Source organism: Oryzias latipes, chromosome 24 (genome assembly GCF_002234675.1).
Source record: "Oryzias latipes chromosome 24, ASM223467v1".
Lineage (NCBI taxonomy): Eukaryota > Metazoa > Chordata > Actinopteri > Beloniformes > Adrianichthyidae > Oryzias > Oryzias latipes.
Window position 1 is genome coordinate 10,743,081 of NC_019882.2, and position 72,089 is coordinate 10,815,169.

The 72,089-nt window shown below is 37.9% G+C and overlaps 3 protein-coding genes across 3 annotated transcripts in view; 2 read left to right on the forward strand and 1 right to left on the reverse strand.

The window, feature by feature from the left end:
* The window catches only part of LOC110017689 (trace amine-associated receptor 1-like), a 1,122-nt gene extending 802 nt beyond the window's left edge, over window positions 1-320 (forward strand). The window contains exon 1 of the mRNA XM_020714531.2: window positions 1-320. This exon is cut by the window's left edge and continues 802 nt beyond it. Coding sequence (XP_020570190.2) covers window positions 1-197 — 197 coding nt within the window. The 3' untranslated portion in view covers window positions 198-320.
* Window positions 321-5,876: 5,556 nt separating this feature from the next.
* Window positions 5,877-7,831, forward strand: LOC101174479 (trace amine-associated receptor 1-like). The gene has a single exon (XM_023953177.1). It carries the CDS (start codon window positions 5,956-5,958, stop codon window positions 6,931-6,933), a length of 978 nt encoding a protein of 325 aa, XP_023808945.1. The 5' UTR covers window positions 5,877-5,955; the 3' UTR covers window positions 6,934-7,831.
* Window positions 7,832-29,061: 21,230 nt separating this feature from the next.
* On the reverse strand, window positions 29,062-54,300 carry LOC105357165 (adhesion G-protein coupled receptor F1-like). The gene is made up of 18 exons (XM_023953252.1): window positions 54,233-54,300; window positions 43,965-44,067; window positions 43,827-43,878; window positions 43,588-43,728; window positions 43,324-43,500; window positions 41,611-41,849; window positions 41,447-41,505; window positions 39,283-39,404; window positions 38,996-39,193; window positions 36,249-36,452; window positions 35,995-36,114; window positions 35,730-35,911; window positions 34,400-34,564; window positions 32,896-34,248; window positions 32,751-32,792; window positions 30,963-31,013; window positions 30,820-30,877; window positions 29,062-29,904 (listed from the first exon to the last, which is right to left on the reverse strand). Exons 2-18 carry the CDS (start codon window positions 44,064-44,066, stop codon window positions 29,837-29,839), a joined length of 3,333 nt encoding a protein of 1,110 aa, XP_023809020.1. The 5' UTR covers window position 44,067; window positions 54,233-54,300; the 3' UTR covers window positions 29,062-29,836.
* Window positions 54,301-72,089: the final 17,789 nt, after the last annotated feature.

Consider the following 72,089-nt stretch of genomic DNA (forward strand, 5'->3'; position numbering starts at 1 on the left):
TTCTGTGCATCACATTCTTGCCTTTTACCAGCAGTCCAATCCCTGTTCCTGTGATCGAAGCCATGTCCTGGCTCGCCTTATCAAACTCAACCCTGAATCCATTCATTTATGCTTTTTATTACAGATGGTTCAGGTCAGCCTTTAAAATGATTGTCTCTGGAAAAATATTACAAAAGAATTTTGCTCATTTAAACTGAACTGATAATCAGTTTTAATGGAAAAATGTGATGGCAACTGCATTAAACACTAAGTAAAACATATCTGAATTTATATACAAATGCAGCCTAAATGAAAAAGTTAGATAGTAGGTAGCAACACAAAAGCAAACAACTGCTTTAGATTTAGTTAAATCCGGACGGTTGAGAGCTTTAGATTATTTTACATTAATAAGTTGAGTAATTAAATTGAACTGACTTTCTTTTTTGGAAAACGAATATGTAGCAACAGTGTAAGAACTGACAGTTGTTGATTTTTTTTCTGAAATCCACATCAGGAACCAGAAGCTGAAACTAGCTTTGTGATTTGTATGTGATGGAGCAGAACACAAATTTCAAACAACACAATGTTTAATTTAATAAAAGGTTTTCAAAAGACAAAGAAATCAGAAAATCAAAGAAAGTTAAGATAATCCTCTCTTACTTTTTTTAATGGGCTGATTTGAAGACAATTACCAACTAAAAAATACTGCATTTCTTTGACATTTATATGGGTCACTGCATTGAATGGCCTCTCACTGATTCGCACAGGTTGTTTGGCAGAGATCTTTATGCCAGATGGCCTTCCTGAGATTATATTAGCTATCTTTTAAAAATCTGAATCCAAACAATTTCTTATTTTTGTAAATCGACTGGATTCTCTCCTCAACATCTGACAGATTCACTGTTGATGCATGTTAAGATGTTGCCTCAATCACGTCTTATTTCTATCCTGTACTTTCTTAAAGTTCTGCATGACATGCGGCAACTATCTCTCTAATGCTGGTACTTTCATATATATAGTTGTGTTTATATGCCACACTTTAAAGGCTTGACAAGGCTTAAGTTGCTATCTAGTTTTTCAGTTCCATGTTGATGATTTAGGGCAAGGCTCTGGAAAACTATATCACATTTGCAGACTACGACTGTTCAAATCAACTGGCATTAAACTAAATATCTGTGGAAGCAAAAATAGACTGCTTTGAGGAGAAAGCTTTCAAACCTGAACACAAGGCGTGCACCTAAACACCTGCTGATAGTTTGTTTAGAGTTACTGACTCTAAAGGTTGTGGTACAACATGCTTACATTTAAAGGAAAAAGGCCTCATAAATTGTGTTCAGGCTTTGTTTGTGTTTAAATTGATGTTGTTGATCAAAGAAAAATGGGAACAAAAGGAGGAACACTGTATATGTCGAAAAAAGAGAAGTTGAAATAAAGTTAAAAAAAAGTTTCTTGTCGTTTATTAAAGAGCCGCGACCGACCCATCACTACGACATGACGTGTACTACTTTGTTTCAGATAGAAACAACAGTTTTTCTAAGGAACTCCTGTATTGATTTTTAATCAGTGTTTTGCTCTCTGTTTTTTGCCGTATTCACACTGTCTATGAAATTTTTGATTTTCAATCACAAAGAAGTTGTTTCTGTTGTCCTGTTAAAAAACGCTCCCATGAGAAGAGGGTTTCTTTCAGTCACCTGTAGTTTGAACCAGCTGGAAAGGTAAGCAAATTGGCAAAAAATGCACCTTTATTCTAATTCTGTCTCCAGGTGATTAATCTTTTAAATGAAATTATAACAGCCTAAAAGCATGATCATTTTTTGGATTCTTGCTATTGACTGTAAAGATGCAGTTTCACAAGGGGGGCTTTTTCCAGCTCAACGTCGGCCTCTGTAATGTTACCAAGGCACTTCTCATAAAGTTTCACACAAAGTGCCTCTTAATGTATTTACAAAATAAAATTTTTATAAATGTTCAATGAAGTCATTTTGTTGCATTTGTCCACCACGTCTTAAAGTAAGCTCTGTGTCTGACTTTAAACGGGTCTGTGAGCGCTCCGTAGAGGACACAAGGAACAGCTAGTTAGCACAACATTTAGCATCATAGCATGATAGCAACATAGCATTTAGCATCGTAGCATCAGTGACAAACGACACAGCTGTCTTTAAATCAACACTTCTAATAAGCTTTCTGTTCTGTTGCTGTTGTAAGTCCAACAGGTTTATCCTCCAATTCTTGCTGGATCCTGTTAAAATCATCACATTCTGCTGCTTCATCAGCTTAAACTAAAAGCTACACAGAGGGAACTAGCAGAAGTAACAGGGGTGGGAGTGCTTCTAGCCACACATGCGCTAGTGATTTTATTTTCTCAGCCTCGCTGAAGTAGCTCCTCTTTGCTTGCTGATGTTTTTACATCTGCACTATGCGAAAGACCGGCAGACTGGCTTCACTCTGAACAACAGAAGCGCAAGAGAGCAAAGAGCTGGGAAAATAAATACTCGATTTTCCCAAAAATAAATAATCTATAAAAACAAATTCGAATTATTTGATTAAAGCACTTTATTACCCAGCCCTACAGTACTCTGTATTTTGGTTCTCAATTGCATTCGTTAGAATTTATTGATAATTTTATTTTAGTGTTGCAAAGGACGGTAAAATAATATATTGTGGTCCAAAAATATTTTTCATGTACATAGTTTGTCGTCTCCCTCCATGTTTTAACACAGAAAAGTATCAATAAGAATACTAATAAGAGTACTGGATTGATAAGCAGTATCATTAAGAGAAGTAGTATTGATAAAATCTTAACGATACTCATCCCTACTGTAGGAAATAATCTGTCGCTTTGAGATTACTTTCCTTGTTGCATGTTCAAAAAAGTCGAGAAGGAGAAACCACGGGACTCGGCCGGATTAAAGATTAACAAATTTATTTCCCTAACAATATTTCTAAAAACAGAGTAAAACAAAATATAACAGATATCCGGATTCAGAGTTTCAGAGCTTGCACAGCGCCAAATTACAAACGTCTTAACGTGTCAGCCTGTTGGGAACAAAAGAAGCTTCTCCGTCCAGCTGTTTTATCATGTCGGTTTCAGCCTCCTCCTTCGTAACACAGCATGGCGTCCAGACTCCTCCTCTGGACGCTCGGATTGGCTGGCAGGGAGCCTGCCTACTTCTGTCAGTCCATGTTAGGAGTCAGCATCCGTTTCCCGCGTCGGAAGTCACCTCCCAGACTGACATGGTCCCGCAATCAAATGGCTCTCCAGGTGGTCCCCCACATGTGGCCGGATCTTTCTAGCATCCAGTAGACAATACACCTTTGTTCCCCACACGTGAGCAGATGCCTGTGGCGGTTCCCAGGGATGGAATCAGTCTCAGAGATGATTGATTTATGATCCAAGTCAGACCTACAACCAAATGGCCTCAGAAGATCAAAGACCGTTTTCGCCTGAAGGGGATGAGTTCGAAGCTGCAGCATCAAAACCTCTTTACATATGCAATTTTCAGGAAGTCCCTTTGAAATTCAAAGGAACCACACACAGTAAACCTTCAATGAAATAAAGATAAGATACAAGCTAAGGAGAAATGAGGACCACAAAAATATAAAATTCTTTCACTACCTAAGGGTGAACGTAAGTGCAGAGGTGAACTAAAGTGAAAGTAAGTAAATTACAAATGCATTATGTATGACAAGTAGCAAAAAACAAACAAACAAAGAAACAGGAATCATGATAAAATAGGACATAGTCTAAGAGGGTAAAACTGAGTAGTATGAAGGTGCAGGCTTATAATACTCCATCCATCCATCTTCCTCCGCTTATCCGGGTTGCGGGGGTAGCAGTCTAAGCAAAGATGCCCAGACTTCCCTCATCCCGGCCACTTACTCCAGCTCCTCTGGGGACCCCAAGGCGTTCCCGGGCAAGCCAAGAGACGTAGTCTATGCAGCGTGTCCTGGGTCTTCCCCGTGGCCTCCGCCTAGTGGGACATGCCTGGAACACCTCCCCTGGGAGGCGACCAGGAGGCATCTGAACTAGATGCCACCTGAGTGGGCTCCTTTCGATATGGAGGAGAAGCGGTTCTACTCCGAGCTCTCTGACCGAGTTTCTCACCCTATCTCTAAGGGAACGCCCAGCCACCCTACGAAGGAAGCTCATTTCAGCCAGTTGTATTCGGGACCTCGTTCTTTTGGTCATGACCCAGAGCTCATGACAATAGGTGAGTATTGGAACGAAGATCAACCGGTAAATTGAGAGATTTGCTTTTTGGCTCAGTTCCCTGTTCACCACAACGGACCGATACAGCGACCGCATAACTATGGACGCTGCTCCGATCTGCCTGTCAATCTCACGCTCTGGTCTTCCCTCACTCTTGAACAAGACTCCAAGATAATTAGACTCCTCCACCTGGGACAGGGATACTCCACCCACCGAGAGATGGTAAACTACCCATCTCCGGTCGAGAACCATGGCCTCAGATTTATCTGAGCTGACCCTCATCCCAGCCGCTTCACACTCAGTCGCAAACTGCCCCAATGCATGCAGGAGGTCCCCGCTTGATGAAGCCAACAGGACAACATCATCTGCAAAGAGCAGAGAGGAAGTCCTGTGGCCCCCAAACCAGACGTCCTCAGGCCCCTGGCTCTGCCTAGAAATTCTGTCCATAAAAACTATGAACAGAACTGGTGATAAAGGGCAGCCCTGCCAGAGTCCAACATGCTCCGGGAACAAGTCTGACTTACTGCCGGCTATGCGAACCAAGCTCTTGCTCCGGTCGTACAGAGACCGGACAGCCCTCAGTAAGGCTCCCCGGACTGGATGAGCAAACTCCCACAAACCCTCGAGCACCCTAAAGAGGGTTTAGAGCGGGTCCACTGTTCCACAACCAGGACAGAAACCGCACTGTTGTTCCTGGATCTGAGGTTCAAATATCGGACGGACTCTTCTCTCCAGTACCCTGACATAGACTTTCCCAGGGAGGCTGAGGAGTGTGATTCCCCAGTAGTTGGAACACACCCTCCGGTCCCCATTCTTAAAATGGGGGACCGGATTGTCTGCCAATCCAGTGGTACAGTTACCGACTGCCACGCGACGCTGCAAGGACGTGTCATCCAAGACACTCCCACAGCATCCAGAGACTTGAGGTACTCAGGATGGACTTTGCCCACTCCCGGAGCCTTGCCGCTGAGGAGCTCATTGACTACCTCAGTGACTCCAGCTTGTGTGATAGACAGCCTCACCCCAAAGTCCTCATTCTGTAATTCCTCAAAAGAAGGCGTGTCAGTGGGATTTTACTGTTAACATGATTTAACTGTAGAAGTTTACAGTTAGCATTTCATTGTGAAAAAAATGTACCTTTCCACGTGAACCCAAATTTAACGTTGATCAAATTATTTTTTTCCAGACATACTTTTGTTTTTTTCTTTTTATTCTGGTCTTCGGTAATTTTGACATTTTGACTCGTTTATATATGAACAAATGAAAGAAATGAAAAGTCTGTCATTGCAAACAATTGAATTTTAAATGGTTAAATTACATTATAATATAAGGGTTCAAAGAATGCATGTTTTGCCCTCACACATTTTCATTTCATCAAATCTTGCCCTCTCTGTAAAAAGTTTTGGCACCCCTGGTGTAGAGGCAACCTAACAATCATCTCTAAATTTGAAGTAATAAGATGGAAAATACAAAATTCTTGAAAGGTTAAAATAAATATATCTTAAAATCTTAGCATGTGTGTTTTTAGTTCAGGGCAGTTCTTACCATTACATCATTCCTGCTTTTTAACCTCATTGGATGGCAGATATGACGATTGCTCATCTGCTGGTCATTAAGATTCTGCTCAGATGTACATATAGCTTGGAGGGCTTTCAGCACTGCTCTGACTGTGTTAACCTGAAATTTTCCTTAACAACTTGACTTTCTATTTAATATTTTTTAATATTTATTACTTTTTTTGCTCTGAAATATAAGATAATTTAAGAATGGTGAAAGATAAGGCTCTCAACATCACATATTCTGTGACTGACTTATGCTACGAGTTTGATCACTTCAGCAACAAACTAACCTCAAGTCCATCTGTCATTTGCGTGATTTTATATTTCTTTCTTGCTCTGTTGTCAGTTATCACAGTTTGTGGGAACCTCCTTGTGATCATTTCAATTGCTTACTTCAAGCAGCTGCACACTCCCACTCACTCTCTCATCCTGTCTCTGGCTGTGGCTGACCTGCTGGTTGGGATTGTAGTTTTTCCTCTCAGCATGGCGTTCTCTCTCAGCTCCTGTTTGTTTTATGATGGTTTGCTGTGTAAGGTACGGGACAGTTTCGATGTCACGCTCAGCACCTGCTCCATCATGAATCTGTGCTGCATTTCTGTTGACAGATACTTTGCTGTGTGTCAGCCGCTGATGTACAAAACTAAAATCAACCAGCGTGTTGTTGTTGTCATGATCGTGGTGAGCTGGGGGGTTTCAGTGCTTGTCGGGATAGGAGTGATAATTGCCGGGTTCAACAACTCTCGATGTGAAGATTACTGCTTGATTAATGTTTTCATTGTGAATATCACTGGGACTGTTTTGTCCTTTTACTTCCCGGTGATCATAATGTTGTGTATTTATCTGAAGATCTTCCTTGTTGCTCAGCGACAGGCTCGCAGCATCCAGATGGCAGCAAAGTGTGCAGCAGCTGTTAGCAAGATGGAGAGAAAATCCACCAAAACTCTGGCTACTGTTCTGGGAGTTTTTCTCTGCTGCTGGACTCCTTTTTTTCTGTGCATCACATTCTTGCCTTTCACCAGCAGTCCAATCCCTGTCCCTGTGATTGAAGCCATGTCCTGGCTCGCCTTATCAAACTCAACCCTGAATCCATTCATTTATGCTTTTTATTACAGATGGTTCAGGTCAGCCTTTAAAATGATTGTCTCTGGAAAAATATTACAAAAAAATTTTGCTCATTTAAACTGAACTGACTATCAGTTTTAATGGAAACATGTGATGGCAACTGCATTAAACACTAAGTATAAAATATCTGAATTTATATACAAATGCAGCCTAAATGAAAAAGGTAGATAGTAGGTAACAAAAGCAAACAACTGCTTTAGATTTAGTTAAATCCGGACGGTTGAGAGCTTTAGATTTTTTTAAATATACTAATAAGTTGAGTAATTAAATTGAACTGTCTTTTTTTTTTTTGGAAAACAAACATGTAGCAACAGTGTAAGAACAGTGTAACAATTGTTGATTTTTTTCCACATCAGGAACCAGAAGCTGAAACTAGCTGTGTGATTTGTATGTGATGGAGCAGAACACAAATTTTGAACAACACAATGTTTCATTTAATAAAAGGTTTTCAAAAGACTAAGAAATCAAAAAATCAAACAAAGTTAAGATAATCCTACTTTTTTTAATGGGCTGATTTGAAGACAATTGAAAACTGAAAAACACTGTATTCTTTTGATATTTATGTTACATTTAACACATTTGTGACTTGAAGTTGATGACATTTAAGGGGACTAAGAAGAGAACTATTCAATGCTTTTAGTGAAATGTTGCAATCATACAACCTTTGTAATAAAAGTTTCAAATGAAAAAAATATGCTCATATTTTTTAAAAACATTTTTTTAATTGAGTTGCGCAATTGTACATTTTTTGTAGTTTAGAAAAACACTACAGAATTTGCAGAAATTGAGCCGATAAAATTAGTTATAAGTAGAAAGCAGCATTGAAACAGGTATATAAACACAAGTGGGCTAAAATAATTGTTAGTGATGAAGTGATTAATTTGAGGAGAATTTTAAAAGCAGGATGGATTTATTAAAAGTGAGACAGGTTCACTGTCTTAGCTCTTTCCTTAGGCCTGCATGGAGGGATGCCTGTGTCTGTAACACACAGCAAAAGCAACACACATTTAAAATATTGTACTGTTGTTTAGCAAAGGATGAATCTTTTGAATGGCCACAAATCAATATCAGTTTAAATTCATTGAAAAACCAAATCTAAACTTGAAAAAGGTGGTGGTTCACCTTTTTGCATATCCCTTCAGGGGTCATTGAATTGAATTGGCTCGCACTGATTTGCACACGTCTGGCAGAGATTTTTATGCCAGTTGCCCTTCTGACACAAGCCTGTATTTTAAAAGAACTCACATTATATTAGCTTTATTTTTATCTGACTCCAAGCAATTTCTTATTTTTGGAAATTGACTGAATTCTCTCCTTAACATCTGACTTATTATCTGTTGATGCGTGTTAAGATGTTGCCCAATCGCGTCTTACTTCTATCCGGTACTTTCTTAAAGGGGTCGCTCCATTCGATAACACAAAATACAGTACTGCTAATAAAACAAAGTAAAAATAAAAAAAAAGCTAGCAAAGTCAACAAAACACAAATGTCTTTGGAACGTTTCTTTACTTTAGAATAAAAGAGCGTATACCTTTAAAGAAAAAGAAAGCTGCTTTTAACATACAGTTAAATGCCACGTGGCCCACTTTGACCTGCATGACATGCGGCAACTATCTCTCTAATGCTGGTACTTTCATTTTATATAGTTGTATTTATATGCCACACTTTAAAGGCTTGACAAGCCTTATAGTTGCTATCCAATTTTTCAGTTCCATGTTGATGATTTAGGGCAAGTCTCAGGAAAACGACATCACATTTGCAGACAACGACTGTTCAAACCAATTGATACGTAACAAAATATCTGTGGGAGCAAAACCATACTGCCTCGAGGAGAAAGCTTTCAAACCTGAACACAAGGCGTGTACCTGAACACCCGCTGAAAGTTGTAAAGGTCTCACTGACTGTGAGAGAAATCCTTTGTTCAAAGTTACTGACTAAAGGTTGTGCTACAACATGCTTACATTTGAAGGAAAAAGGCCTCATAAATTGTGTTCAGGCGTAGTTTGTGTTTAAATTAATTTTGCTGATCAAAGACAAGCATCTATTGATTGATTTTGAGTAAGATTTATTTTTTTCCCTGTTACTTTCTGTTTATTTATTTTTAAGTACGGGATACAATCTTTTTTATCCACTTGTGCATCTCGGTTTGCTTTCAGTTACAGATGTGGGTTTGCAAAACAAAACCAGCTTCACATCAAGATCCCCCATGATTTTCCAACAGTTTGAGATGTGTCAAAAGCTGTACTTTTTTTTAATTCTCAGCTCAAGTTCTTTCATTTCTTTCGGTGAAGATGCCATTCTTGAGTCCTGACACATCTGAATCATGAATCATATTCCTTCCTTATTAGCTGAACTGTTTTCATTTTATACCTGGTGAATGCGGCAGTGAAGACAACTGTAATTCCCCCTTACATCTTACTAATTCATTTGGACTCAATGTCCCATGTTTCCTTCAAAAATCAATGTTTAGTGAGCAGCTCAAACCTGATTTCCTACCATATTGTACAGAACAGTATCATACATTATTACCTGACATTGTCTCTAGTTTGAGGGCTCACAAGAGCCTGGACCCCTGCTGTACACTTATGTCTGACGTCTTTTCACACTCATATTTTTGTCTGGTGATCATTACTCAATGTGGAAAAAATAAATAATTCCTGGAATGGAAAACCACTTCCTTGTTGCCTGGTTTGTGTCAAAACCTAAGCAGCATTAATTTGCTTGTAGCTAGGCACTTCAGTTTGAAAAGTGACTCATGATTGATTATCGCAGTTTTTTGTCCCATTATTGCACACCACAATTTCAGTCAGCCAATTATAATTATGGTTACAATGTAAATCCTTTAAACGCATTTATTCTGAAACATGTACCCAGTGTTTATTGCTATATCTAAGAAGGGCTCGGTCAAAAAAGGACCAGAAGGACCAAAAAAGAGTTTATCTTTGGCTGTATCATAATTTTGATCTTCTTAAATAATTTTATGTATGAGCCTTTGCAATGTCCCTGACCAAAACTTGTGTAAGTTTCTTCCTTTAATTTCTCCTCACATTATCTGCCAGTGTTCGGGTCATGTTGAGTTGGTCAAACCATTCGAAATCTATTATTTCGGTCTGGGTTTTTGCGATGTAGGTCAGATTTATAACAAGAGAGATCTGAATAGTAATGAAAACTACAGAGAAATAAAGTTGACAGGCCACAGTAAAACTAAAAAGAAGAAACGAGGAAACCAGGTGGAGATCTAGGGTGCATTTGTGAGAATAATATGGTTTAACAGGAACACTGATGTAACATCTGCTTTGAAGTCCTACTTCTGATCATCTTATGAACTACTGCAGCGGTTTTTAACTTTTTTGACTTTAGGCCCATTCAAATATTAACATGTCAGAAAGAAAGAAGAAATCAGAAAAGGTCTTTAATAATCCCTGAGGAAATTTAAAAATGGCCATCTGCTCACACTCATAAAACACATACACATATTAAAAACGATAAAAATAGTAAAAATAGCAATAGACTAAAAAGATTAATAGATAAAAAGATCAACAATTTAAAATCAGTGGGTAAGAAAATGAAATAAAATAAATAAATAAAAACAAGAGTTACAAGAAATTGCTTCTAAGATGCCCTGCCAGAGAATTGTATTGCCTGATGGCACGAGGAACAAACTATTGCTTCAGTCTTTCCGTGGAGCAGCGCTGGGACAGCAGTCTGTTGCTGAAAGTGCTCCTCCTGCTGGTGAAGGCCTCATGTAGGGGATGTGAGATATTCCTCATGATGGCCCTGAACCTGGTCAGTGTTTTTTGTTCTGCCACATCCTCCACAAGATCCAGCTTCAGTCCCACCACAGAGCTCGCCCTCTTGATGATCTTATTGAGCCTGCAGACGTTCTTCTTGCTGGTATTGCACCAGCACACAGCAGCATAGAGGAGAGCACTTTTCACCACTGACTGATAAAACATGTGGAGCAGTTTAGTGCAGATGTTAAAAGAGCGCAGCCTCCGGAGAAAGTACAGCCTGGATTGGGTCTTCTTGTAAAGCTGGTCCGTGTTGGTAGTCCAGTCCAGCTTGTGATCCAACACAACCCCCAGGTACTTGTAAGTCTGTACCATCTCCACACTTACTCCCTCTATGTGCATGGGCTGAGGAATTCGGGCTTTCCTTCTGAAATCCAGAACCATCTCCTTGGTCTTCTGGATGTTCAGCTGCAGCTTATTCTCCCCGCACCAGGCCACAAAGTCCTCCACCAGCCGCCTGTACTCCCCCTCCTCTTCTCCTTTGATGTAAGCTACAATAGCTGTATCGTCCGAAAACTTCTGCATGTGGCAGGTTGAGGTGTTGTAGCGGAAGCCGGACGTATACAGCGTGAAAAGAAGAGGAGACAGCACAGTCCCCTGTGGTGCCCCTAAACTGCAGCTGAGGGTACTGGAGACAGACCCCCCCATGCGGACATATTGCTGCCTGTTGGTCAGATAGTCCATGACCCAGGACACCAAGAATGGTTGCACAGTCATCCTGGTGAGCTTCTCCTGCAGCAGGGGAGGATGGGTGATGTTAAAGGCACAGGAGAAATCAAAGAAAAGCATTCTCACAGCGCCACCTCCTTCATCCAGGTGAGAATAGGTGCGGTGTAGCAAGTAGAGGATTGCGTCCTCCACCCCTACTCTCTCCCTGTATGCAAACTGCAGTGGATCCTGGACGTGCTGCACCTGTGGCTTCAGCTGCTGAAGCACTAACCTTTTAAAGGTCTTCATCACATGTGAGGTCAGTGCTACAGGCCGATAGTCCTTCTTTTCCCTCGGGTGCTTGACCTTGGGGAGAGGAACAATGCACGAGGTCTTCCAGAGGGATGGAACATGTCCTACATTTAGGCTAAGGTTGAAAAGGTGCTGAAGAGGAGACCCAAGCTCATTTGCACACGTTTTCAACAGCCTGGGACACACTCTGTCTTGACCTGCTGCTTTCCTGGTGTTCAGTCTCTGCAGTTCCCTCCTCACCTGATGCTCTGTGATGCGGTGGGGGGTACATCCTGCAGGTGGAGGGTGCGGATCACATGTAGAGGACATGGGAAGAGAGAGATCATGGCTGATTAATGATGAAGCAGCAGCCTGAGCAGCTGGGCCCTCCTCTGGCTGAGGGGTAAGGACATGCAGTGGGAAGGGCACTCTGATGGGTGTAGCGTGGACCGGGCTGGTATTGGAAGTGGGGGGAGTGGGGGGTGAAATGTCAAACCTATTAAAAAAGGTATTCAGCTCATTGGCTTTTTCTACACTTTCCCCCACTACTTTTGTCGCCTTTTTGCACCCTGTGATGGTTTTCATGCCTTCCCAGACTTCCCTGATGTTGTTTTTCTCCAGTTTCCTCTCCACCCTGTCCTTGTAGGTATTTTTTGCCTCCTTCAAGCAGCTCCTCAGTTCTGTCTGCACCTTTTTCATTTCCTCCTGATCCTTTTTGTTGAAAGCTCTCTTCTTTTTATTAAGAATCACTCACTTTCCTTGTTATCCAGGGTTTGTTATTTGCGAAGCAATTAACTGTTTTTGTGGGCACAACATTCTCCATACAAAAGTTCAAATAGTCTGTTATGCATTGAGATGCTCCCTCCATGTCCTCCCCATAATGATCCAGCAGGACGCTCCAGTCAGTGCTATCAAAACAGTCCCTGAGCTCCTCCTCCGCCTCAGGTGTCCACCTCCTCATGCTCCGTTTTACTGCCGGCTGTCTCCTCACCAAAGGTGTGTATGTAGGCTGTAAGGAGATCAAAACATGATCTGATTTGCCGAGAGCGGGGAGGGGTGTGGCCTGATAGGCATCTTTGATGTTGCAATAAAACAAATCAATCGTCCTGTCAATGCGAGTTGGGCAGTTCATGTATTGCTGCATAGATGACAGCGGGGAATCCAGGGAGACGTGATTAAAGTCCCCTGAGATGACCACAAGTGCCTGTGGGTGCCGTGCTTGTAGTTCCATGACCGTATTAACAACCACCTCCATCGCTGTTTCTGCGTGCGCTCTGGGAGGGATGTAAACGCAGACAGCCAGGACATGCGTAAACTCCCGTGGTAAGTAATACGGCCGAATGCTAACGGCTAAAAGTTCACAGTCCCTGCAGCAGACGATCTCTTTAACAGTGAAATGTCCAGGGTTGCACCACTTGTTGTTGATGTATATTATGAGGCCGCCTCCTTTACTTTTGCCGCACGCCGCGGTGTCTCTGTCAGCGCGCGCCAAAGAGAAGCCGGGAAGCTCCATGTTGTTGTCGGGTGTGTTGGCTGTTAGCCAAGTCTCTGTTAGCATGAACAGACAGCACTCTCGATAGATCCTTTGACAACCGACCAACCCAAGGAGTTCATCTGTCTTATTTGCCAAGGCATTTACATTTCCCATGATCACTGACGGGACTAGTGGTTTATATCTCCGGCTGCGTTCTTTCTTGGCGATGGCCTTTTTTCTCCTCTTCGCCCCAGCACGGGTCCCTCTGTATCTTCTTCTCAGCTCTTTTGGAATGTTATGCCGTATTCCAGCCTTGCTTTTCATCAGACTCAAAAGTTCGGTTCTCTTGTAGACAAGCTTGTGGGTTAAGACTTTCCTTTCACACTCACATTCAAACAGAGCAGTAGACCGGCAGCACACCTGACCCAGCGGCGCCATCTTTGTCAATGTCAATTTAGATTGATGTGTGTCTTGTTTGATTTGTATTTAATAAATAAATTATTCAACAATGTGATCATCTCAAAGACGTTTATTTTCACACTAAACAGATAAAGCAGGGTTGTCATGCTTAACACAAATTAGAATTCCAAAAGTATTTATGAGGCATTTTAATGAATAGAATTTTATGGTAATATAACAAGCACACTTAAAATGAAATTTTCAAATTAAATAAACTACAAATGACATTTAAATATAGTGCTAATTAAAATATTATCTTATAAAAAGCAGATGAACTTGACAAATTAGTAGTTTTAATTTTTGTTAACTCTCCAAATCTCCAAATAACAACAGTCTGTTTTTTTAACATGCTAAATATCGCATTTCATGTTTACCTATTAATGAGACACTTGGGCGTGTCTCCTCGACACGACCAAATCCATTGTGGGTCGAATTGGGGAAAGGCTCACTCTTAATTAATGTTAACGTTATTAACAGAGAAAACATTTTAGTACGTCTTACCATCAATCAGCTCTCCTAGTGTTTGCCCGGGAAACTGCAGCACATTGCAAGACGTGGTGCAATAGCAGTTTGTGATTCGCCCGCCCCGTTCCCCCGCTACACCCTCTCACTGGGAACAAAGACATCAAACTTATGACAGCAGGCAAACTGGCATTAAAAAGCCTTGTAACAAAACTGTCGTGCAAGGTTTTGAGACTGTTAGGATAGCACTTAGATGCGCTGTTCGAATCCACAATTACAAAATCGAATGCCCTAGAAATTCCCCAAAAGTCTCCCTGAAAAACCATTGTGCATCAATGCTCACTTGATTGGTGAATATAGACCACAATGCATTGCGTTTGACCAATTTTTGCAAAAAAACTGTATTTAAATGTGATTTTCAAATAAAATATCACATTTTAACCACAGAACACAGTGGATTCATAAAGGATTGTCTCAAAATGTTCATATTAATGAGATTTTTATTTCGTGAAATCGATGACGTCATATTCGCCATAAAGAAGGAGAAAAACGTAGTAAATATTGGTTTTAAAATCCAGGGCACTACATAGTCCTGCACTATATAACTTTTTAGTAGCTAGGGATTAGGGTGGGAATTCGGACATAGAATTTTTTTTTTATTGACTCAGCTTCACTGCATATTGGTTCGTGGTACAACACCTGACTAACGCATCACTGCCACCAAGTGGTAGGAGGCTGCATTCAGGTCTCGCGGCTATCATGGCCCACAGATTCAGAACAGGATTTTTTTGTGGCTCACTAATCGCCGCTCACAGACCAAGATTGGGAAAGATATATAAATAATAATGCAATAATAATAATAAAGTAAAATAAGATATAACAATAATGGTAATACAAAATAAATCAAATGATTAAAACATAACCTTACATATCATGAATACAATAAAAACAGGACAGTAAATTAAAAACATAATAATAGTTCCTCTATAAGTAAAAAATGTATTAAGTAAAGAAAATAGATAAATTAATAAATAGATAAAGAATAAAAGAATTAAGCAATTACAAAAGTCATCTAAAAACCAGATTAAAAATTTGAGTCTTGAGCCTCTTTTTTTAACCTAAGTTCACATTTGGGCTTCATCAGCCATTGAAAAATCTTCTTGTTTTTCCATAAGCTCTACAGTGACAGTTGTGACCATGTTCTGGTAAAAAGCACACAAAATTCTACATAACTTTGTCTTGGGTGTTAGTGTGACTTCAGTCTCAAATACTTTTTAACCGCAGTGTCGCAGCCGACATAAAAAAAAAGTGCTATGGCTTAACATTTGTGTACACAAAGGATGGAAAAAGATGGGTGGCAGGCCACAGTTGCGTAACTACATGCTGTTATTACAAGCCCATTGTAGGTCTTCCCAGCAGCAGGATTGTTTCAGGGCGTCTGAAAAGAGCATGTAAGTGCATGCTGATATATCTATGACATTTTTAAAAAATTTGAAATGTGCATAGAAAGAATGTTCTATTTTCTGCTGTCTTTTATTGTGCCTTAGAAGCACTGCAGGGACTTCAACAAGTGAGTCTTACAAAAAAAAAGTACATATTTGATTAGGGATTGCAAAACAATGGCAAAGTATTTCTGGATAATTTTCTTTTATCAACACTACTTGTTCATTTGACATATAAGACTCAGTTCCACAAAAACATAGGTGAAAGCTCATTGACAAAAACAGAACAGGACTACCCATGGAGTCCAGGTAGTGGTAGAACCCTCTTTAAAGCTTCTCAGTTTGGCACCATCTTTAGGCCACCTCAGGAAACTACAGCTGAAAAACTCAAAAATAACAAAGAATTAATTCACACAAATTACCTCAGGAAAAGTACATATAAAATCAAGTGGAACTGTTTAACAGATGAGAGCTGAATGCCTCTTGCGTTGGACATACAGTGAATATCATAAGTATTTGGACAGAGACGCAATCTTTCTCATTTTGTTTCTGTACATTACCACAGTGAATTTTAAATCAAACAACTCGGATGCCATTGAAGTGCAGACTTTCAGCTTTTATTCCATGGGTTGAACAAAAAGATTGCATAAATATTTGAAAAACTAAAGCATTTTTTTAAACACAATCCATTCATTTCATGGGCTCGTAAGTCATTGGACAATTGACTTCCATGCTATTGTATGGGCAAGTGTGGGCAATTCCCTCGTTATGTCATAATGAGTGAAGCAGATAAAAGGCCTGGAGTTGATTAGAGGACCCGTGCTTGCATTTTGAAGATTTTGCTGTGAACAGACAACATGCGGTCAAAGGAGCTCTCCATGCAGGTGAAAGGAGCCATCATTAAGCTGAGAAAACAGAAAAAAACCATGCCAGAAATTGCTACAGTATTAGGAGTGGCAGAATCAACACTGTGGTACATCCTGAGAAAGAAAAGCACTGGTGAACTCAGCAATGCAAAAAGTCCTGGACTATCCAAATACTTATGGTCCTGACTGTATTTTACCTTAGCAATAGGGATTATGAATCTTCTGACAAACCAGAGGTATGTCTGAATTAACCCCTTTTGTAATCAAGGCCAAACTTTATTCATTTTAAATCATATTTGGATAGATTTTGTGTTGGACCGGATGGAAAAGGAAAGGTGGGGAAAAAGAGAGAGGGGTGTTGGGGTTGGGGGGTAGGTGGGTGATTATAGAAAAAAAGGGGGGGGGGGGTTAAAACCATGAAGCAGCATAAAGCAACAAGTTTCTGGATGATTGTACTTCTTACGGTAAGGTCCAGAGGTAATACAAGTCTATAAGAGCGGGGCCTGTCCACACACACACCCAAATGTTCTAAACATACCTGTTGGCTCCAAAAATGTTCACATCAACATGATCAACATGTATCAATATGTACACAATACAAAAAATGTTCACACATGCATACTTATGCCTTCAAACTAATTAGTGTGAAATATTTCATTCAATCACACAAAATATTAGTGCAAAGGTGAGCTAACACTAAAGTTACTTGAACTTTGGGCTGACATTTTTTCCAAGCTGATATGATCAAAAATTGTGATCATATCATTGCTAATATAATCAAGGATTGTTTCAGGGCATCTGGGAGTGAGAAACATTTTTTCGGTTATGTTAAACAAACAAACTTAAAAACATCAACATAAACATTGACACTGATCAATGTCAACATAAACATTGAAAATAAAAAAATAAAATAAAATAAAAAAATAGCATAAACATTGAACAACATTAACCGAAAAAGGTGTTGGGTGAAGCCAAGGCTTATTTCCCCAACCCTGAATACAAACGTCACATCTACCACAAATTGTTAGAACCTTAAATCAGAAAAGAAAAAAAGAAGAGGAAAAAAAACAAAACAAACACTTCTCAAAATGACCTCACAACCACCAAAGTCTCTCAGTCCAGAAGGTATTTTTGAAACATTTTAACTTTATACATTTTCTTAAAGTGAAGTATGGATTTTGCATTTTTCAGTTCGTCTGATAATAAATTCCACATGTTGACCCCCTGAACAAAAATACTACTTTAATGCATCTAATCAGAGCATTCTGATTTATCTATGGTATTTTAAAATTATTAGAAATGTTCTATTTTCTGCTGTCTTTTATCGTCCCTTAGAAGCACTGCAGGGACTTCAACAGGTGAATCTTACAAAAAAAAGTACATATTTGATTAGGTATTGCAAAATGATGGCAAAGTATTTCTGGATAATTTTCTTTTTTCAACACTACTAGTTTATTTGACATATTGGACTCAGTTACACAAAAATATAGGTGAAAGCTCATTGACAAAAACAGAACAGGACTACCCATGGAGTCCAGGTACAGGTAGAACTCTCTTTAATGTTTCTCAGTTTGGCACCATCTTTAGGCCACCTCAGGAAACTACAGCTGAAAAACTCAAAAATAACAAAGAATTAATTCACATAAATAACCACAGAAAAAGTACATATAAGATCAAGTGGAACTGTTCACTACACTTTAAAATAAATACTTTGTGACTGCAGTCATTACAAGGAAAAATATGTTTTTATTTTGACCGGCTTGACCTTGAAAGTTTTGGACAAGATTGTGTTTAGAAAGACAATAACCAGCGGCGGTTGTTCCCTGCCGGTTCCCGTGTGGTGTTGGGGGGAATCCGGCTGCCGCTGCTGGTGCGGTGGGGGTCTTGGGGTGGGGATGGCTGGGCACTCTCCCTCCTTCTTTTCACGTTCCACCATCCATTTTAGAAGAACATAAACACTCACCTGAGCACAGGTGTCAGCTCAACAGACTGAATGACTGAAATATTTCACACTAGTTGGTTTTAAGGCATAAGTATGCGTGTGAACACTATCTGTTTTGTGTACATGTCGACAGGTGGACATTTTTGCAACTAACAGGTGTGTTTATAACATTTGAGTGTGTGTGTGGACAGGCTCCGCCCTTTTTTTTTTGTTTTTTTTTTACATTTGAACCTTACCATAATGATTAACAACCAGTAAACTTGTTGCTTTATGCTGCTTCATGGTCTTATCCCCCTTCCCCTCCTATTATCACCCCCTACCCCCCCTCTCTCTAACGTCCCTCTTTCTTCTTCCCCTCTTTCCTTTTCCGTCCGGTCCAACACCAAAGATTTTCAGACATGTTTGAAATTAATAAAGTTTGGCCTCAATTACAAAAGGGGTTTATTCAGACATACCTTTGGTTTGTCTGAAGATTAATAACCCCTCTTGTTAAAGTAAAATATGTCCAACCCAAGAGGCCCTCAGCTCTCATCTGTCTGCCTAGCTGTTGGACAGGACAAGTTAAAAAAAAAAAAAAAAAAAAAAAAAAAAAGACAATAAGAAAGACGATAAAAGCCATCTAAGATACAAACATGAGAATATCACAACATCTTTCCTCACTATCACAGACTGGATTGTACATTAATTTTAGTTGACTTGGGTCTTTTACTTTTGACTTGGGTCTTTTTACTTTTTAGTATGTGTTGCTTTAAAATCAGTTTAGTTATTTAAAATGTATATAGCAGTATGTATAATAATAATAATATATATAGTTTTTGAATCTAGCAGCATGGCAATATTGTTTAATTATAATTTTCCACACAAGATAAAAGCAACATTGTTTTCCATGTATAGTTCGTTAGAGGGTTTCGCTGAGCTGTGCATGCTCATGTTGAAGACATGCAAATCACAGCAGGAGTCAGAATTCTACATAACGCCAGCAGAAATAAATTTGTCTTATATACCATATGGAACACTGCAGCAATGGAAACCCTGGTCCTCGGACGCCGGACCCCCAACCCCACCAGAAGACCCCACCATCCACCAAGCACTGAGTACTCGGATACTCGTTACAGCTCTACCAGTAACCACTTAAAACGTTACTTTTTGAATCCAATATCTTGAATATCTCCTATGTCAGATATATTAGTTCTTCTTGATGAATAATTTAATAGTCAGACAATTGTAAAGTGGTACGTTCACCCTGGCATGCTTGATTGATTGATTTTTCGGTAGGCAACTTCATTTAGCAAGCGTAAAGGCTGAATTGAACACTGGTCTGCTTGATAACAATGCTCTCAGTTCACTTGCCAATAGACTCAGGTGGCATTCCTTTGAGTGTAAATCGAGGGGACCTAAGAGCAGAAGAAATATAAGTTGAACCAGATCCAGAGTGCTAACCACCTCAGCAGCGTGCAGCCCACAAAATAAATATTTAAGACACAAATATAACAGAAAGATGACAAACACAGGTAGACACAATAAGAAGAAGACACTGCTTGGTTGTGTGTTGCCTGTGATGTTGCTCTGTCTGTACAGTGTCACACTGCCGCTATGTACAATCTGTACATTGTCCACGTATAACATTTTTGTCTTTTGTGATACATGTGTGATACACGTAATTCATATGTGTTTCTTGCATTCGTCATTCGTTGATGTGCTGACAGGTCTGTATATATTTTGTGGTGTTCATAACTTTTGGCCGATTGCAGTACATGCGATAGTCTCCCGCGAGGCAGTGTCCGTCAAAAGGCGGGACAGAGGCCAGGTACTGCGGCCCTGGATGCATCTCTGGACGCACGCCTTGCCCTTCTCTTCCATGTGAAATTTTCACAGATGTCATGAAGGAACCACATTAAAACCACTGAACAAGTACAAATAAACCACGGAAAGGACACGTAAACCTGCGCTTCATTTAATTCCTTCACTTTGACATCCAGTGTAAATTTCACGTGAAGAACCACAACTTTTCTGACTTTTTTCCACATATTAACGTATGACCAGTCTTTATGGACAATATGCAAATTGTACATAGCGGCAGTGTGACACAGCCTTTATGTCAGGTAGTTAATGAAAGTATTTTCTTAATGAGAACCCCTGAAAACATCACCAGAGAATAAACTGATAATCTGGATACTGTCATAGTTCAACCCACATAAGGGGAGAGACACATGGATGGAGATTCATCAGGTTTGATCATTGCAATTTTTTTGTTTATTACCGTAATTCTACTTTCAGTCATTTTTTTATTTTACATTTTAATTTAATTTTTTATGTTTGTTATGCTTAATAAGCTTCTGTAATAAGACAATTGTTACTATAAAGACCTCTATTACATTTCTACCAAACTCTTTGACGGAAGCTTTGACCGAAAAATCGAACTGTTTCAACACATCTGAAAGGTTCTCTTCTGAGTCAAGGTCTGGTCTTAATAGTAGCTAATCCATGTCTATCATGCTTCCCAAACCACTTGTAATCTGAGCATGATGAATGCTGGAACTGTAAACTTAGAAACATAGAGAAAACAAAATTCCCTGATGAATCTAGCTGTTGAGTATAGTCTCATACCTTGATGTTATACCTAGACCTAACTGACTACAGACCAAAGTGTGCCTAGATTTTCAATCAATCTGGTATCAAAGGAAAAATCAGGATATATATTAAACGTGGGTAAATAACCTCCACTGTGGAGCACATTTACAACTGCAAATACATTATAAAGAAATATACTTGTTCACAATTCTGCCCTCCAGGAGTCGTCAGAGAGCTGTAAAAGAAGGAAAAATCTTTCTTGACAGTCGCAATTTTGATTGGACACTTGGTGTCCCGTTCATTTTCCTTTCCTTTCACATTGTCTTCTCCTAATTCTGGTTTTTATAGGATGCTTCGTCCAACTGATATTTTGTCTATCATTACTAATATTATAACATGAAACAAGATTATGAGGTTTGGTTCATGACTTTAAACAGTGAAGGAATATGAGTCAGAGAGTTTTAGTTCCTCATAGTAATTACATAACTCATCCAAGTGGGTGTCACCAGGAAACATTTTCAAAAACAGATGTTATACTTCCTTGAGTCAAGTTAGGTCAACTTTATTTATAAAGCACTTTTAAAACAGCAGAGGTTGCCAAAAGTGCTTCACCACGAAAAATAAAACAAAACAACAATCTAAAATAAACAACATAATACAAAAGTAATGAAAATCAATAAAATCACAAACTCATACTGAGTTAAAAGCCAGGGAGAAAAAAACGAGTTTTCAACTTGGATTACAAATCATTCAATAAATGGGCCTGCCTAACCGCAATCAAGCATCATGATTGTAGCACAATAAAGGTTGCTGCTTTATCTCTTACTTTCTAAAATATTCTAAAAGATACTGTTATAAAACACAACTTAACATAGCAGCCTAAAACTTTCAGTAATATATCTGTATCTTGTCAAAAAACCCACAAGTTTTCTTCATAAGGCTGCCACGAAAGTCCATGTTGAAGGTGAGCAGCCACAGGGCTTTCTTTAAACATTCCTGACAAATGGCTGTAACTGTTTAGAGCTCACGTGTCATGTGTCAGTTCCAAGAAAGAGAGAAAAAACCTCTGTGATTCTTACAGGGTTATTCCCTGAGGCTTGCATTTAGCAGACCAAAGAGAAAAGTTTTCTTACAAAAGTCACAAAGATTTTCTATCTTGGAACTCGAACACCAAACCAACCGTTTGCAAAAATTGGTCCACTCACTTGTAAAAGCATAGATGTGTACTTTTAAACCAACTCATCTCTCTTTTGTATTCTCCCACAACACTTGAGACTTTAGGTACTGCTGTCAGTAATTCTCAGATGACACAGTCTTAGTTGTCTGTAGAGAAGAGACAGAAGTTTAATCTGATCTGCAACTTTCTTATGTAACGCAAAGTAACAATCACTGTGTCACATTTCAGCAGGGAAGGTATCAGTGTGGTAGTTGTGGTGATTAGAGCTTTAAACCACCATGCAAGTGTCTGGAAAGAATGCTAGATTTCTGCCACAAACTGTCCACTTAAAAAAAAATACGCATTTGTCTTTTCTGTCTTTTAGGAGGTTCAAGGCCCATGCCCTGACTCAGCGGACATGGTCACATACTGCTGTGCCCAGGAGATGATCAACACGAGGTAGAGAGACACGGGTTATTTCTCCACACTGCTACAGCTGAATCATTTATTTCACATCCATGCAAGCATTAAGTCTTCAAGGTATCACCTACCCACATTCCCCAAGAAACTGCTTCCATCGACAGTGCTTCCTTGCCACAACCTGCTGCCCCCCCAGTCTATCCCATTAAGACCATTATTACAGACAGGTCTTCCATGAGGGGACGTGCTGGGAGAAAAGCAAATATTAACTGCCTTCGACCACTAAAGGAATCACCAAAACCTGAGGAAGCAACTTACACAACCACTCTACCCCCCTCTTTTAACATGCCACTTTTGAATATTCGGTCGTTGTCCAACAAACATTTATCATAAATGATTTTATCCATGATTATAATATTGATGGACTCTTTTTAACTGAAACATGGCTGAGCACGGATGCATCTACTGTTCTCACAGAGGCCTCTCCCCCCAATTTTAGCTTTGTTTTTTCAACCAGGGAGGGCAAAAAGGGTGGGGGTACTGCATCTATTATGTCCAGCTCCTTTGCAGTAAAGCAGATTACATTGGATGAGTACCCCAGCTTTGAACATCATGCCTTTGTTTTTAACAGCCCTCCAGTTTTATGCATCACAGTATACAGACCACCCAAACCAAGCTCTGTTTTTATTGAGGAGTTTTCTGAGTTTCTGGCATCTGTCCACACTTCCTTTAACATGATTTTAATAACAGGTGATTTTAACCTGCATATAGACAGGAAGTTGGACTATTGCACCACTCAGTTCTTGGACTTGCTCTCCTCTCTTGATTTTAAACAACACGTCATGCAGCCGACTCACAACAGGGGGCGCACTCTTGACCTCGTCATCAGTCATGGTTTACCTACCAGTGTGTCCGCTGTTGTGGATCTGGCTGTATCTGACCATTACTGTGTGCTTTTTAACATCACTGGTTTTATAAAGCAAGAGACCTCTGTGAGAACGGTGAAGAAACGCTACTTGACTCCTGAGGTGGTCGAAAAGTTTATTACATCTGTTCGATCCCACTCTCCACCTGTCTTGCCGGCCCCCTGTGATCTACTCGTTGAAAATTTTAACAGTAAATTAAAATCCAGTCTCGACTCAGTTGCTCCACTAACGTCTAAGAAGATAAGAATCAAACCCACGCCTCCTTGGAGAAATGAGGAAATTAAACAATTGAAGAGATGTTGTAGATCTGCCGAAAGACTTTGGAGAAAACACAAACTTGAAATAAACTATCAATTATACCAAAACCAACTAAAACTATATAATCAAACCGTAAAACAGACCAGAAATTCATATTTTGCGAACATCATTTCTGTAAATAAAAATAATCCCAGAGTCCTCTTCACCACAATTGAATCTTTAATCAACTCAAATGCGAACAAAAACACAATGCCAGCCTCCACCTCATTGTGTGAGGACTTTGCAGACCACTTCAGGAGCAAGATCGATTCTGTCAGATCTAACATAAATGGACAGAAAAGCCTTTTTATTAGAAATGATGGCTTGATTTTACCTGAGGAAGCACTGGACAGTTTTGGCCTGGTTGAAGCTGCAACACTTGGTCGAGTTTTCTCCCAAGTTAATCCAACAACTTGTTTTTTAGACCCCATCCCTACATCACTTTTTAAATCCTTTTACGGGTCTTTTGAGAGTGAGGTTTTAAATATCATGAACTCCTCTCTACAGACGGGTATTTTTCCTGCTGCCTTTAAAACGGCAGTGGTGAAACCGTTACTCAAAAAAACTAACTTAGACCCTTCCGTTTTTAATAACTACAGACCTGTGTCCAACTTGCCATTTTTAAGTAAGGTTTTAGAAAAACTTGTTTTTATTCAGCTAAATGAGTTTCTTTTACAAAACAACATTTTTGAGATAAACCAGTCTGGTTTTAGAACGAACCACAGCACAGAGACAGCCTTGTTAAAAATCGTTAATGATGTCAGATGTGCCTTGGATTCAGGTCAGATCTCAGTACTAGTTCTACTAGATCTAAGTGCAGCTTTTGATACTGTTGATCACCTGATCCTTGTAAACAGACTTCAAAGTCTTGGCCTTTCAGGGACTGTTCTCAAGTGGTTCCATTCTTATCTCATGGAGAGAAACTTTATGGTAAGCATGGACAAACACTTTTCTGGGGTCCATGGAATTAATTGTGGTTTGCCTCAAGGTTCCATCCTTGGCCCCTTGCTTTTTAACATTTACATGCTTCCTCTGGGGAATGTCATCAGGAGCCACAACATCAGTTTTCATAGCTATGCTGATGATACCCAGCTGTACATAGCTATGTCTCCTGATGACACAAGACCAATAAAAGCACTTTTTAACTGTATTTTAGATGTGAAATTATGGATGGCATAGAGAAACAGGGAGAAACTGTTACGGGGGGAATGGAAGGTACCCAGGCGCAGAGAGGAGAGGAGGCAGGAGGATGCAAGGAATGGAGGTTTAATAACAAAAACTAAAGACAAAAACAAAACCACTGCATACGGCAGGCTAGAATCTCGAAACACTATAATGACACTCAGCTCGAAAAACCGGGGAAGGATACAATATGGACCAGCACAGGAGGAAGGGAAAGACAGGACTTAAATACATACAAGGCAACAAGACACAGGTGGAAACACTCAGGACTGATGGGGCAAGGTAAAACTCGAAACAACAACCAAACAGGAAATACTTCAAAATAAAACAGGAAATCCAAGAACAAAACACAAAGGAACTGAAACCGTAACAGAAACAGTTTCTGAAGCTGCAGCAACTTTCATTAAGTCATTCAGAAACAGTCAAAAAACCTGGGCGTTATCTTTGACTCTAAGCTAACTTTTATCACCCATATAAAACAGGTGGTTAAAACTGTTTTTTATCATCTTAGAAATCTGGCTATAGTCCGCCCACTACTCTCTCTTGCGAATATGGAGATGCTAATGCATGCTTTTATCATGAGTAAAGTTGATTATTGTAACACCCTGCTTGCCGGTCTTCCAAAAACAAACATTAGGAACCTTCAGCTTCTCCAGAACTCTCCAGAAAACCCCAATTTTAAAATCCCTGCATTGGCTCCCCATATGCTTCAGGATTGATTTTAAGATACTTTTAACCGTTTTTAAATGTCTTAACGGTCTTGTGCCTTCTTATTTATCAGATATTTTAGTAAGATATGACCCCTCGCGGACCCTGAGATCCCCTGGCACTGGTCTGTTGACCATTCCAACTGTAAAAACTAAAACCTATGGAGAGGCTGCATTTCAGCACTATGGCCCCCGTTTGTGGAACAGTCTACCGGAGGACCTGAGGGCCGCAGAGAGCGTTAATGCTTTTAAGAAAAGGCTTAAGACCCATCTCTTTAACCTGGCTTTTAGCTATTTTTTTACTACTTTTATTTATTTATTTATTCAGTTATTGATTTATATGTACTTTTTATTTTATTTTATGTATTTATCTATCCATTTTATCTTGTTTTATGAACTTGAACCTGATTTTTAACGTGTTCTTTTAATTAACCTTATTTTAATGTTTTATTGTTTTTATCAATATGTTTACTTTTTTATTTTCATTTTTATTTCCGGTGCTTCCTCAGCTGGAACCTCTCCCTCTGGGTCGGGCTACTGTTCAGCCACTGCGACTTTAGATGGGGACCTGCATCACCGCTTAGCTGTGGTGGAGCGGTCCCCGCCTGTGATGCTGCATTTGGCTGTCTATGCGGCTGTTCACGGAGGGGGAGGTTCCAATAATTAGCGTTTCCTGCATCCTGTTTTTGTGCTCAGCCTATTTCTCATTGTCCTCTGCCATCACTTAAGGGGTGGGAGGTGTGAAAGGAGTGGGGGGCTGGGTACGGGGAGGGGGGCCCTATTTATTTATTTATTTTTATTTTATTTATTTTTAATTCGTCAATGCTTGTTTTTATATTTTGTTGTGTTTTAATGTAAAGCACTTTGTGTTATATTTTTATATGAAAAGTGCTTTATAAATAAAGTTTGATTTGATTTGATTTGAAGGTAGAGACATTAAACACAAAGCCATCTTAATTTGAAATGAAACTCAATGAGTGAAGTCCATAAATCAAATTTTAATCTCAATGGTTTAGTTAAACTGACGGAAACTGGTTGAGCTGTGCTTATTTGACCTGCTCCATGGAACTTGCAAGGACTGTAAAGCAAAGCTGGTACGTCCAATTATGTACAGCAAATATGGGTCAGATGTTTGGATTAAGGCCACACCTCACTAGATATCAGGCATACAGATTTATTTGTGTGCATTTAAAAGGAATCTGGGTGGAAATATTCACTGATATCAGCTGAAGAAGGATATGGACCTGAATCTAATGTCTGCAGACATAACATCGAAGAAAACTATAAACTCTGTTTTGAACCCAGGAGATCAGCTGTTATCAGTAAAAGAAGAACTACCAACCTTGGACAATCGACAGTTATGGACCCTTTTTACTTTTCCCCTACAGCATTACTTTATTATAAAAAATAAATAAAAAAAAGTAAAACAAATGATTAATCACTTATTGAAAATTGTTAATTTGATTGACTTTTAATGATATTACTTCACTTGCTCCAAAAATTGATAAATTGATTCAAAAATCTTTCCTAATGTAGCATAATTTTGCACATGTTTTTATCTTTTGATACTTGATGAAACTTTGCTATGAAAATTCCTGAAACAGTGTTGTGTCTACTTTACTGATATAGTATTATGTTTTAATCATATAAATGACTTTTATAAGTAACATAATCTGCAAATATTTCAGATAACTGATCTGCATTTGCCATGTTGATTTCTAAAATAGTTATTTTTTTACGTAATAATTAAGTAATTCATCTTTGGTATGTGCTTTATAGATACCTTATGATACTTAATCCTGTCTGTTAAAAGCTAGGAACCGGATATTGAGAAATCATGTAATAAAATGGTTATAGTATAACGGGGTGGGATTATATAAGTTCGCTTACTTCCACTCCCTTTCAAGCAATATTTATTAATATGTCTAATTATCCTAAGTTTGATTGGTTACTGTATGAATGTATAACTGATGATTATATTGCTTTTGTGTATTATTTCTACTTAATTGCTTGTAATAAACCATTTCAATTCAAATTCAAATTCAATGTATGAGCCTTTGTGGGGTTTTAGGAGTGCAATGGGGTCGATGACATGTTTTATTAGTCATGAATGTTGTGTCAAGGTGGTTCAGAGTCGACATGGAAAAAGATGGCAACAGAACGAGTAAAGTAATCAAAAGTGGCTTTTAATGGCGTTCAGATCTCAACTCTGAAGGAATTACCAAATATTTTTAAAGATTTTTGTAAAATATTCTCAAACGTTGTTTCAGCAAATCAAAATCAAGCCTCTGATATTTATAGTGATTCACAGTGTTCAGTAGCAGTTTAAGCCTTACAGATCTGTTTGGATTAAGGCCACACCTCACTAGATATCAGGCATACAGATTTATTTGTGTGCATTTAAAAGGAATCTGGGTGGAAATTTGTTTTTAAAATACTGGGCTACATATGTGCATATGTGCACTAATCATCCTACAAAAACACTATCTAATGGGGATTTGTCATGGAGATACAATAATAGTTCATTTCATCAATCCTAAATGCTAACAGCCTTGGATTTCCTTTAGCTGGAAAGTCAACTGTTTCCTCCTCACCTGCCAATAGTAGATGTATTTTAATGTTAATGTGTTTTTTTTTTTTACCTATTTGTGTTATAAATACATTTTCTCCATGATTCAAATGAGAACATTCACTTAAATAATATTCAAATAATTTCAATATTGTTTCCCTGAAAAATCACTGTATTTTGCATATTTCCTTTTTGCGTAAGGTGATGCAGCACTAAGCTCTACCTCACATTAGATTGCGAAATCTTATACAAACTTGATTGACCACATGCTTTTTGCTCTCAGTTTATTGCCACCAATGTTATACTTGATTAAATATTTTTAGACACTTTTCATTGCATGTCCTAACTTTTGATGTAGTTGGTAGAGTATTACGTGTTTGTTTAGAACTTATGTAAGGTTAAGATCTGATAAAGCTGCACGGAAAAGACGCAAGTACCTTGAACAATAGTACAACCTGCCCTTTAAGAACAATAGTTCCTTCAGCTTCGGCTGCAAGTAGTAAGGGTACATCACCAAAAAAGAAGGCCTGTATTCCTGCGAGGTTTATGCAATCATAGTGATAATGTCTTTACCTTAGTGATCAAGTGACAACATATTTGTTGTGTTTGTCACTCACATCATTCTCAGTTGCAAAAGAAACACCTTCGCTCATAAGCAGCAACTCATAGAATGGTTTAATTTTTTTAGGTGACTTTTTTTAAAGTTTTAATAAAATTTATAAGACCAGTAGGATTGAAACAAATCACAAACTACCGATCAAAGTAAAGGTGAATCTGGTCTTTTTTCCTATTTTTGTATCAGAAGAGAATCAACTATTTACATCAGGAAGAAAAATCATAGGTTTTTCAAATGATTGGATTATTCCTTTCAATTGGTTTTGTTGTTATATATTATTCTTTTGGGATTTTTGACTTCCAAATACCCAAACAGCATTTTAGGTTTCACAGTTGTCCCCTGATCACTTCTGACTGTAAGCTGCACAACAGTCTTGTTGGAGAAGAGGTTTATTGTCTTTGTAAAAAAAACATCAATGTACTACTCAATCACTGAATCAAATATAATGCAGTTAGGATACAGAAAAAACTTGTAGTTATTGCACAGAAAAACAAAAAAAGTAGAAAGAATTGTACTTAAAAATAAGAAGTGGAAATAAGTGCTGCTGAAGTAATACTGATGTAAAAGAAACAGGAAAAAAAAATAGAAATTTTTACAATGTCAATGCAAACTCATTCTTATTTTAAACTTTTCACAGTAAAAGTAGTTATTTCCAAGAAGAGATGATGAATATATGGAAAGAAAAAAAAAAGTCTAAGTAAAAATAAATGTACACATTTCTAAATATGTATTTCTTGTTGCCAAAACAAAAAGATGACAATGATGTTACCTCTTATGTCCCCATAAGAAAAAACAACAACATTGTTTGTCTGGAGTGGTTGAAGAAAATACACAAATACAATAATGCAGAGTGGTACCTCACATAACAAACGCTGTACAAAACAAACAATCCTCATAAGGGACGCCGCTCTGCGTGCCAATGAGCCTCACAAATAAAAAAATCAATCAATCAAGACAAATTTAAAATAATCAAAATCAAACTAAAAAACTGAACATCCAGCAAGTTGTTATCTTGTGGGCCTCCGGACCAAATTCCATTCACTATGCAAAGTAGCACTGTACAAATAATGTCACATGAGCAGTTTTCCTTGGAGCTTGGTTTTGCTGTTGAATATCTTCACATTAAACAAATCTGTTCACTTTTACTCAAGTGTTGCTAAATGACTGAGGATTATTGGAGCCACCGGAAGAAATATGGTAGCCAGTTATAGCACCTGCAACAAAAAGACATTCTGTCAGAGACAAAACAAACATATTTAGCAACAATTTTAGATACAATTGTAATTACTTTCTGTTCATAGATAAATATAGATAAATCAGATTGCCAAGAGACAGGTTTTTTTTTTAAATAGGAAGTTCTTTGTTTATCAAATGCAATCTACAAAAATTCGAATAGTTGCAGAATTTCAAAATCTTAGGATTTTGTCTGTGTTTTGACAAACTGCCTCTGGATCGTCATGTTGGTCCCAGTTCCCTGCAGGCACTCTACTTTGGCAACAGAGCAGGTAGACTTCTTTGTCATTCTGTTTGAAAATTTAAAGTGCGACATCAAACGTTCCCTTTTTGGCTTATTTATAGGAAAGTTGGGACCAGTCATTTTAAATCATGTGTTTTTCTGTCCAGTTTTGAACTAAACAGCAATCACAGAAACCCAATAATCAAATTTATAAGATGAAACACACTTTGGCTCTTAGCAAGTAGTGTGTTGGGAGGAGACCATATGTCAGTTATTAGTGTAACACTGGATTGGTTTGAAGTGCAACACAACCTGTGAAGATCACAAAATGAACATTATAAAATCTCAGAAAACATGTGAGCAATAAATGGTTCCATATGGAACACAGCAGAAAATGAAAGCAGTGTTTCTTTTAATTTTCATTAAAACATGCAGACTTCCCCTTGCAACTTTTTTTTTTCATTTTAACTGTATTCATGACTTTTCAATTTAAATTTAGATTTAAATTTTATTTATATAGCCCAAATTCACAACAACAGTCGTCGCAATGGGCTTCGACTTTTGTTGAACCTTTTGACAGAAGTGTCTTGATTTAAAAATTCTGGAGAACTTTACTAACAAATATGATTAAAAAACAATGTGTTCAATCTTAAATTTTTTACATCTGACAAACCTCTTCTAGCTCTCCAGTTCCTGAACCTTCCACTGATGGATGTTCCATTACTGGTACTCTACAAGGCAAAAATGAGAGACATTAAACAATTAGTAAACTACCAAAATAAAGAAATAAATAAATAAAAGAAAGTGTGTTCTTACTGTTGTTCCACTAAAGATGCTTCTTGATGTCTTAACTAAATCTGACCGAACCTAAAAAGTATATAATAAAAATTAATAAATGGCAGTTAAAACTGGAAATATAAAAATATAGTAATTAATCATAATTTGATCATGAGAAATGTTATGCTCTGAGATTTAAATATCAGTTTAGCAAGAACATTCATTGCAAAAAAGAACATTCTGTAATAATTTTTAAGAAAATAAACGTGTTGAATAATTTAAATTATAGTTCTGTATTCATTTTGCTTAAAGTTTGTTTAAGTCCAGTTTCATAGTTTGCAAAATGTTCACAAAGCTGGCACCAAATTTTCACAGTTTCTGACTCCAAGACACTGAATAAAAAAATAAGACTGAATAAAAACTGACTGACGACCCTTACAGCCTTGCTCTATAACACTTGTGGAGTCATAAAGCATACAATGTCTAACAATAACAGCTGTTTCAAAATAAATATGCTAATGCAGATGGTGATTTTCAATGACTGGGAGATGTTTTAGGTCAAAGGTATTTATATATATATATATATTGACGTCTGCATGTATTTTAAATATGCAACATTGCTATTTTAGTAACAGCAAAATAAAAACCGAGTAACTATGGTACAAAAAGACTTTATGGACTATTTTGGATTTGAATTGCATAAAATGTGTGTTGTGCATAAGGGCCTGCGGAGTCATTGCATGGCAACTATACATTACTACTAAAGGCCCGTACACACCGGGACGAATATTCGCCAGGCGTTTTTCGCCACGTTTTTTGTGTTCACACCCAGGTGATTTTCGCTGACGATGAGCCGAGCGAACATGCAATTTCATTCCCTGACATTAGATGGCGCTTAATGTAAACAGAAATACTCCTGTAAACAAGGTGGCGCTGCGCAACTTTACGCTTCTTAAAGTCGCTTTTCACTCAGAAGAAGAGAGCAAGTATTTACACGCTTGTCAGAATCAAACAAAGAAAACATGAATATTTCAAGCACCAGTAGCTCCAACTGGTACTTGGTAAGGGGATGTTTAAGAATGTCCGTCATTATTTCTTCGCGGCAGTGTAGACGCTACTTGGCGTCTAACTTCTTCGCTGGTATGTGTGCTCAGCAAGGCAGTTTTGTGTTTGAGCGCCCCCAAGTTGTGTTTTACTGTAACTTCAGAAGCTCCAGACACGTGTGCAAAAGCGCCATTCTCATTGGTCGAATAGAAAAAAAAAACGAACCCGAGGCGTTTTTTTTTTTGACGCTTTGGCGCGTGGCGTTTTTTCGCCTCGGTGCACACTCTCATTGGTGCCCTTTGTTTAGTCACGAGGCGTTAAACGTCGGCGAAAATCACCGGCGAAATTCGTCCCGGTGTGAACAGGCCTTAAGTTGAAGCCCTTAAGTTTCTTTGTCCATGCCCCAAGCCTGCACTTTATAAGATGCAGTGAAGGACTTCCAAATGTTATAAAGATGCTGTAAATAAATTTGCATACACAGTGGATTCACGCTTTTTGATATATCCTGGAAATATTATTTTTGTTTCAGTTCTATCAATCGATCAATCAATTAATGGATTTATTATTTATACACCACATCCTAAACTTTAATAACTTAGCAGTTGGTTGTAAAATTTCATGGGAACGCTTAATGACATCAGAAAGTTTATGAAATGCTGACATATTAAAATTTTGTTTGATCGTGCTGCAGGTCAACTCAACACTCATTAACTCTGTCATTCATATTGTACATCAAGTTAATCACATAAATATTCAAGAGTTAACATGATTTGGAACACCTACCTTTTTGTCCAATAGAGTTCCAAACACCAAAATGAAAAAACCCTAGTAAGACAAACAGAAAAAAGTATTTAGGCATCCTTAATAAAAATATATATTTAAGTGTAAACAATACTAATATCAGTACCAAAAACCTCTACATTTTTACCTGCAATGAATTGAAGAATGCAAACGAGTAGTGAATTCCTTTATTTTTTGGGTCCACCAAAAGTCCAATTCCCAAACCCCAAGTTAGTCCAAACATTGGCGTGAGCACAGCAACACTCCTTGCAATAATGAATAGAATGTTTTTATCCCCAGATTGTGCAGATTGTGCTCTGCTTCTAAAAATTTTGTGCAGCACCACAATTAGGATGATAAAGTTAGTTAGGATAATGACCAGTACAGGAATTACAAATGCCAGCAGAGCTTTGGAATCATCCCAGTTCAACCAGCAGCCCTGGATGTATTTTTTTGGTCCAGCAGTGGAAGCAATTGTTATTGATGCAATGATGAGAGGTGCGCCGTATCCCAGAGCGAATCCAATACCCAACAAAGCCATGTCTGATAAACCACTACCAAACACATTTATTGTGCGGAAGAGCAACAACAAAGCTGAGTCCAACATCCAGAAGAACATTGCAAGGTAGAAAAAGTGGTTGAAGAAGGTAACTGCAGTGCAGATTGGGCCATTATCACCACCACTTTCTACAGTTGCTGCCATGATGATAAACCAAATGTTTGCAATCAAGAGAGACAAGGCAATGTTTACAATGCAAACATGCCGCAGGAGAGAAGTGCCGTTCTTTCTTATTTCCTTCCAAACAATAGCTTCAATGATTAGACAAATAATCAAGGAAACCATGGAAATGGTGACTCCAGCATAAGTTATATAGTCTAGAGCAGGATCTTTTGGAACAAAAGGTGACATGAGGACAGAAAATGAGGTGAGATGGTTGCAGCTGCAGCTGACAGTACCATTTTCATCACTTACAAAGAAGCATCCCTCATCATCCCATCCTCCAAGTCCATTAAAAAGACTGAAGTTCCAAAAAACACATATTGGATTCTTTAGTGTATCGTTGAATACGTCAAATGTCAGAGAAATATTGCTGACTCTACTACTGCTCTGAATGAGTGCAATCTTGCCATTGATGGTATTACTTGAATCATTAATATTCAAGTATCGTGGAAGGAGGACATTATCCAAAGAAGAAAATGTTATCACAGTTAAATTAGTTGCTCCAGTTACTTGTATGTCCACCACCACAGAGGAATTAAAGTCACCATTGAAATTATTACTGAAAGAGGTTTTGTTGAAAAGAATCAAAGGCGTGACAATGCTGAAACGGTCTCCTTGAACTACTTTGCTTATATTTTCGAGAGATTCTAGCAACAATGAACTACTTCTGGAAATAATTTGGTTGCTGGTGTTAAGGTTTTTGGAGTCATTCTTGTTCAGAATTTGCCACGATTTCTTTGCTTCATCGCTGGTGAGAACGTCTGTGGTTAACAGGACATTCTAAAACCAAAAACAGAAGAAATAAAAACAGAATATATTTTAATTATATAGTCTATACAAAATTAAAATATTAATAATGTAGAACAATAAAATACATTGTAAAGCACGGCTTGTTTAGAATCTGTAACCCACGGCATAGTTACACACCTACCTCCATTAAAGGTTTGTTGAAAGATAGTTGTTTAGAAGCTACATTTCCCAATATTTTAACAATGGCACCAATGGTGGCAGCTGAATCAGTTATTTCCTTTGAGGAGTTGACAGCTACTCCTTTTAGTTTGTCCAAGAATATTGGCAAGTTATCATTGTTTAATCCCTAAAACAATAAAAACAACATTAAGGGATGCACTTTTCATTTATTGAAATAAACACTCACTGGCCGGTTTATTTGGTACACCTTTGCTAGGACCAGGTTGGTCAACATTTTGCCTTCAGAACTGTCTTAATTCTTGGTGGCATAGGTTTAAGAAGGTACCTGAAACATTGCTCAGAGAGTTTGGTTCATATTGAGATGATGGCATCACACAGTTGCTGCAGATGTATGCTATAGTTATCTGAATAATTGTTCTTATGTTGCGATTATTTCCCAGACACATTTTCATTTGCTCATGTGTTTCATATAGTTAAATAAGCATTAATGTATTACGGGAGTGAAATCTCCAAATATTCAGCCTATTGTTGATATATATTCTGTCATTATTTGCCTTTCAAGATTAAACGTATGTTTTTGGTCCTTTATTTTATTAATTTTTATTTTATTAGGTTTTTCCGAAAAATGCAATAGATATGTAGGATTTTGTTTTCTTCTTTATTATGCACTTTTTGGTTGGTATGACTTGTACTTCAGAGTGACTTATAGTGCTAAAATACATTTTATGTGAGATGTAATATTTTCTGATTAGAATTGCCTTCTTTATATTCTGTATCATTTCCTTTTCACAATATTTTGGGTGTAACAGTATGGTAAAAATCTGTATTTAAACTTGATTTATGTTGATTATGCCTGCAGCACAATGCCAAAATATTTGTTTTGTATGCTTTGTTTTTTCCCAATCTCATGTCATCTCGCCTTCACCTACACAAGACACAAAGTTAAGTAGTTATTTTTCTATTAGTACTTTATTTTTAATTTTTAAAATTGAAATCCATTTTTTTGAAAAGGACCAAATCCCATGCATGCACTTGCTGCCCTTATTTTACTTTGCACCTCCATAATCAGATGAATCAAATAAAGCAGCTGGTAAGTGTTCATTACTTCACATGAACATTTTATTGTCATGAGCAAATGCCATTTTCATCTCATCGCTTTATTAGTTAGGTATGGTTAAACTTTGAGGCTTTCTTGTTAACAACCAATTTTTTAGCTTCTTTAAGACATTCCAAAACAACTATTTAAAACAGCAAATTCAAAATGTACTTGGAATAAAACAGGTGTAAATATAAAAGATTCAAGAAAAAAAAGGTGTGTTTATATGGCTTACCCCAGACTGATCAAGCAGATCTTGAACTGCTTTGAGGACACAATTTTCTTGGACATTTCCAAATTTTCCATCTGCCATGCACTCTGCTGTTATTTCTCCCACTTTGCCTGGATCACAGGCTGCTTTTGCAATAAACCCAAAGTATCCATCACCAAATTTGGAGTCACGTACACAATCAAATTCTGAAAAAAATATAATTGAAGTCATTTTACATTTATAAAAATTACAAGAAATTTTGAATTGAATTATATTGCTTTTTTCTTACGCTTTGTTGTAATTTCCAGATTGATTGCTGCTGAAAAACCCGACTCTGAAACACTCTCGCAGATAACTTGTTTTGGGGTGTTTTCACAGCTGACAGGAACTTGATATGGGTATGTAATCTCTGAAATTGAGTGCAGCACAAAATTACATTTCATTACTTATATTAGACAAAATCCATAGAAAATATCATATTACAGCATAATATAAATTAATGTTTGAGTATTTTAGGCAAAAAAGCCCATTTTATAAATTTACCTTTAGCAGGAACAGGAGGAGAGTTTAATCCCACAAATTCAACTTTGTAAGGATCTTGAACAGAACACTCGAGTGTCAGACTGTCTCCACATTTTAATAATCTTTGGACTGGGCTCACTTTAATCCGTGGAGTCTCTTTTACCACAATGACTCCTCTCTTACGGAAAATTTTGTTTCCCCAGTGAGGCCTACATTCAACACTTACTGAAACAAAAGGTTATTATCATCAAAAATTAGTGGTGATTTACATATATCAGATTATATCTTAATCATTTAATCATTTAACTTAATTTATTTAGCACTTTACTCAACATATACAACATAAAGTGCTTTACATTACCCAAATGCAAAAAAAAAAAAAAAAACACAATAAAAAAAGGAAACATTAAAAATAAAAGTAATTAACAATAATCTGTTTTTCATGAAAATCATTGAATCAGTAGAGATAGAAAAAAAATGAAATATAAAAGTACATTATAAAGATGAACATTCTGTTTTTTTTCATTTTCTTTTCCGTGTTTCCCTTTCGGGGTCACGGGGCTGCCGGAGCCTATCCCGGCCACTTGTGGTCGAAGGCAGGGGACAACCTGAACAGGTCGCCAGTCTGTCGCAGGGTAGAATGTCCTCAATCACGCACCCATTCACTCTCACACTCACACTTAGGGACACTTTGAGTTGCCAATTAACCTATGAAGCATGTTTTTGGATGGTGGGAGGAAGCCGGAGATCCCGGAGAAAACCCACGCATACACGGGGAGAAGATGCAAACTCCACAAAGAAAAGTCCCACATTGATGTTGTGTTTTCAGGTTCCCCAGCCGGGACTTAAAGCAGGGGCCTTCCTGTTGTGAGGCAAGAGTGCTAACCACTGCAACACCGTGCAGCCCAAATATAAAGATGAACATCAAGGATAAATATTTAAATAAATAACAAGTTCTAATAGATTAATAAAAATCTTCTGAAATAAAAAAGTTTCCCCAGTGAGGCATACATTCAACAGTTACTGAAACAAAAGGTTATTATCATCAAAAATTAGTGGTGATTTACATATATCAGATTATATCTTAATCATTTAATCATTTAACTTAATTTATTTAGCACTTTACTAATAAAAAAGTTCTGAAAGATTAATAAAAAAAAATATATATATATACACGTCACAAGGAAAATGGAAACAAGATCAGAAACTCGTGCGTTTACTTTGTCTGCTCTTTTTCTACACGCAGAAACTCTTTCTTTTACTGATGATGCAGCCGTGTTACTTTTTTGATGGACGTGTAATCTTCATACGCCGTCATTAAAATCTCAGACTCCGTCTCACTGAAGTACAGCGTTTTCTTTTTTTTTTTTCACCACGCGTTTCCATGGTGACTACAGAAATCGGCGATCCATTGAGAATGTCTTTATTTACCTGCTGTGCACGTCCATTAACCCAGGGTTACCAAGTCGATCGTAATTACTCCAACTCATATTCGGTCTTTTGGAACCGACATACCCCGAGTAAGCAAGTTCAGGCGGATTTCAGCCAGAGTTCAGGCTTAAAGTCAGGCTAGTTTAAACATGCTTCCTGGAATACCCCCCAGGGGTGATCATTACATGTTATGATAATTTTGTTGTTCACCTATAGCTTATACTGTCAGGGATAGCCACAGTGAATCAGCTTTCACTACATTGCACAGGTGGTTTGCTAGAGATTTTTAGGCTGGATGCCCTTCCTGACACCACCCTGTATATTTAAGGCACAGGGAGACCCAGGTAGGCAGCAACCCAAAGGGTCTTGCTTAAGGACCAACACTGGATTTTAGCATATGTTTATTTTATTAAATCCGTCAGTAATTAATCATCCTCATCATGAAGTATGTCACTTGATTGAAATGCACAACAGCCAATCCAACATTCTCTAAAACAGCACATGCATATTTGACTACACTATGTGCACATTCTGCCTTCCATTCTCTGTCAGCCCCGCTCCATGCTGGGTCCCAGTGGAGGGCTACTTGAGGCCTGGGCTGACCTGCGTGCCTTCTCAGTAGGAAGCGAGACAGGAATGCCCCATGTGACCCTGCCGTGCAGCCTGCTTCTGACCAAGGAGCTGAGCCCACGTAGGCACTAGTGTTTTCTACTGTAGAAGCATGTGCTTCACTAGCCCTGCCTACAGACTAGGGGCCTGAGCTTTGTGCGCTCTGTCACACAGCCTAGCAAAACCCGCTGCCATAGACCGTATATAGAGTATTTGCAGTCAGTGCTCGCCCACCATTGGAAAACCTGAATCCCGCACGTTCTAGCTCCTCATGATACCTGGTTGATCCTTTCAATAGTATATGCTTGTTTCAAATTTGACATTTTGACACGCTGAGCCAATTCAACAAGCTGTTGAAGGCATCATCTTTTTATTATGCAGTAATCCTACATTTTCATAATAATTTATCAATATAATTCAAAGTAATTGTCTTATTCACCTACTCACTTTATTTTATATATATATATATATATATATATATATATATATATATATATATATATATATATACACACACACATTTTGGATCTTGTCATCTCAAAAGTAGCTTGCATGCTGAAAGAATTCGAACACCCATGTATTACTCACTTATACAATATAGTGCATAAAAAACTCATTTTTAAAACTGAACTAGTAATTAACCATGTCAGATGCTTCACTGATGTCAAGTAAAAACAGAATAGAAAGACAAAGTGAAGTTGATGAGTTTAAGTGTTTTGATTTCTTACCATTGCCAGGTTGAGAGAATCCAGGTACAGTCAACAGTTCTGGAGTACTGGTAGTACTGTATGTTAAACTGGATATAATGCTGCCATTTAGTTTCCACTCTTGGTCCAATTTAGGACCAAAATTTAACTGAGTTGGTACAGTACAGTACACAGTCACTGACTTTAGAACAAATACTTCAATAGTTATTAATTCATCACCTATATAAAACAAACAACAGTGTCATTATTTATCAAACTTATGTGTAAAGACATGAAGTTGAGCTGGTAAAATTTTCGTAGTCACTTACTGTCAAAAATCACAGGGTATTTTGCAGTCAGATCACTAAACACCCCAGCTTTAACAGCTGACACCAGTGTAGTTGTAATTTGTGGAGCACTGATGGTGTAGTCTGCAATGGTGCTTCCAGAGCTGAGACACAAAACAAAATCTCCAATAAAATGAAGCCACAAAGAAATATCCTACTTTGCTATTTTGACTCGAGAATAACCCCCTAATTGTGTAAATAAGAAACAACTATTTATCAGAATTATACATTTGCATTATCGGAATTTGATTTTGAGTTTACCAATGACAAGAAAATATATGAAAAATAGATCCTGAATTTTGTTTTCTTCTATACATTGAAATGAATGAACATCTTATGGATATATGACTATATTAATGTTACATAAATCATCAATTTTCAAATTGTTGAATTAAATTTTGGCAGAAATCTGGTTCATTATTTGACACCCCCTTTTTTAAATAATATCATTGTGCTGTCATCAAAATAGGTCATGTGTAAATCTAAATTTTAAACTTTTCTTTTATTTAATGTCTTTTCTGGACATGCTTTACCAACTGCAGTCTAACTGTAACATTTCTTCTTACACAGCATTTTTGAACTACACATGCAAAAACAGTGAACAGAGATTGAAGTGCCTTTTTCATACATTAACCATACCAGATTATAGGGCACGTTAAGGGAAACAAATTGTGACATAACTACTTTAAGAAATTCCTAGAAGGGCCAATAGGCAGGCGATTAGTCAGTGAAGGTTGATGGGAAGTTTTGATTTTTAGCAATTTCTGGCAAACTGTGTTGGTTTTCAAGTGAACTTGCATCTGCAATAACTAGCAGCACAACAGATAAGTCAAACTGTCTGTCAACATTTTTTAGTTGATACATATTTAATACAAAAAAAATACTCTCACTTTTTACTTCATCATGCCAAACAACTCACTGGGCGTGTCACTCTGCAAGCCTCCTGACTACAATACCCATAATTCTCCAACAATCCATCAAGCGGTGCAGCTTTGTAGTTGATCAGTCATACTAAAAGATTTTTAAAGATTTTTGAGTGTCTACAGTAATATTTGTACTACTAAAATTAGAACAAAAGGCCACAGTTTTTAAATAGATTTATATTTGAAAAGTTTTTAAATTGCACATTTAAAAAGTAAATGTGTCAAAATCCAATTTCTGCCTTCAAAATCTCTTTTTTTGGTTACAAAATACATTTTTGCATTGGCGAGCTTATGCAAGACACTTGCTTGGATGGAATCCAGACAAATTAGCTCAAACCCTCTCGTTGGTGATTGGCTGGTGTGGTGGCAAATATATAACACTACACTTTAAGTTAAGAAAAAAAAAAAGACTAAATGAAAGTTTGGTTAGAGAGAATGTTTTCGAAATCAATTGTGTGAGATGACACAATATAAATGAGATTGGTAAAGGTTATATTCAAAACTAAACAAAAAGATTTTTGGGTCACAGATGGCTTTTCACAATCAAATATTTAAAGTTTTCATCAGTTTCTCAGAAAGTCAAAATTTTAAAGCTACAAATTTTGTTAGCAATCTTTTGGCTTTTATTCTGAATATATTGTTACAATTAATACTTCATATGAGTGTCCGTGCACCAAGTAAAATTAATTTAAGGTCAGATGGCACAAAGAAATCCATAAATAACGTTCATCACTATAAACTGCCCTGTCGATTTTTGAAAAAAAAATTGTTTTGGTGAAATAATTTTAGGTGGGTCTTATGATCTGGAGGAGTAATTTTTATTTCATGTTTATGTTTTGAAATCCCCACCAGCACATCCTTCTCAGTACCGCACTTGAAGTTACTTTTCTGCATGTTTCATCTTTTAAAATAGTTTTATTTGAAATATCATAAATAGGATAACGTTTAAGTTTTTTATATCGTTTAAATATGTTAATAGTTTTTCCAGCAAAGATCTAATAAAAAAATGTCATTACTTTGAATTTTTAAATGATAGTCTATATAAAGTGAAGCAGCTTAGCAGTGGCTCTTAGAAATTAGTGGGGAAGAGGTTCATGAACCATAAAAACCTCTGGGATGTTTTATTGGAACATTCAGAAAGATTTAAATGGTTTTGAGATTTATTGTTAATAAAAGAACAGAAGTGTGTTTCTCAAATAAGCACAAAAAGATTTACCTCTTACCTGAATTTAAGGTCAGTAAGTGAACAAGTTGGAGTCTGTTCTTTACACTTTTGCCGAATCTGTTTTAAGAAATTGAAGTCATATTTAAAATCACATATTGTAACGGTTTGTCATAAAACCTGTTAAGCACCTAATGACTGGGATATGTAATAAAACATACTTACAGCTCCAGAAACATCTATGTATTCCTGACTATTTTTGTCATTGAAGGAGTCTTTAAACTCTAAGTCCATTGTAAATGTCAATTGTTGAGTTTGAGGTGTTGGTGGTGCTGTCTTTGCTGTTGTTGATCCTGGTGTCAATGCTGTTGTTGTTGGTGCTGCTGTCATTGCTGTTGTTGGTGCTGCTGTCATTGTTGTTGTTGATGCTGCTGTCATTGCTGTTGTTGGTGGTGTTGGTGGTGCTATGAAAAAAATCTGTAGTGTTCAAAAGAGTACCGTACATTGGTGCTTTACGCATGAAAAACTGCTTGGATTCAGTCACTCAAGATAAATGACATTTATAATAATCAGAATTTACATAGTTAAGTGTGTGTCAGAGGATGTTCAGCCAAAATGAATATTATTCAATGGAGTTATAATTCAGATGGAGTAACTGACAATTTCGTGTGGCAGTGGTCAGACAGTACTTTGCCAAAAAATAGAAACTTTGCCTGCATTTAAAAGAAGATTTTGCAGCTGGATGCTTTTACCATTACAGGTTTGTCGATTTTTGGCCTGCCTGTATCTAGCTATGAGGGCAGTTGTGACAAAGCCGTGACCTTTGCTTATGACTGTTGATACTACTATTGAAACTTTTACTACAGTTAAAGAAGGGCTCAGCGATATGGCCTAAAAATCTCCGACTTTATTTTTTTAAATTCGATTTCCGATTTATTCCCGATTTTTTTTTTTCTTCCCCCCACCCTTAAGGAAAGCAATAAGTACAAACGGCAGACAAGTTCAAGAAAATGTTGCTTTTATTTAATCAAACCCAAGACAAATGTAACCCCCATTTCTGGTATGAATAATAAATAAATGAACACGCTCTTGGAATCAAAGTTAAGTATAAGACTTTTCTTCTTACTCCCTTTTAGGACTTGTGTTTAAATAATTGTGTCTTGTTTTATATAACTTTTGTCTTGTTTTTGTCTAATTTGTTATTCTAAACTTGTTTTCACTTGTCCAAAATAAAAAGGTTACTTCTTTACTTAAAGTCCCTGCTGTGTTTTAAGTCCCACTTTGTAGTCTAGACTAAAAGGAGACAAACATTCACCTTGACAGTAGCACCATTTTCTAAAAGATTAACAATACAGCTCAGATCTGGGCTCTAAGGTTTTAATTCAATTAAGAAACCCCGTCTTCTCCACGGAGATGATGATTAAGCAGCAGGAGTCAACGCAGTATTGTGTATTGACAAATAACAGTAACAACTATCTAACTAATAACTAACTATACAGGCGTAGTAGAATGAGTATGTGTTTCTGTGTCAGGGCGCGTTCGTGTTTAAGAGGACTGAGCGCGTGCCACGCGAGCGCGCGTAAGAGCCTTTGACTCCGATGGGCTTTAGGCAACGTGGGGGGGTGTCTCTTCCTCCACGTCTGTGGCAGTAAACCCAGACCAGTTCCAAACAACAGATGATTTTATTTCTTTCTTGGGAACAAACTTCCCACTGTCACCGGTGGCCATGCTGTCGCTAGCTGCTTCGTGTGTCGATTGTCGCATGTCGCCGTGTGATTTAGTTATTTTTGAAATCGTCCTTAACAAAAAATTCGAATTAATTCATTTGATCGATTTATCGCCCAGGCCTAAGTTAGAGGTATACATTTACCTGTAGAAATAAAAATGTATGTAACATATGCATTCATATATGTGCTCTGTGAAAGCCTCTTGGCCTACCTGTTGTACTGAGGTTTAGCTGGCAGGATTCATTATATTTGGGGCGACCTTTAATGCATCCACATGTGTCTCCTGTGTAGGATCCATTACAGGCTCCATAGGTCATACACGTGTTATTGGACCAGGCATAGTTTTCCCGACATGAGCACTGGTACTGAGTCAGATCAGATGTACACTCTGCAGACAAAACAGCATCACAGGATCAACAGTGAAAATAGTAAAGCAACAAATAAATAAAACTTAAAAAGGATGAACATGTTTTACCTGTTGTTGTTTCACTGCTGATTATTTCACTTGAACTGTTAATTAAACTTAGGTTGAGAATTTTTAGGAACTCTTGGAGTGTGTTCATGTCAGAGTAGCCTATAGTCATTTCAAATGTAAACTCTGTGGCTTTTACAGAGGCTGTATGTAAAACAGACAGAAGACTGGGTTTACGTCTCAGTTTATGGTAGTTCTTTTTTCTGTAAAAATAGTTCAGGATTATGAGTTAATGGACTCACCTTCTCTTCTTGCTCTTTCATTATGGCGCTCTTTGTTTGAATTCAACTGATCCTAAAAAAACATATGAGCTAAATTTTGCCAGTTAACCTTTGTAACACTACAATATGCTATATTGAGATTTTAATTCAGATATTTACCTCAAAGAAGGACGTTACAGACTGCCAGTAGTCCTGATTCTGTAGTTGGTAGCATAAAAACATAAGAACCACAGCAAAACATGCTGCCTTTGTTAAAGTCATCCTAAGAGCAAAGAGATCCAATTATAGATGAATTATTAAAAAATATTAAGATTCATATATGATATCACACAGTTAAAAATCCAGGTAGCACACAAAGACATGCAGCCTAACTACATAACTTAATTCACAGTCTTTGTGAACAAGGAAGTCTCAGGTAAATTTCCCTTCAGCCTTGTGGAATGAAGCCTATTGCCTGGTATGTACTGTATTTAATGACAGGAATTTCCAAACCTGCCAAGTGAGGTGGTATAATGATGTAACAAATAAACGCCAATGTCAACTTCTTTGCGCTGCAATCTGCACCCACAACAGTAATGCTGGCTGAAAAGACTTTCTCGCTATTCTGTGAAAAGACAACGCATTTTTAAGTACACATTAAAAGTTGACCCAGTAAAAGAAATGCATAAAGAGTGAAATAACCAAAGAATTATTTTTTTCCTGAATGTACAGTAAACCCTTGTTTTTCACGGGGATTACGTTCCAAAAAGAACCTGTGATAGACAAAATCTGTGAAGTATAAACCCTTTTTTTTTTTTTTTTTACAATTATCATACAATTAAATACTGAATACAATTATATATTGAAAAGAAAGAACAAACCATTTTACAGGCTCAGGCATTTGTTTCACAAATAAAAGTACTTTAGAAATGTTTTTTTCAACAAATGACTTCTGTACTGTATTGTCAAATAATAATTTTAATCAATCAATCAATGAGAACAGAAGGCTTCAAATCGCGGAGATTAGCCCCGCCCACCGCGACCCGAAGAATTGGATTAAACGGGAGAAAATGTAAAATGATTATGAAAAAAATACAAAGTACAGTCGGACAAATAGTGACTCAGGTGTATTTCACTGCTCTTCAGACTGAGCCGATGCATCCTGTCAGCTCTGCAGTGTCTTCTTCTTTTGAAGCCCGCGGTGCAGGTGTGTTTGTTCGGGAGAAGAACATAGTGATAGGCAGGTGTTGTCGCCCTTTTTTTCCTTCACAAAAACATCCTTGTTCACCGACAGGCCACCATCGATTATGTTGGAGTTGTTGAATTTGCACGTACGTAATGTAAACTTGCCAAGTTGTTTTACGTGCGTGTACATATTAAACTGCAACGTTATTGACGCACAGGTAGAGAAGAAGCGGAGTGGCTTTTTAGCCAATCAGAATGCAGAACAAAATGCACAATGCAAATCCGTGAAGTAGCGAAACCGTGAAAAGTAAACCGTGTTATAGCGAGGGATCACTGTACAACAAAAAGGTTGAACTATGCACAGCTCGAAGCCCTTTACATTTAAAAACAAATCTGGAAATACACAGGGAGCCAGTGCAGCTCTTTAAAAATGGGCGTTGTGTTTAAAATTCTGCAACTAGTAAGTAGTAAAATTAAATTAAAATTATCTCTGTCTTTATTACTGATAATTAGAACCTCAGTTTTGTACTGGTTGAGCTGTAAGAACTTCTCTGCCATCCATGGCTTTATATCTGACATACAAAGGGCACTAAGTGTAGGATCTAAAATTGAACTTGGGGAACACAACTTATTTCATGGATTCTTGAAGAGCCTGGATTCTGCGTCGGCCAATTGGCGTTGATGAGAAGCAGACTGAGAGGCTGATACAGAGATAATTTTCTCTAACAGATTATGCTTTTCTCTGAACTACAGTCTAAGCATTTGAACAGTGTCCTGACGTCAACAGTGTGCTGGTTTACAATTGTCCCACTTTGGATTGCAAGAAACTCCTTCTGGAGGAGCATCAGCCATCTTGGAACAATGAGAAACCGGAAAAAATGTAATTAAAAAAATACACTTTGTTTTTAAACTGGCATTTGTGTGCCTGATAACACTCCAAAATTACAGTGAAGGCCAAAGATAGAGAAGGTTTGACTGAGGCTGATTAAAAATAAGAAAAGTGTTTTGTTTTCTATTGCAGTGTTTCATAAATCTGGTCCTATGGTCCATGGTCCTGCTTTTTTTTTTCTAGCCTACACTGTTCAAATAAACCATACTTTCGGTTTCTGATATGATCAGGCTGCTTCAGAGATTCATTATGAGCTTAATCATGTTTGTTTAAGCAGCTTTACAATTTCCTTAATATTTTAGTCATTGATTGGTGGCTTGCAGGATCTCTGCAGCCCGTTGATGAAGCCATCGGTATCCCTGCTGCTGTCCACTTCAATTCTTCTTCCTCCACCAAAGACAAGATCTCTAAGTCTGTGTGGCACTTCCGTCTGCGGATGCGCACTTTTTGGCATTTTCAACGTTCCTATGCTAATATAACAGACTATTTTTAGCTGGGTAGTTCGGTTGGTAAGGTGAGAGGCTACCAAAGGCTACCACGCAGGAACCCAGGGTTCGATTCCCGGAGGGGGATAAACAATGGTACTGGGGGCACTTACCATATCAATGGCGAGCAATTAACATCACCCAGTGAAGGTCCTTAGGCAAGACCCTTAACGCCACTGCCTCCCGAGTGCGGTTAGGCTGCAGCTCACCGCTCCCCCAGGGGATGGGTCAAATGCGGAGAAGAATTTCCCCATTGTGGGATAAATAAAGTACCAATTTTTATCATTATTATTATTATTATTATTATCTTTGCTGTTTTATGTTGCAACAGGACATTTCATTTGGAGGAGGGGTTATTAGGGCCCGAGCACGGAGTGCAAGGACCCTATTGTAATTCGAATGTTTATTATTATTATTATTATTATTATTATTATTATTATTCTACCGGAAGAGTCGCCTTTTTGAGGCCTTTAACATACCCCAAAACTCACCAAATTTGGCACACACATCAGGAGTCGCGAAAAATTTCGTATTTTATAGGAGATTGGCATGGGCGCAGAAAAACGGCTCGATAGCGCCACCTACAGTGACTTTTGTCCCGACGCCCCGCATACGCTTTAACGTACAAGCTTGATTTTTACAGGGCATGTTCTTCAGATGGAGACCTACAAAAAAGTCTGAAAGGACCCACCTGTCACTCGCACAGGAAGTCTGATATATTGAGGTCAATATGTCATTTTTGCTCCATTTTGGACATTTGCAGGCCTCGCTCTAGAACGAACTCCTCCTAGAGATTTGTGAATAATGACTCCAAACTTTGGTTTTGTAAACTAAACACATGTCCGATGTTAAATTGCGAAGCTTTTAAGTTTTTACGGATGTTTGTGACCGTGGCGGCGCGTCGAAAATGGAGGTCATTTTGAAAACACGCCATGAAAAGAAAAATGGCCATTACTCAGCCATGCAAAATCCAATCTGATCCAAAATTGATATGCATGATTGTAGTCTGACTCTGAACACATCAGAAGTGGAAAAATCCAGAACAAGTGTAGCGCCACCTGCTGGTAAAAGGAAATGACATGTTTTACTTGGAGCATCACTGCTCCAAGTAGGATGAGCCGACACACCTCAAAATGATGTCCACCTGTTGAAAAGCCATTGAAGTTTACTCTGATAAAAAGCCATAACTTTCAATGCGGGGGTGTGGTCGTGACAGAGCGGCGAAGTTGGGCGTCTCGCCATGCACACAAAAGTTGCTCTCACGTGCACATTCCTTGTCCAATCTCACTGAAATTCAATAGAGGTGATGAGGCTTCCATTCTGAACCAATGGATATGACAATCTTGGACGAGCTCCATAGCGCCACCTAGATATTGACAAATACATTTTATGTCACATTCTGACCTATCTTTTCTCTGTGCTTTGTCCGACATTCATAAAATTACAACAGGAGATACTCATAAGGGTCTTCTCTCATCGTCTAAAGTTTCATGGGTGTACACCTGACGGTGCCTGCGCAAGCCACCACCAAACAGGAAGTGGTTGATTGCGTTGCAGTCAGATAATTAAAAATTCATAAAAAATCAGCCGTTTGTATCACGAGGCTGAGATTTCAGAATGAGAGGCCTCTTACATATCTCCAACTTAGATACACAGCACTTGCATGGGTGAACAAAAAACGGCTCAATAGCGCCACCTACCATGTTTGTTTTTGAGAGCCCCGCCATGTTCTTTAACATACAAGCTTGATTTTTACAGGACATGTTCATCAGATAGAAACCTACAAAAAAGTCTCTTGGGACCAAGCTGTCAGTCGCACAGGAAGTCTGCTATATTGGTGTCAATATGTCATTTTTGCTGTATTTTGGTCATTTGCAGGCCTCGTTCTAGAACGAACTCCTCCTAGAGATTTTTGAACAATGACTCCAAACTTTGGTTTTGTAAACTAAACACATGTCCGATCTTAAATTGCGAAGCTTTTAAGTTTTTACGGTTGTTTGTGACCGTGGCGGCGCGTCAAAATTTGAGGTCGTTTCGAAATCACGCCATGAAAAGAAAAATGGCCATTACTCAGCCATAAATAATCTAATCTGATCCAAATTTGTTGTGCATGATTGTAGTCTGACTTTGAACACATCTGCAGTGGAAAAATCCGAAACAGGTGTAGCGCCACCTGTTGGCAACAGGAAATGACATGTTTTACTTGGAGCATCACTGCTCCAAGTAGGATGAGCAAACACACCTCAAAATGACGTCCACCTGTTGAAAAACCATTGAAGTTTACTCTGATGAAAAACAAATCTTTCAACGCGGGGGTGTGGTCGTGACAGAGTGGCGAAGTTGGGTATCTCGCCATGCACAAATGTTGCTCTCACGTTCACATTCCTTGTCTGATCTCACTGAAATTAAATAGATTTGATGAAACTTCCATTCTGAACCCATGGATATGACAATTTTGGACGAGCTATATATGTTCATAAATGATCATGAAGCATGATCATATAATCAAGCTTCATAGGAAATCAGCCGTTTGTCTCAGGAAGCTGAGATTTCAGAATTAGATGCGTCTTACAAAGCTCCACGTTTGAAAAGCAGCACTATACGTACGAGAAACATTTAACCACCTTAATCACCCTATTGTGCTGAAAGCAAATTTTTGGACATTTTGACTCAAGCAAATATTTTTATCATAACATCTGTTTAGTTTATCAGCACCAAAATAAAAAATATTTACATTTATAAAATGAACTGGTCAACTCTAGGATTTTATTTATTCAATCTTACATCCTCAAGCTTTTCATCAGTCTCCCCTGCTGCAGGAGTGGAGTTAGCCCCCCCCCCAACCCCCGGCTGTGTGCTCACATGTAAATTAGCCAGGAGTGGCAGACAGAAAGTAGAACAGTTAGAAAGCCTAGTTCAACACTAAAATACAGCAATTTCCTTTGTTTTGTTTGTCTTTTATACATCCTTAGCACTAATCATTGCTTTTTTATTCATCCAAAATACAATTAACTTTATATTTTATCTTTTTTTTTTTTACAAACAAAATATATGAATGTGCTCCAAAACAAAACCCAGCCTCAGTACACTCCTACAGATGTAACATCAGACAGTAAATGTCTCTTTTATGCTTTTTTAATCAATGCTGCAACTTCTTTTCATTTCCTTTCAATACATCCAAAGAAATTAAACTACAACGACAACAAACACAACACATAGCAAATGTCTCTAAGAAGATTATGTATATACATTATGTACCACCTTTAAACACCAAATAAATAACAAATCTTTCTAATACAATCACAAAAAATGGAACACAAAATGTAAAACCCAAATTAGAAATTGCAATTTTAAAAAGATACATTTTTCAGCAGCTTTTCAAAATCAATCACATATTTTACTCTTCTGTGGATGAAACAAAGAAGTCCAGAGCAATGTAGCCACTTCTCCAAAGTCTCTGTCACCTTCAGTTTTACACAAAGTCTGTGAAAATCCACCATACATTGGTCACATGTATTCAGAGACCTGCTAAAAGTCCACAATTGTAAAAGCTCTTATATAGACAACTGTTTGTTTGCTTGGAGCTCTAAATATAAAAAAATGCTTTTCTATCACCTAGACACAGATGGAGAACCACATCAACTGGATTAGTAACAGGGAAACATGTTTAGGTTTAAACTTACATCAATAGACAACATGAAGCTGTTCATCACATTTTTGACCTAAACATGTAAACACATCCTTGGCTCTGCGGTTAGGAAATGGTAATTGGGAATCTCTTTATACCAGGAGCCAGCCTGGCCATTGGAACATCGCCACAGTGCCCATCCAGACTGGGACAGCAACGGGGTCCACTTCACAGCTGTGAGGCTGCTGTGTTTAACTCCAGCTGTCCCAGCAAGGGAGACAACTGCAGCAACATCCACTGACCAAGCTGGCAAGCCCTGGCAGAAAAGATCCCCACAAGAAAAACACTGGCTCAGGCAGGCTGGTCAAAAAAAAATAGTTTTGCCAATGTCTTGCAGCTCGCAGATCAAGTGGTTTAGTTTTCCAGTAATGTCAGTCAAGAATACAAGTTCAGATTCACCATATTCATATTCACCATATTCAGCAGATATCTCCACCAATAGCACCTTAAAAATCCTGTTCTGTTTTGCTTTGCAGCTGAGGTTTTTTATGATTTTCACAATAGGAGTCATTATATGTCCAGAGCCAATCACTTCTGCACATAAGGCCTACTGGTGAAAGAAGCAGCAGTAATGCAGACATTTTGGAAAGTCTTGGTCAGCTTTACAGTGAGTGATGAAACCTGTTTGTCGGTCAATCATAGCAGGAGCCCCGTCTGCAGGTATGGCTACCAGCTTTTCTAATTGTACCTTTTTCTGCACAAAAACTCCTTCACCGTGTTATACATTTCAACTCCTCTTGTAGTTGTCTGTTAGGGCAGATGTGTCAGGAGTTCTTCTCTTGTGGAAACCAAAAGCTATGCTGTACTGTTGCCGTCCACAGACTCATCACACTGGACGTTAAACCACCTGCACGTTGTAAGATCCCGGTCCAGCTAATTGGCCAAGTTATCAGACATAGCTGACACTCATCTAGACATTGTAGTGGAAATTGAATGAGTTCTATTGTTCTCATTCTTAGGAACAGTGATAGCAATTATCATCATTGCTTGTTTCTTAATCTGATAAAAACCTTCTTCTACTTGATGAGAAAATGAGCAGGTCTAAACGAGGCTTAGATTTAAGAATTCTTTTCATGCTATATGCAAAAGTCTTTGTCCTTTAAGGCAACAGATTATAGTCCCCCCCCCCCCCCCCCCCACAGGCTGCTGTCATATTAACATTAGCTTGGAGCTCCAGAATGGACAAGAAAAAACGACGAGAATGGCTCGAGCAGGGCGTTGCTCACGGGGCGGTCGCTCGTGCCAGGCGGTGGCACGTGCTCGGGCCCGCTAAATGCTACTTGTAGCTTTAATGTAACATTGTTTTCCTTCCGTATTGGTGTTCAGCACATGACAGGCTAATGACGTAAGGTGACAGATGGTCTTCTGGGAATGTGAATTAAAAGGAAATAAAGTTGGAGTCCTGTACACCCAAACATGTCTCTGCGCTCCTTATTGTACATATGTAACTCCGCTTTATTGACACTGAACCCCGGAAAGCCGGCTACTCTGACATGAATCTGATTTTGAGTCACCAAAAAGTTTTTTTGTTTTTGAAACCTATCTGGAAATAAAGCTTCCCAAAATGCTCCACATCTTTCATCTCGAAGCTAGGCTCCGATAAAAAGACAGCTTTGGTGTTTTTTCCTTGTTAGTCTATGACTTTTTTCTCGTAATTCTACGAGAATTTTTTTGTGAGACTTAAAGTCTTGTAATTTAACAGTTATGACTTTTTGTCTTGTAAATTTACAACTTAAGTCATAATTGAAAAAAGTTTTGTTTGTAAACTGGCCTTAAAACTCTGTCGTAAAAAGGATATGCCGGAAAGCAAAAAAGTGCATTACTAGTATGATAACGCTAACAACTTTGAAGACGAGATGTTTTTGTTAACTGTCAGCAATGATTTGGTATTATTCAAATAGAAGTAACATCATAAACCTTTCCTGTGTGATATTTCTCAAATGTTTCATTGACAACTGTATTCTAATCAAAACAACTGAAATCAGCAGTCGTTCGTGCTGTCTGTGCAAACTTACACTTCTGTAGCAGTGATTCTTTTTCAAAGGAACATTTTACAAGACCTGTAAAGTCAGCAGGAGTTGCGCAATGTGCCAAAAGTTCACACACACATATTTCAATAATCTGGAACTAAAGGCATGTAGAGCACGAAACATGTTCAATGACAGCACGAGACATTTGATTCCGCATTAACACTGAGCAGCTCAAAAAGTTTTTTTTCAACATCTTTAACAAACAATACGAACACAACATCTTGAACAGATATGAAAACTGATGTAAATCTGTTTCACTTCTCTTCATCTGCTTTAAATGTATAGTACTTTTTCGGTGGTATACATTGATTCTAAAGATTTTTTTTCAACAGAGGGGCTATGGAAGTTGTAGCACGTTAGAAAGAAGAATGACCTGGAAGTCTGTAAAGATCAAATGTTTTAAAATAAAATTAAAATCTTAAGTCTCGTACAGCCACCTCAAGAGACTTAATGAAAATGGAATGTACCATTTTTGTGTGTGTGATATGTGTTTTGTGAAGTATTGTAAGGATTCTATAGGTTGCACGCACATGGTGTTATACGCTGTCTTTCCGCTGCACTCAAGTCGTTATACGTGTGTGTGCACTGGCGCCTGACTGACCACGTGCAAATGCTACAGGTACTGGGTATGAAGGTGATAATGACTGTATGATGGCCACACAAACTGCGTCTAATTTGCTAAATTCTCACCGTCGGGATGTACGTAAGGAGCATACAAGGAGCATATCACCGTTAGTGATAAGTGTGCAGAATTTGGTGGGTTTGAAACAATGAAAAATTGCTTGTGTGCCTGTGTCTGACCTACTTCCCCCTTCCTTACCCATACATGTTATTTAGGTGTTCGCTTTGAGATGCATCAGCAACCTTTGTGTCTCTGCATCCAAAAACCTCCTCTTTGGTCTTCTAGACCTTTTATCTGACAGCTCTAGACTCAGAATCCTTCTACCAATATATTCTCTGTTTCTCCTCTGGACATGTCCGAACCATCTCAGTCTGGCCTCTTTGACTTTATCTCCCAAACCTCTAACATATGCTGCCCCTCAGATGTACTTACTCCTGATCCTATCCATCCTGGTCTGCTCCAAGGTGAACCTCAGCCTCTTCCTCTCCAGCTCTGCTTCCTGTATTTTCCACTGTGCTTCTGTTTCTAGGTAAAACAACATAGCTGTTTTGTTAACCTTTCCCCTAAAACTCTTCTATCACATATCACCTGACACTCTTCTCTATCCTTAATAACTCCAACCTGCTCATGTCCTTCCAGTTTTAGTCTCTCTGCCTTGCTAATCTCTATAGGTCAGTCTATCTCTATTTACTACCCAACCTAGCATACAAGTCATCATTAGCCCCTTGTTTGGCCTTTGACACCTCTACTTTCACCTTATGGTGCATCTCCCTGTGGGCACAAACCTGCTCTTAAAAATTTTGTATAAGCTTGAGTTCCCCTTGTTTAAAGAATAATAAATACAGATGGTTGTTTTGTCACGAAACGTACTGATCACAGAAGAACCAGTTTACAACTTTGTTTTTTGTAGATTTTTCCCCTAAGGAGATAGAATCTAACAAAACAAAATCTGTAGAAAAGCAGGCAATGGCAGCCGTCTAAATACATTTGTAACAAGCACTTCTTGAACTGAATGGACAAGTAAAACAAGTAACTCCGCTTAATATTTTACCATTGCAGCAAAACAAATACAATACCACCTAAACAAGATGAAAACAGATTGACTTTTCTTTGCATTTTCTGTTAGTGAGATTGCAAGAAGTTTAACACATTTAAACTGATGTAAACACACATTAACACATGCTTTTGTATCATTGATTTTAAACAACATGCGCATGATTCTATAGATAATATAATCTAATGATCTGACTTAAACAGTTATCATCTCTCAATTTTACTATTTTTACATCTTTCAAAAAGGAATCAACATGTTTGGTAGGTAAATGAATGTCAAGATAAAACTGTGCATCAGATAGGTCTTCATGTCAGACCTCTGCACAAATTTACAGTCTACCAAATCACCTCTTCGTCTTTTCTTTAAGCAACAAAATAAAAAATGAGCGTCTGTAGGTGGTTTTTAGGATGTACTAGGTTTAATGTACAATATACACAAAAATCAGTTACAATTCAGTTACAACCAGTTATAAATGGATTAAAAAATGGACCTTACCTTTTGTTTTCTGATTTATGAAGAGGTTCATTGGGATGGCTGGAATGGTTCTTTGCACTTTTCTCACATCTGAGCTCAGGAGCCTTAGTTCAGCCTCCTTAAATACATTCTCAGACTTACACTTGTTCAGCAGGTTTAGTGATGAGTTATTTTTTAGCACACAGTTTTGATGAACTGTCAGCACAAAGTTTAGTCATTTTGTAAGTGAAAGGTATAATAGTTCATAAGTTATGTTTCTTATGGTTCTCTCTGTCTCTAAAATACTTGACACACCGCAATGCAACGTTGTGAAATTAAGCTAAGGGTTATATGTTGATACTGATGTGAATTCCTGAAACCCAATGCTTATTGTGCTTATGAACATTTGTTTTTATAACACTGAAGTCAAAGTCGATCAAACTAATTATAAACTCTTAATATAGTTTTCAACCACTGAGACCGATTTTCTTTTGATTTACACAACAAGTGTATTGAAGAGAAGCACCAAAGGAATGAACCAAAATTCCCCGTCAGCAATGTGAGACACTGATAAAGTTACACAGAAGAGGTAGATTTCAAACCATCTGGATCAGGTCAATTCTGTTATTGCCAAAAGAGACTCTGTTCTTTTGTTTTCTCATTTAAAAAAACAAACAGGCATGGACATTGTAGGAAGCTATTTACAACACTGTGGTGGTCCTGATTTGCCATTCATCCTTATTTTGTAGGAGTCTTTGCCTCCCACTGAGGGTCTCCTTCTTGTTGGGCTGTATATCCTTTCCCTCATGCTGGACCTCCTGTGGGACCAACTGGTGGACTGCTGGGGGTTTAGTTTGGGCACTTTCTGGGTGGTCCAAGATCACTTCTGGGGTGGTGATGGTGGTGCCCAAAACTCTCTGGTGGTGGCAGACCTGTCATTTGGGGCTGGTGAGGTGTTAAGTGGCCTTTGGGCTGGACCATAGGCATTTAGGAGCCGGTCTCTACCTGAATCCTTGCCACCAGATCTAGTTCCTGTGTTGATTTGTAACTGTGTTTGATGAAATGGGAGCAGAGCATTATGCTTTATTTTTCCACAGTGTAATAAGGGGTGGCCATTGTGCGGTGGGAGAGTGGTTGACCTCTAATTGGAAGACTTCCCACCCATGTCTCAGTGTCCTTGGACACCAGTGTTCAGAGCCGCCATCAGTATGTGAATGTGTTTGTGAATGGGTAATGGGGATTGGGATTGAATAGCGCATTGGGTTGTCTAAGAAGGAAGAAGAAAGTGATGTATAAGTATACGCCATATGCTGGTCTGATGGTTTAATATAAGGTAATGTGCTGGTCTGCATGTGGGTTGTGAGAGGAACTTAGTGTTTCTAACAAATGGGAGGTTTGATTAGTTAAAGCTGCTTGCAACTGACGAATGGTGTATAGAGGCATACCTGCCTCATATTTTTCACCTGAATGAACTGAACACACTGATAAGATTAAATGATAATCTGTTTACCAGCATAAATAAGACAAATGGATTCCATTTAAAAGTTTAGAAAAAGATGAAAGTATGAAAGAGTTTAAATGTTCCAAAATAATATAGAAGTGGACACAGGGTCTACATAGATGGACTTTGCTGGAGGATACAGTTTTTTTCTAAAATAATTGCTAAGTTCTTTTGGCTTTAGAACCTTCATAAAATTAAATAAAAAATGTTCAGAAGTCTCAGCATATGTCTTAACTGTAAACATTTTGTCATTTGCAGTACAGTATATTAAAAAAGTGGATTTTGGAAAACAAACTTATAAAAATACTTCCTCTTGAAAGATTATTTTACTGTTTCTGTCTGCTGTTCATTGTTAATAATTGATATGCTGAGAAAAATAGAAAAAACAATACTTGTTTTAAGGTCATTCTTGGTTTTATTTCTAATTAAGTGAGAATAAAGGCTTAACTTTGATTTCACGACAACATGAAAATTGAAACTAACCCCCAAAAATATTACATGATCAGCATAACTCAGTAATGGTTGTCAAAGGATCTACCATTGCTTTTATTGGCACATACTTTTTGTTTTGGTGCAACAATTTGTGATGTAATTGATGCAGCTTTGCTGCCACCTAGTGAACAAAGATCTAATTCAGAACATTACAAAAAGCAACACATATGATTCACAGTTTAAATATATTGTCACACACAATCATAAACCATTAAAACATACAACAACTGAAAAACTACAGAACCAGTTATAGAATCAATCAGGTTAAAATTACATTTTAATTTTAATTTTGATGCAGGAAACAACCGATATCCTTGTGGTTGCCAGTTTTGAGTCCTTATAAAATCAGTGATTATGAAAATGTTGTTCCTATAATTTATGAATCTTATAAATTATGAAAAGGTCTGAGGAGGAGAAGCCCTCATTTTGTGACAGTCCTAACACATGTTTTTTGTTTAAAACATAATTTTCTATTGAATCAGCACAGTTTGATTGTAACATGGAACATAATAACATGAAACATTGTGAATAATTTCAAAATTCTGGGGATAAAAGTTGTAGGATATCCGTGTGTAAAATATTACAATATAAAATATTAAACATGTATTAAACATTTGTATCAAACATGATTCATGTTGATTATGCCTGCAACACAATGGCAAAATAAACAGCTAGTATTTTGTTGCTTTGATGTCTTCCAAATCGATGATAAAGTGAATGAACTCTATTAGTACTTTATTTTAAAAATGTACTTAATCTCCATATTGTTTAAAGGACAAAAAAATGTGTCAACTTTGAGCCCCTGCCCCTATATGATTCTGTGCATGTTCCCTGGTTAAACATGTTAAATAAAATTGATGGGTAGTTTTGCGGTTCAGCTTAATTGACATTGAAGAGACTCTATAGCTTTTGCTTTCCCTATACTGAGTTAATGTTCCATCTGATTTATATTTTAGTGAATTTTATCGTCTTAAGATCTTTCTTGTTTTGCATTTTATTGGGTCCTTTGTTGCTGCGCGTAACTAAAAGAAGTCGTTAATTTTGGGCTGCAGGACTCCATTCCCTGTCAGAGTTTTACTACTTTATTTTTTGGGAAAATCTCGTCACAAGAGCTTCACTTTCCTTTCTGAGGCTAAAATTTGCCAAAGTAACTACAGCAAAGCCTGTTAACTTAATAAAAACCATCTGACCTGCAGTAATTAGTGCAGTAATACCCATGTACAATTTTGTAAAATGTAATCTAGGCCTATTAAACTTTTAACTTTATTTCAAGTTTAGATGAAGTTTCAGCTTAAACTCCTTTGGAGCTCAAGGTATTAAATCAGAAAAAAACAAACGAATTCAATGTAATTATCCAGCTGACTTACACAATCATCATTAGATTATATATGGCTCAAATTGCAAAATGCAAGTTTCTCTCTTCAGTGTTCTTTAGAAATTGTTTCCAAATGTAGAGAAAAGTAAAGAAATCTTACTGGTTTCATTGATTAACAGATGGGAGGTTTTTCGTTTCCTTGCAGGATGGCTGGATCTGTCATCTAAAAAAAAAAAAACTAAAAAAATAAATAAAGACAAAGTCACACTTAATCCATGTTCCGGTACTTTAGTCTATCTAAGAGTTTAAATATGTTCCTACCCCAGAGAAATGAATCAAAGAACCATTCTGTTGACAGCAGCAGAGTGACAAAAACATGACAAGAAACCATATTAGCTTCGGTATTACCATCCTCCTGAATTAGAATAAAATGGTTACATAAAATGCTCTAAACTTATTCTCAGATGCAGAAAATTCAATTAAAGTGTTTAATAGCCTCATTTAGCAGTATGTCTTATAAACAATGGAACAAAAGGTCGTTGAGGTTAACAACCAGGAAGTCTGGTTATAATTTTATCAAACAGTAAATCTTAGTGACAAACATTCCAAACAACACGAGATAATAGAGGTTTCTGTTGTATCTCTTTTCAGTTTGAAGATCTTATAAAACTGGGTTAGATCACAAATCAGACTGCATTTCATGAGTATCTGATCAGCGTGGTTTTTTCTGCAGCTTCTTTAATGTATCAAAACAACTGCTAGAGAGACTCATTTTGATAAATACACCTTAGACAACAATTTGAATCAATGTCATAAATTCATAAATTCCTTCATCTGGTAGTGATTGAAGATTTAAGTAATTTTGGGCTCATAGACGTGTTTAAGATGAACCAGCGCCGCGCCTGGATCGTTAGCGAGACCGAAGGAGAACATTCTATTTAGTATAAGCCTCTCCCCGTTAGTACGATCTGTTATTATATCTTTTATATTGATTTTAATGTTTTGTAATGTAAATAGCCTTTATCAATTGGTATTTACAATTACAATTATTTTAATTGATCACTTAACTGCAAATCCATCAGGACACATGTCCCACAATGCATTGTTTTGTCTTCAAGGCAGCTTTCAGTCAGTGCACTACTAAATTTCCAGCAGCGTTCGCTTAGGTTTTCCCCTTGCTCCGCCCCTTTTCTCGTGATATTTTTGTGATGATTGACAGATGATGTTGGAGCATAAACATACGTCACACACCAGGTGATCTGCGCAGCGTTTCGTTCAACTGGGTGATCTCAAACACGCTTATTGTGCATATTGGCTGCACATATTTGGTCTCATCAAAATGAATTTCCATCCTTTTTTTTTTAGCTTTTCTCTGATCTCAGGCATCAGTAACGACTGTTCTGATCTCCAGTGAACAGCGTCTGTTATTTTATGAACCAGTTTGAATTCAGTATAAAAATATATGAGTGGCTGACCGGCTGCTCTACAATAACTTGTGACCGGGGTTTAAATGTGCAAAAAGAAAGAAAATCCAAAAATGGTTACTGAATTTTGTTTCTCCTTTACTGATTTGTGGTTTAAAGAGTAAACTTAAAAAAAAATAATTCAACACGGTCTTAAAATTGGGAGCACATCCTCTCTGACTTCTCAACCTTAAAGTTCAATAAATCCAAGTCCAGTCCAGGTTTACTGACAATCATCTTCATCAACACTGAGGGTCTCAACTGTTTGAGAAGAAGTGCTGCCAAGTGTCCAGCAGTAAGAAGACAAGAGAAGCCGTGTTCAGAAGAACCATTGATGGATTTACAAAACTGTAGAATTAGAGTCTTCTTATGTGTTTAATAGTTACAACTCAACAGTGTTAACTGAACTGTGTTAATAGGGGCGTTTAAATTAGAAAACAGCAGATATAGAAGACTGAATAAACAGAAATGTATTACTAATTTACTTATTGATTTTTTTAACATATTTTATGTTATTGAATGAGAGTTTTATAAGAAAATTTTCTACAGAAATATTACTAATAGATTATAGTTAACAGTATATGTTCCATACAAATTTATTGGCTCAGACTCTCACAGGTTATGGGTGTGCCTTGAAGTTGTGGCCCTCCCTCAGCTAGACCATGCCTTCAGTGGCCCCCAGGCAAATTGAGTTTGAGACCCCTGCTTTAGACGGACCCCCACCTAACACATTTACAGTGCTGTTAATCAGCAGCAGGCCGAGTGCCAACATCCAAAAGAACAAAGCCAGGTAGAAAAAGTGGATAAAAAAGGGGACTGCACTGCATGCTGGTAGATTGTTATGCTTCTGTGGATTAGAAATGGCCGCCCCAACAATAAGCCAAACGTTTGCGATTAGGAGAAACAAGGCAATGTTTACGATGGAGACATGCCGCAAGAAAGACGTGGTGTTATTTGTTGCCTTTCTCCATATGACAGTTTCGATGATGAGACAGATGACTAGAGAACCCATTGATATGCAAATCCCAATGTAGGTGATGTTTTCCAGAGCAGGATCTTTAGGAACAAAAGGTGACATGAGAATGGAGAAGGAAGTGAGATGGTTGCAATTGCAGCTGACAGTGCCATTTTTGTGGTTCACTAAGATGCATCCTTGATCGTCCCATCCCCCAAGACCATTAAAGAGCCTGAAGTCCCAGAAAACACATTTTGGATTGTCTAAAGTATTGTTGAGAACATCGTATGATATGGAGATATTGTTGACTTTGCCACTGGACTGAATCAGTATGATTTTGCCATTGATGACGTTAGTTGATGAATTGGCTTGGTCCCTTGATGGAAGGACGATATTCATAGAGAAAAATGTTACAGCAGTTAATGACTTTCTTTTTTCATCAGAGTTTAGTATGTCCACCTCCACAGAGGAATTAAAGTCAGCATTGAAAGAGTTTGTGAAAGTAGTTTTGTTGAAAAATAATCAAATTTGTTGCAATGTTTAAATGCTCATCTTGAACTTGTGAGGTTATATTTTCAATAGACTGCAGTAATGCAGAACTACTACTATTTGCTTGAGACTTGGTTGCTTCTGCATTTTCAGAATCTTTGTTAAGCATAACCCATGACGTTCTGGCATCTTCACTGGTGAGGACGTCTTTGGTCAAAAGGACATTCTAAAAAGAAAAGAAATTAGTAATGATACATCAGAAGAATGTGCTACTGGAACATTGTAAAGGTTAGAACAGTGGTTGCCTCACTGTCACTGAAGCTCCATCTATAGGCAGTTTTGTAAATCCTATGTTTTTGGGTATCTGCACAATGGCATTAATGGTTGCAGGAGAGTCAGTTACTTCCTTGGATTAGTTCACAGTGACATTACTGAGTTTCTTTAAGAATCCTGGCAAGGTACTTTCCGTCAGTTTCTGAAAAGACAACAACATGGAAATAAAATTGTTTAAGATATAATTCAATTGATAGTTTCTTTTCTTTTTCAAGAAGTAGGTCTTTGTAGGATTCTTTGTGTCAATGTCGCACATTTTTCATTTTGTTAAGTAAACAATTTCAGGGCATATTCACACTAAGGTTCCTTTTCTGCTTTTCAAGATTTTTTCCTGCAATGCCAAAGCTCAGTGGTGCATTCAGGAGCCTATTTACAGCACACCGGTTGTTCTGTGCCAGACTCTAGTCACTAGGGTCTGGCACAGAACAACGTGCTGTGCCAAACGTAATGGTTACTGTGACTGTTTACTAAAATTGTGAATGAATGTTTTCTAAAGATAATCAATAATTAATAAGCACTGGATTTTGTTACTTGAATAGAATCTATTTTATCAGAACCGGATTTCAAAAACTGTAAAACTATCAAATGTATTAACTCAGTAGGGGTGGGATTATATAAGCTCGCTTCTTCCCACTCCTTTTCAAGCAATAAATAAAGCTCCACTTAACTTTAGTTAATTATCTCTATATTTAATTAAGCAAATGTGATTTAAGTGACTTTTTTGTTTTGTTTTGTTTTTTGTCTTTTTAAACTATGCATTTCAACATTTCTGTAATGAGTTTGATAAATATGTGTAAATTCTTTATTGCTTTGACTACAATGCTTGAAATAAATCAATAAATCAAATCAAATTAAAATCAATACCTGTTGGCTCCAAAAAAGCCCACATACATAACATGTCAACATGTACACAATACAACTGAAGTTCACACACACATTATGCATTCGAACCAACACGTGAAATATTTCATTTAATCACTCAAACTATTTGTGCAAAGGTGAGATAAAACAGACAAGGATTCTTGTGTTTTTCAAAAATACTATCAACAGCTTCTTTAGCCTTAGTCACATTCACACATATGGGGGGTTATCCGGTACCGTTGCTGTGGGTTTTTGGGTTTTCCAAGCACATGGAGGGTGGTAGGCAGGAGTGGTCCCAAGAAAAGCACAGAATTGTGTTGCAGTTCCCTTAAGGCTTGTATAGCCACCTTAACATCCTAAGACCTGGTGTTCACATGCATGGACATCACAGTTTGGGTTATATAACCACAGTAGTTAATTCTGCTTAATTGGAGCCCTGTGAATACATGTGTAGAGGGTTAGCCAAATATTAGCTTGGGTCTTCAGAACTTAAGGGACGTCATGAAAAACGGAACATGATATTTGCCTGCAGTTTGCCCAATATTTGCCAGCAGGCAGCCCATATCTACCCATAAGGGCAGTTGTGACTAAGGCCTTTAAGATAATGATTTATGAGATCCTGATGAAGATAAAAAATACAACACAGAGCAAAGAACAAAGTGAAGGAGAAGTTGTACTATGGAGGAGGATTGACTTGTTACTTTTATGACTGAGAGCTTATATGGAAAGTAAAAACATGAAAAAAATTGAACATAATAACCAAAATGAAGAGAATTAAAACATACTAACTAAACACAGAACACAGTTGTAATATTTGGTAAATAATTCTCATTATTTACCCAATATTATTGAGAATTATTATTATTATTATAAATTATTATTATGAGAATTATTTACCCAATAATTATGGATGAATGTATGTTGTACCAGTGTTTCAATGCAGTATGAACATAGAAGGCATAATAGAAGGCATTATAGCAAAGTAGAAACTTCTAAGAGTTTCTTAACTGTTTCATTATTGTGCAACTGTCAGACACAGTCAATTTGTTCTCTTTACATCAGGGAATACAAAACAAAAATAACTGAGACTTTAAATTACAAGAGCTGGGATCAGATTTCTTGAGGGAACACTCATTTATTTTTCAAAGACTTAAATCACCATCGACTTGTTTTTCTTTGTTAACTTTGTCCCTCCTTGAAAACAAAACAGGACAGGTGAGGCATCCAGGGATGTATGTGTGTGTTTCATGCGTGTACATGTGTTGTTTTCAAATGTTGAGGGAGAGACTTAGCTCAGGGATAAGTGCCACTTTCACACCTTTAATTGAAGGCTGTTGCATCATTATTTGTGTTTTTCCTAACAAACTTTATTAGTTAGATAAAACTGTACAGCTTTGAAAGGTAAATATCTCTTATATGTGTCTGGCAAGAGTGTTCTACGCCCAAATAATATTGATTTATATTTTAAAAAAAAAGCAGAAGACTAGTTTTAAGTAGAATCTAGCCCATTATCCAGCCATCCATTCCTTAATTTTTTTCCCCGCTCATCCAAGACCAGGTTGCCGGTTTAGTAAACCCAACTAGGTAAATCAAAACACAGCTGTAAACACACTTTAGGATAGCTGTAATCTACAATAAAGGTTTTATGGTAGACTATAAATACAATTTAAATGCTAGCAGGAAATGTAAGCAAGAGAGTAATGTACAACTGGTTGGCATAAATGTTTTTTTAAATATTGCTGCAAGGATTTAGGATATAAAAAGAAAAAACACATATAAGGTAAGACATGAGTTTGAACCTGTTTTTAACCTTCAAAATCGAATTCACATCACACACAAATCAAGTTTAATTCCAAGTGCTGGGTTCACTAAATTACACAAGTGCGTCCCACTATGTGCCTATGTGTGTGCCGCACAAACCACTCATCTGCTGGAAACAAGTTTTGTTACAACTTTCGTTACCAAAATTGATTGTCATGGTTTCAAAGACACAACGTGAAAAGCACACCTATACAATTAAGCAGGAATTGCTTGGCTGGTTAAATGTTTTACTTTGTCTTATGTATGTCCTTAAATGTTTACATTATGTGTCCATATCAGAAATTTAAGCAGAAACAATTGCGGTTAACAAATTTCTATTCCCTCATTGATTTGAAGCATACTCATAGTACAGGGTTCAAGTGTCAGAGACCCCCCGGGAGCTATGTGGTCAGGGTTTTCTTTTTCTTTTTAAGAAGCACTTGGCAAACTTGATTAAGATAATACAAATGTGCTCCAACATGAAGAAGTAATGTTTAGTGGTGTGTAGAGTAACGTAAAAACCCAGCATACCTTGAGTGAAGCATTTCTTTTTTATTAAAATTGAGCCAAAGCTTCACAATGGAATTCATTACAGGTTTTACAATCCGGTTTGGTCAAGAACATTACAACAACCACACGTTTTCCAAACTATCAATGGCCTACACAGGCTATAGATATAGATTACTTTTAAAGTGTTTTTGATGGAACCCCTCCTGCATGAGTGGGTAAGGGGTAAGGACACCAACTAAATGAAAGAAACCCCCAGAAGAACCAGACTTAGCAAGGATGGTTAGGTACCATGACCAGGAGGAGTCTGAGAGAACAGGAAGTAGACAGACAAATACTGAAACATTAGTGGGAAGATAAAGAAAGTAGCTGTAGCAAAAAGAGAAAGACATGTTGGACTAAAGAAATATATTAGTAACTGAATCAAATAGAGAGAAGGATAAACGTAGACAAACTTAGTTCACAGTATCTCTTAAGACAAAGGAGATGTGTTAGTAACTGGAACTATCAGAGAGATTAAATGGTAAATGGTGTATACTTATGTACACCTGTACCTGTAACTTCTATCACAATCTGTTACTCTCTGTTTGTGTGTTTTGTTCTCTCTCCTTTGTTTTTGTGCAGGTTGGCTGTGGCTCCTGGAGGGCCCCGCCTCTTCTCTTGTCTTCCTGAAGTGCGCTCAGCTGCCTGCACTTTAGTTCATTTTCTATTTAAGCTCACCTGCTTCTGCACTTTGGGTCACAGTAAAGTTTCTGTTGGTTCTCCATGTTCTTGTCTATTTGCTTGACTTGCTATGTTTGGAGTGGTACTTTGGTTAAATTGAATCATTCACTCACTCACTCACTTGCTTCTTCATTTCCTGCATTTGGGTCATCCTGATTCCCTGTAACACCTTCCTTGAAGGTCCAAAGTACTTTACAACCACAGTCCCATTCACACACATTTCAACACACTGATGGCAGCTCTGCTGAAAAACACCAGCACCAACCTATAACCACCAGGAGCAATTTGGGGTTCAGTGACTTGGACACATTGTGGTTGAGGTTGATCTCTCCAACTCTTCCCCATGGCCAACCCAGCAAGAAGAAAACAAACTCAAAAATAGTGTTAATTTTGTTTAAATACAGCACAAATACAAGTTTGTGACTACAACACAGTAAGTGCTGGTGTGAGAGGAGGCCTGGTGCATCCTAAACCAATCCCCAACAGTCTAGGCCCATATAGGCACACCTGAAGGGATGGCTTGAGGCCAGACCTACCTGTGAGAACTCTTAACTGTATCTTTTAAAAAAAGTAATGAATATAGTCTGGACTTAAAGATAGAAATTGCATCTGCCTCCCATACTAAAATAAGAAGTTGATTGTGCAAAAGTTGAGCTTACTAGTTGATGGTTCTGCAAATCTATGATACAACTGAGAGTTAGATCAAAATGTAATTAGTTCTTGGGGGTGAAATAAGTAGACATGTCTGTTATTTGTATAACTGGTCATGACTGTTTCTGTCTCAATCCTTATTGGATCAAAGTTACGATGATGCAACACTGGTTGGTGAGAAGGCTGATAAAGAGTCTTCTCAGAAGCACGAAACTCAGACAACGCCCATAAACCCAGCAGCTGTGGCTGAAGGTGTTCTCCTGGACATTTTCACTGTCTGTATTTTCTCTGCTTTGTTCATGACATGGTTTGCAGGGTTTTACAGGAGACCTGAGTCATGGAATCTGAAGCTGCTGTCAATTTCACTCAAGCTGTGATTGACCTACATCCGTGCTACGAGATTGATCACTTCAGCTACAAACTAACCTCAAGTCCATCTGTCATTTGCGTGATTTTATATTTCTTTCTTGCTCTGTTGTCAGTTATCACAATTTGTGGGAACCTCCTTGTGATCATTTCAATTGCTTACTTCAAGCAGCTGCACACTCCCACTCACTCCCTCATCCTGTCTCTGGCTGTGGCTGACCTGCTGGTTGGGATTGTAGTTTTCCCTCTCAGCATGGCGTTCTCTCTCAGCTCCTGTTTATTTTATGAGGGTTTGCTGTGTAAGGTACGGGACAGTTTCGACATCACGCTCAGCACCTGCTCCATCATGAATCTGTGCTGCATTTCTGTTGACAGATATTTTGCTGTGTGTCAGCCGCTGATGTACAAAACTAAAATCAACCAACATGTTGTTGTTTTCATGATCGTGGTGAGCTGGGGGATTTCTGCACTTATTGGGATTGGAGTGATAATTGCTGGGTTGAATGATGATAAGTGTGAGGGTTCATGCTTTATTGATATTCTCATGGCTAACACCATAGGGCCGACCGTTTCCTTTTACTTCCCGGTGATCATAATGTTGTGTATTTATCTGAAGATTTTCCTTGTTGCTCAGCGACAGGCTCGCAGCATCCAGATGGCAGCAAAGTGTGCAGCAGCTGTTAGCAAGATGGAGAGAAAATCCACCAAAACTCTGGCTACTGTTCTGGGAGTTTTTCTCTGCTGCTGGACTCCTTTCTTTTTGTGCATCACATTCTTGCCTTTTACCAGCAGTCCAATCCCTGTCCCTGTGATCGAAACACTTAACTGGCTGACTCTGTCAAATTCAATGCTCAATCCATTCATTTATGCATTCTTTTACCAATGGTTCAGGTCAGCCTTTAAAATCATTGTCTCTGGACAAATATTTCAGGGTAATTTTGCCAATTCCAAACTAAGCTGACTTGTTTAATTTCCCTTTTTTTTTAACCAATTCAGAGGTGAAATGTTAGCTACTATTTCTTTGCTCCCAAAGTTATAAAGCTGAGGTCAGCTGGTTGGACTTCACATTATTTTGCAATGTTTTCAAGTCATAGCAAGTTTGATTGTCTCTTTGTAATTTTTTAATGTTTTCTGAACATTTATTGACGAGTTAGTTAAAGCACCCCAGCTTAAGTATTTATAATTTCCAAAAATTAAAAATGCATTTATCCTTTAGGGCTTTGTTTTATTATTTATTTTTTGAAACACAAACCAAATGACACATTTCCAACAATAAAGTACAGTTTATTTAAAACTCCTTTTTAAGAAATTAAAGGGTGTGTCACAGAAACAGCAAAAAAGCATTAAACTATTATACTCTTTATGCTATAAAAGCTGTCCTGATAACAGTTGTTCTACTACTTTTTGCTTTCACAACATTATCCAGTCTGTTTAGTTCTTAGTCTTCACATTTTTATCTTTTATATTTTCTTGTTTATTTTGACCTCATTTAGTTTTAAGTTAATTTGGCTTTAAGTCTTTAAAATCCCACCTTTAACACTGTTCAGCTAGTTTCAATGTTTCTTGTTTGGTCAGTTATTTAAAATTCTACCTTGAAATGTTGTTAAAAACTATTGAGCTAATGTTGACATTTAGCAATTTAATTCATTGAACATTAGACATTATCTTAGTGTCATTCAACATTTTTAAGGACTTTTCCACATGATGTGCATTATTCAATTCAATTCAATTTTATTTGTATAGCCCAAAATCACAACAACAGTTTTCTCGATGGGCTTTGTATAGGTAATTTCTATAGCATAATTGGCATTATATTACATTTTAAGGTCATTTTATGACTTGTCTACTTTGCTCAGACCATCAAGCCTTTAATTTTCAAAGATTGTTCAACATCATTTGGTAGCCTCAAGGTTTGTTAAGCATGTTTTGCATTTATCCATTGTGAATTTCATCAACATCTGTTTAGCTGATTTAACAATTATGTGGACATTGTTAAATATCAGTTGGCTTATTTTCGTTTTCCTCAGTATACTAACGGTTGCTCAATGAACCAATTGGCACGGTTTGACATTTGGATTATGCCAACTATCTTGAAGTTGGATTGGCATTTAACTTGCATGTAAAGAATTTAGGATATTTATTAATATTGTGTTATGGTTTAAACCCCTTGATTCCTATTTGTGGAAGTATGCATCAATCCACTTCTGCCCAATATTATTACCTTAATTTAGTGTCTAGTTGAAAGCATAAACACAAGTGATTCTTTTTGTTTTTTTCATGGCTGTATATATATTAAAGCATCAAGGGGTTAACTCATTTTTAATTTTTTTGCATTTCTGCACTAAGCAGCAACCTTTTTTTAGCATGAAATATATCACAGTTTCTGTAGAAATGATTTATCTATACTTTTGCACTTCACAAGTTTTTATTGTCATTACTTGTGATGTATATTTATCACTAAAATGTATCAATTCTTTTTACCCTAAACCAACTTCCATTATTCTGTGCGTTCTACTTCGTCACCCAAACTTACTGTGACTTTTCAAGCTGTTGCAAGGCCAGGGATCTAAGGGGTACACGTCTGTCAAAAGATAAGGCCCCAACTTGGATGTTTGACACTTTAACATCTTAAAGGACAGTCTAAGAATGTAATGGCAATTTGTCTTTGTGTGAAAAAGATTTGTGGCTGTAGTTAACATTAGAGCATACAGTACGGAATCATAATTTATTATATAAACAGATTTCCACTCTTTGCAAAATGTTTTGTTTTCAGAAGTATTTTTAGACCTTGAAAACAACACTGAAACAGAAAGGTATTCTTTTTTAGCAGTGCACACACAGATCTACAGACACAAGCTAAAGTTACATCCACAGGAAAAGGCCTTTGCCATTAATCTATCAACCAATCTGCCTCTTTTTCCTATTGGCAGCTACTTTTGGACTGTCTGAAGTGGGGGTGTATATGGACAAGAGTCAGGTGATACGAGTGGAAAACAAGTGTCAGAAGCTGAAGGACGCCCATAAATAATTAAATGGCGGTTGGGTAGCTCGGTTGGCAAGGTGAGAGGCTACCACGCAGGAATTCAGGGTTCGATTCCCGGAGGGGAATAAACAATGGTACTGGTACTGGGGCAATTACCATATCAACGGCGAGCAATTAACACCACCCAGTGAGGGTCCCTATGCAAGACCCTTAACGCTACTGCAGCTCACCGCTCCCCCAGGGGATGGGTTAAATGCGGAGAAGAATTTCCCCATTTTGGGATCAATAAAGTATCAATTATTATTATTATTATTACTTGACAGGCCACCTCTCGCTAACCATCCAGATTGCATAATATTACACTCATTATATCATCCATCCATCTTTCTCCGCTTATCCGGAACCGGGTCGCGGGGGCAGCAGACTGAGCAGAGATGCCCAGACTTCCCTCGCCCCAGTCACTTCCCCCAGCTCCTCTGGGGGGATCCCAAGGCGTTCCCTGGCCAGTCGAGAGATGTAATCTCTCCAGCGTGTCCTGGGTCCTCCGCCCAGTGGGACATGCCCGGAACACCTCTCCAGGGAGGCGTCCAGGAGGTCTCCGGAAAAACAACAATGAAAGTACTAAAAAGCATTATTAAAAAGGAAAGTTTTTAAGCCTTTTTTAAAAGTACCAATGCTTTGTGGGGCTCTGAGGGATTGTGGAAGATTGTTCCAGAGTCGAGGGGCGGCAGCTTGAAATGCTCTGTCTCCCATAGTGGTTAGCCTGGTCCTTGGCTGATGAAGACAATGTGTGAAATTGGAACGGAGGACTCGTGAAGTGGCTTGCGGGAAAAGGAGCTCACTGAGGTAGGCAGGGGCAGTTCCATGGACACATTGGTGGGTGAGGAGACACAGTTTTTATTGAATTCTGGAACGAATGGTTAACCAGTGAAGTTACTGAAGGACAGGAGTGATGTGGTCAAATTTGCGTCTCCTTGTCAGGACCCTAGCAGCGCAGTTTTGGATGTGCTGGAGCTTTTCCAGGCTCTTGCCAGGAATCCCAACAAGGAGAGCATTGCAATAATCTAGTCCAGAGGAGATAAAAGCATGGATTAGTTTTTCTGCATCAGACTGGGTGAGTGAGGGGCGGAGCTTTGCAATGTTTTTGAGATGGAAAAAAGAGACTTTGGAGAGGTGACGTATATGATGATCAAATGTTAGAGTAGAATCGATTTTGACACCAAGATTTATTACATGTGAAGAAAGCGGAATGTTGTGACCAGAGACCAGAATGCTTTTGGTAGAGGATGTTTTGATCTGGTGAGGATACCGATTAATATGGCTTCAATTTTGTTGCTGTTGAATTGGAGAGAGTTTTCAGCCATCCATGCTTCTATCTCCTCGAGACATGCCTGGAGGGCAGAAAAAGTTAGGGTGGGAGTGGAATTCATTTTTACATATAATTGTGTCGGCGTAACAGTGGAATGAAATGTTGTGTCTACGAATGATTTGTCCAAGTGGAGATATGTAGATGGTAAACAGTGAAGGTCCAAGAACAGAGCCTTGAGGAACTCCGCAGGTGACTGTGTGTGTGTGAGATTTAGCAGTCCCCAGAGCCACATATTCTGTCCTGTTTGTGAGATATGATTTAAACCAGTTGAGTATGTTCCCAGAGAGTCCAACAGTAGTATGAAGACGGTTAAGGAGAATACCGTGATCCACAGTGTCAAATGCAGCTGATAGGTCAAGAAGGAAGAGTAGAGATGGGGAGCCCTGGTCCGCAGCTATGAGTAGATCATTCATGACTCGGACCAGGGCTGTCTCTGTACTGTGAGCTGGCCGGAAACCAGACTGAAATTTTTCAAATAAGCTGTGCGTTGAGAGATGATGGTGGAGCTGAGCAGCGACAACTTTTTACAAGAACCTTGGACAGGAATGGTAGGTTGGAAATGGTTCTGTAGTTTCAGGGTTATCAGGGTCCAGTGCAGGCTTTTTTAAGTGTGGTCTTATGATAGCAGTTTTGAGAGTAAGGGGAACATGACCGGCTTGTAATGATTGGAAAATTATAGTTGTGATAATTGGACTGATACTTGAAATGCTGTCTTTGATCAGGGCTGTTGGGAGGGGGTCAAGTGAACAGGTTGAGGATTTCATAGTCCTTAAGATGGCCTCAACTTCTTTCTGTGTAGTTGGTGTGAATTCATAAGGGGCCCTTGGAGCTGTTGTTACAGTCGGGTTTTCAGATGAGGTGGGAATAGTAGTAGTGGGCAGGAAGTTAGATCTTATGGAATTTATTTTTTTGGTGAAAAAATCCATGAATCTATCACAGCTGCTGACACTAGCATTACTATGGGTAAGTGTGGGGGGTTTAAGCAGAGAGTGTATGGTGGAAAACAGCTGTTTTGAATTTCCAGTGTTGCTATTGATCTTGTGGGAATAGAACTTTGACCTGGCTATTGTAAGGGCTCTACAGTAGAGTTCTTGATGGTTTCGATAGGCCTCTTTGTGTACTGCCAGGTTGTTTTTTACGAGTCTTCGTTCCATGGCTCGTCCAAGTCTTTTAAGAATTCACAGTTCCTCTGTGTACCACGGAGCTGATCTTATTCATGACTTTATTTTAGATCACAATCTTAATGGCCTGTTTTTAACAGAGACTTGGAATTCTGGTGCACCAATCTCTCTGTCAGAGGCAACACCACCCCTTTTTAATTTCACAAATAAGGACAGAAAACAAGGCCGGGGTGGTGGGACTGCTGCAATTTTATCTGCAAGCATTGGCTTTAAAGACACCATGTTCAATGAATATTCCTCGTTTGAATACCAGGCCATTGTATTTAATAATCCCGTCATGTTGTTTTTGATCGTGTACAGACCTCCTAAATACAATTCATCTTTTATTTCTGATTTTTCTGAACTGCTTTCTTCAGTATACATAGATTTTAGAAAAATAATGGTTCTAGGTGATTTTAATTTACACATTGATGACCCTTCAGGAGTTCATGTCCATGATTTTATGAACATTTTAACAGTTATGGATTTTGTTCAACATGTGAGTGTGCCCACCCACAACAGAGGACACACTCTGGACCTCATTATTACTCATGGCCTGAAAGCCTCAGTGACTTCTGTTGTGGATGTGGGCATTTCTGATCATTCTTGTGTGTTTTTTAAAGTACACGACTGCATGATTGAGAAACCCCCTGAGAGAACCATTAGAAGGCGCCGTCTGCACCCTGAAGTGGCTGCAAACTTTATCTCACACTTGGAAAATCAGCAACCAACTCTTCCATATCCATCATTGGACGTATCAGTACAGCATTTCAGTAATAAACTCACTGGAATTCTGGACAAAGTCGCCCCATTTAAACTACAAACTGTTAAAGAGAAAGTTCCACCTCCCTGGAGAACAGAAGATGTTAAGAGACTTAAAAGAATGACAAGAAGGGCAGAACGACATTGGCGAAAATATAAACTCACAGTA

Excerpts from the sequence above, each read along its gene's own strand:
- LOC105357165 (XM_023953252.1), bottom strand. The coding sequence starts at position 44,066 with ATGACTTTAACAAAGGCAGCATGTTTTGCTGTGGTTCTTATGTTTTTA. Across the intron at positions 35,912-35,994 it reads TCTGGAAATTACAACAAAGC|AATTTGATTGTGTACGTGAC; the intron begins GTAAGAAAAAAG and ends TATTTTTTTCAG. Across the intron at positions 34,565-35,729 it reads ATCTGCTTGATCAGTCTGGG|GGATTAAACAATGATAACTT; the intron begins GTAAGCCATATA and ends TTATTGTTTTAG.
- LOC101174479 (XM_023953177.1), top strand. The coding sequence starts at position 5,956 with ATGGTGAAAGATAAGGCTCTCAACATCACATATTCTGTGACTGACTTA.